This window comes from Globicephala melas, chromosome 14 (genome assembly GCF_963455315.2).
Source record: "Globicephala melas chromosome 14, mGloMel1.2, whole genome shotgun sequence".
NCBI lineage: Eukaryota > Metazoa > Chordata > Mammalia > Artiodactyla > Delphinidae > Globicephala > Globicephala melas.
The window spans coordinates 88,173,208-88,243,059 of record NC_083327.1 but is presented as its reverse complement, the minus strand read 5'-3'; the positions used below and the strand labels follow the sequence as shown (position 1 = coordinate 88,243,059).

The 69,852-nt window shown below is 56.5% G+C and overlaps 1 protein-coding gene and 1 non-coding gene across 2 annotated transcripts; both read right to left on the bottom strand.

The window, feature by feature from the left end:
• Positions 1-46,329: 46,329 nt before the first annotated feature.
• On the bottom strand, positions 46,330-47,116 carry LOC138842311 (putative cuticle collagen 155). Its single transcript, XM_070043453.1, has 2 exons — positions 46,643-47,116; positions 46,330-46,485 (listed from the first exon to the last, which is right to left on the bottom strand). Exons 1-2 carry the CDS (start codon positions 47,114-47,116, stop codon positions 46,330-46,332), a joined length of 630 nt encoding a protein of 209 aa, XP_069899554.1.
• Positions 47,117-57,256: 10,140 nt separating this feature from the next.
• On the bottom strand, positions 57,257-57,362 carry LOC115851566 (U6 spliceosomal RNA). Its single transcript, XR_004038844.2, has one exon. It is a non-coding gene; the product is annotated as a U6 spliceosomal RNA (small nuclear RNA).
• Between the last annotated feature and the right edge of the window lie 12,490 nt (positions 57,363-69,852).

The following is a 69,852-nucleotide window of genomic DNA, read 5'->3' as shown; positions in this document are numbered from 1 at the left end:
GTTGGAATCTGATCTGAGCTGGAGCCGGCAGGTCTGCTCGTGGCTCACGTGGGGGGCAGGGAGGCTGAGTCTTAGGCTTGGGCATTAACAGGCGGGTGTGTGTCGGCACCTTCCTTTACCTGGGAGGGAGCGGCTGGGAGAGGATATGGGAGCAGGACTGAGGCAGATGCCACCTAAAGACACTGGAGGACAGAATTAAAGTCACAGTAAGCAGAATAGAGAAATAAAAAAGAGAAGGGTAGAAATTAGTGAAACTGAAGGACAAAAAGAATAGAAAAAACCAATAAACCCCAAAGCTGGTTATTTGAAAATATCAATAAATTTGATTAACCTCTGTCAGACTAATGAGGGAGAAAAGAGAGAAGACACAAGTCACCAACACCAGGGATCACAAGGGTGGCATCACTACAGATTCCACAGATAGCACGAAGATAATAAGGGATATTACGAGCAACTCAGTATTAGGCAACGTGGATTTCAAAGCAAAAAATACCACCTGGGGTAAAGATGACAAAACATTCGTTAAGTAAAACATTCGGCAACCTAGCTGAGATGGACAAATTCCTTGAAAGACAAAAGCCACCAAACCTCATTTGAAGAGAGATATCATGAATATCCCTGTATCTATTAAGGGAATTAAATGCCCAAACTACACAAGGACATTACAGGAAATAAAACTATACACCAAAATCTTTATTAACGTAGATGCAAATTCTTAACAAAATTGTATAAAATAAAATCAATATATAAAAGTGATACTATAGCATGACCAAGTGAGGTTTATCTCAACAATGCAATTTAATTAAGATTAATCAGTGCAGTTCAACATATTAAAAAATTAAAAAGGAAAAATCATATGATTATCTCATATGCAGGAAAAACATTTGAAGAAATCCAACATGTGTTCCTGATAAAGATAGTCAGCAACCTGATAGAGGGCATCTATGAAAAGCCTAGAGGTAACATCATACTTAATCGTAAAGACTGGACGTTTTCCCCCTAAGATCAGGACAAAGCAAGGATGTCCATTCTCATCACTTCTACTCACGTCTCAGTGGAGGTTCTAGCCAGTGCGAGACAGCAAGAAAGGACATAAAAGATACACACATTGGATGGGAGAGAGTAAAACAGTTTTTATTTGCCAAGGACACGATGGTCTACACAGACAATCTGATGAAAGCTACAAAAAGTTACTAGAACCAATAAATGAGTTTATCAAGTTTACAGGATAAAAGACACTAATATCTAAAACCCAATTTTATTTCTATGTACTTGCAATAAATAATCAGAAATTTAAATTAGAATCACAATATCATTTACAATAGCATAAAAATGCAAAATACTTAAAAGATGTGAAATACATACAATGAAAATGACAAAACATTGCTGAGAAAAATTAAAGATATTCTAAATAAATGCAGAGATATATTGTGTTTATGGGTCAGAAGACAATTATGCTCAAATTAATTTATAGATTAAATGCAACCCTTATGAAATCTCAGCAGGCTTTTTTGTAGAAAGTGACACGCTGATTCTAAAATTCACAAGGAAATGAAAAGGGCCTAGGATAGTCAAAACAACTTTGAAAATAAGAAGGAAATGGGAGGACTCAGATAACCCAATGTTAAGACTTCCTAGAAGCTTATAGTAATTAAGACAGTGTGGTATCGGCACCCTGATAGACAAATGAATCAATGGAATAGAATTGAGAGTCCAGGAATAATTTTTTTAAATAAATTTATTTATTTTATTTATTTAGTTTTGGCTGAGTTGGGTCTTTGTTGCTGCACGCAGGCTTTTTCTTGTGGTGGCGAGCGGGGCCTACTCTTTGTTGCGGTGCGCGGGCTTCTCATTGCGGTGGCTTCTCTTGTTGCAGAGCACGGGCTCTAGTGCGCAGGCTCAGTAGTTGTGGAGCACGGGCTTAGTTGCTCTGCAGCATGTGGGATCTTCCCAGACCAGGGCTTGAACCCGTGTCCCCTGCATTGGCAGGCAGATTCTTAACCACTGTGCCACCGGGGAAGCCTTAGGAATAATTTTGACAAAGTTTCAAAGGCATTTCAGTGAAGTAAGGTTAGTTTTGTCAACAAAAGATGCTGGAAAAATTGGATATCCATATTTGAAAAAAGAACATCAATTCAATACATTACACCATGTACATAAATGAACTCAAAGTGGATCATAGACTTAAAAGTAAAACCTGAAACTATAGAACTTCCAAAAGAAAACATAGGAGAAAATTTTGTGACTTCAGGCAAAGGTTTCTCAGATACAACACCAAAAGCCTGACTTAGAAGCGAAACGTGGTGAATTATAGTTCTTTAAATTAAGAACCACTCTGTGAAAAACACTATCAAGAAAATAAAAGGCTACCGACTGGGAGGAAACATCAGCAAATCATACATTTGATAAAAGCCTTGTGCACAGAATGTATAAAAAATGTATAGCCTTACAGTTCAATTCTAAGCAAACAAACAGCTCAGCAAAAGTTGGCAAGAGTGTGGATACACAAATGTCAAAGAAGCACGTAAAAGACGCTGAACCTCCTCGCCACTGGGGACGTGCAGGTAAAGCCACTGTGCGCACTGGAATGTGCAGTTAGAGGCACTGCACCCAGGCTGGTGGCGGGTGGAGGCTCTGGGAACGCACTCACTGTCGGGCACAAAGTGATGCCAACACTTGTCTGTGTCTTGAAAAGTTAAACCCGTGTCTCCCATGTGATCCAGTCATCTCTTCCCTGTATTTACCCAAGAGAAACTGAAGTATTTGTCAATGAAAAGATTTGTATGTAAATGCTCATAGCAACTTCATTTGTAGTAACGAAACCCGGAGAAAACCCAAATGTTCACCCACAAGTGAAGGGATGAACAGTGTGGGGTAAACTCAGTATACGAGGAACCAACTCTTGACACGTGTTAATAGCATCAGTGGATCTCAAAATTACGCAGAGTGAAGGAAACCAGATGGAGAGAGTGTGTACGTATGATTCCACCTGCATACAGTTCTATGAAATGCAGAGTAATTTATCGTGATGGAAAGATTAGTGGCTGCCTGGGAGGAGTGTGGGGAAGGAGGGCAGGACAGAGGTGTCATAAAGCGGAACTTTGTGAGTAATGGGTTTGTTCAATCTCTTCATTGTGGTGACGGATTCATAGGCATATACGTCTGTCAAAGCTCATCAAATTACACACTTTACATATGTCTGGTTTATAGTATGTCACGTTAAACTGCTTTTAAAAATGAGTATCGTGAAACTGAGACTCAGAGAGGTTGAGCTGCTTACTGAGGGTCACACAGCAGGCACAGGGTGGAGCTCAGCTGAAATCCAGAGAGCCTTCCTCCAGCTCCAGCTCCACACTGTCTTCCCGCAGCCAGCGGGTCCTGGAGCTTCTAAACTCCCAAGGAAATCCGGGAACTAAGTCACCTTCATATCTGCGGCAGGGCAGGTCTCACTGTGGACCTGTCTCTGTGTTCCCTCTGTGGGGTCCATTGCTGGCCAACCCACAGAGGGGACCTCACAGATGAGCATCCCTGGACAGGGCAGAACAGGGTCCCGGGCTCCCTCAATACAGCCCATGAGCAGGGGCCCCAGCAGCTGTGAAACAGGAGACGGTTCCAGGGCCTCTCTCGGAGGCGAAGAGAAAGCATGCGTGGGGCTGTGTTAGTTCCCACGGCTGCTGTGACAAACTCCACAGACCGAGGGGTTTAAACAACAGGAATTGATTCTCTCAGTCCTAACCCATGTCCTCCGCTGGCCTCGGTGACAGCCAGCAAGCCGTGCTGTCCTCTGGCTTTGGGCGCACCTCTGTGGTCACCTGGCCCCTCCCTGGTACTGTATCTCCCCTCTTGTAAGGACACCAGTCCTTGGATTGGGCCCAGCCTACCTGGGATGGCTCGTCTCAACTGATCACATCCCGGTGAGGCTGCAGGCTGGGGTTCTGGGGGACGAGCTGAGCTTGGGGGATGCTGAGGGCTGCAGAGCAGTGGGTCCTGCTTTTCCTTGAGGTCCCCTTTTCCTTTGCAGTTCCCTGGTGGCCCATGTTGGAGTAGTGAGCAGGCCAGATTCAGCCGGTGACCAACAAGTTGTCGGGTGCAGGCGGCCAGGCAGCGGCTGGGGAGATGCCCTGCAGCAGGGTGGGCCAGGGAGATGGGAGCGGACACTCACTCAGCCTCAGCTGAGGTCAGCTAGGTCTGCGTCCTCAGACTGGGCAGCACGGCGCAGAGCCAGGCCTCGCGCTGGGTCCCAGCAACGTCTGGGACAAACGCCACAGTGTGCGCTTTGCCTGGGTGGGGCGGCGGGGAGGCGCTCAGACGGAGTCCACCCAGAGGGCACGGCGTGTAAATGCCCTGAGGCCGTTTCTCCTCTGGGCCCCCAGACTTGGATCTGGGGCTCGGTTCCCAGAGCCGGGTCCCTGATGGAGCCTCTCCGTTTGCAGTGGGATGCGTGATGAGGCATGAGATGTGACTTTTGGGGAAAATAAATGCTTCCAAGCTGGCAAAGAGGTTTGGAGCCATAAAAGAAAACGGACTGGCCACCCCTTAGCTCCCAGTATGGCTTCGTGCTAATGAGCTCCTGCGACGCCGTTTATGGAGGGACATCTGAACCAGGCTCCCCCATTTCCAGACGGGCCTCTGTCCAGACACAAATCGTGCTGGCCGAGGGACGCCGTCCACCGAGAAGCACCGCGGCTCCTGGACCCTGGTGCGTCTGCAGATGCGGGAAAGGCACTGTGCCAGGAGTGGTCTCCACGCGCCATTAATGGGGACAGCGGGGCGTTGTCCTCTGTGTGGCCTGTGATGGTGTCCGGCCGAGGAGGAGGCCGCTATTTAGGGGCTGGGTCGGCCAGGGGTGCCCCTCCGCCCCGGGGCTGCTGGTCTCGGCTTGGCCCTGTCCCTCCTGGTGTGCGCGAAGGTCAGTCACCAGCAAGTCCCTCACCGGATGGGAGAGGTGGCTCGCAGGACCGTGGAGCTGTGTGTGCCCCTAGCAGAGGACCAGCTGTGACAAAAACCTCTCCAGGATTCAGAGGAGGGTTTAAGTCAAAGGAAAGAGTCTCACAAGCGGCAAAGTCCCGGGGAGTGCGGGGCCCAGGAGTGCGGGGCCCAGGAGTGTGGATGAGGCCGCTGAGCCGTGTTCTTCTCTGGCGGGAGGCCCCTGCAGCGAGTGCGTGCAGTGCAGGACCAGGGGCAGAGTTGCTCCACCCAGAGCTGGGGGAGGAGCGGGGCTCCCTGGGGGATCCCTGTGGGTGCACGGGCCTGGACCCTGCAGGACGGAGGTGGACCCTGGGAGGCTGAGATGGTAGGGTGCAGCGACCTAAGCGATGAAGCCCTCAGGGGCCTGGAGCTCGGCCCAGAGAGAACCGGTCACGCTTCCCCCTGGAGCTGCAGCCACGGCCAGCCGTGCGCCGTCCTTCCCGGAGCCCTCCTTCCCCTCGGTGCGGCCTGAGGCCCCAGCCCCCCGCGCCCAGCGCAGCCCCCCAACCGTGCGGTCTTCTGTTCCTGTGGCTCCCACGGGGCAGCCTGGCTGGACGGCTCCGGCCGAGTCCCGCCTTTCCACTGATCCGCTTTCCAACCTGCTCAAGGGGGAGACGCTGCTGAGCGTCACAGAGGCCGGAAACACTCCCAGTGATGCTGCATTGCCGGCCTAAGTCGGGCCAGGAGAGACACGGGCCGCCTCGCACAGGGAGGCCCGGGTCTGCTCTCGCTGAGGCCTCTGGCCAGTCCCGGCCCCAGGCCTGAGGCTCCTGTTCACCCGCACCTGCCAACCTCGACCCACTTATTCGTAAGGGCGATAACTAAAACCCACCTCAGTGCCGTGAGTGACACCTGCGGGGGCTGGAGGTACACAGGAGGTGCTCAGCACAGGGCTCCCTCCTGCCTCGTGCTCCCGTGCGTCCATGCCCCGTGGGGCAGATTCCGGGGAGGGACACCACCCACCCCCACGGCCGGCCACAGCCCGGCCACAGGGGCCACGAGGCCTTGGGGGTTAAGCGTCCGTGACTTGGCAAAACAGGCGGCACAGGGGCCGCGAGGGTGGGACCGAGGCCGAGCAGCACGTCAGCAGCTGGCGGGAGGGACCGCCTCCCGTCATTAGAGGCGACGCCGCCCAGGTAGCGGCTCAGACAGAAGCCCAGCCGAGTGGGCTGAGGGCCCCCTGCCTCCCGCTGCTGACACTTAGGGACCCGCCTCGTGCGGTGCTCCGCTGGCCCCCGTGGACAGAGCTCTTTACCCTGGGTTCGCGGGCAGGTGGGGCGCCCCGGCCTGCAGACAGGAGTGTCTTTGTGGGGCACTGACGCCGCCTGGTTCCAGCCTGGCTCTCAGCTCAGCTCTGGAGGCGCCCACACACCTTGGGGCTACCGCACCCGCCCTTCTGTGTAAGCTTCCCGTGCTCGCTGGAAAAGAGACCTGGGGTCTCGAGGGAGGGGCCGCGGCTCTGGGCAGCTTCGTCCTGTGTGGTCTCGGCTGGTGATGACACGACCGGCCAACTCCAAGTGTTCACGTGTCAGAACAACACAGCAACCCCCTAAGGACCCCAGGAGCAAAGCAGGGGCAGAAAGCGTCTCGGCTGTAAACACACTCAGGCGCACTCTGACGCACGCACGCACACGCACACACACGCACGCACACGCACGCACACGCGCGACCGGGAACCGGGGCGAGCTGACTCGGGCATCTGTGCTCGTTGACACCCACACACGTTCATCATTCGGGTGAGGGCTGCCTGGGGCCTCCGCACCTCTGGCTTCCAGAAAGGCCACACCTGGGACAGATTTCAGGGCTTGAAGTGTCTACGGCTTGTTTTGTCAGAAGCTGAGCCAGAGGGATGGGGCCATGTGTCTGCCTGCAGGTCTGGGGCTGCATCCAGGCTTTGCCCCCTGAGCCCCTCCCCACGCCCTGCCCAGAAAGCCCCACAGAGCCTCCAGAGCCAGGTACACTGTCCGGGTGGGCGTGTCTCCTGGTCAAGTCCTGGCTTCTCCCCTGCGCTCCCCCCGCTCTGCAGGCTTGTGCGGGCCCCTCACCCAGCAGGGCCAAGGCCTCTGACCTGCTCCCAACTGCAGACCTTCTTCAGGGGCCAGCATGGGGCGCAGAAGATGGGGGACTCGGAGTGTCCCGGGCCCAGCGGGGCTGCAAGGGGGGCTGTCCCCTCCCAACGCTGCCTGCAGCACCAGAGTCCAGGCAGCCTCCTGCCCTGCAACGCTGAAGTGGGCGGGGCCTTATGTTCCCCGAGGGGAGGCGCCGTGGTTTTCACCGGACCTGTTGACCAGCAAGAAGGAGTCGTGAAGAAGGTGCAGAGAACAGAGTGGACGCTGGCAGAGGTGTCCTCTGCTGCACAAAGGCCACTTTTCTGCTGGGCACCTCGCCGTGCTTTCAGGTCTCAGGAGCCCGGAGTGGTCTGGGGGTGCAGCCGCTGGGCTGGGTGGCTGAGAACCTGCCACGCGCTCCCTCGGGTCCTCCAGGCCCAGCAGGGGCTCGTCCGCGGACGGAGGCCGGCCTGGCCTGGAGGTCTATGTGCTGCGGTGTCGCCGTGGAACACGGTCCTTCCTGGGCAGAGAACGGTCCCAGGATCCACCTGCCGCTGGCTCTGCACCAGGAAGCTGAGGCTTGGGGGCCCGCTTGTGGCCTCGTGGCCTGGCCTCCACCCGGTGCCCACGAAGAGACTCCCCAGCAGGGCGCGGGGCCCCGAAGCGGGACCCGGGCCCGTGGCGTCCAGAGGCCCAGGGGCCGCGGGGGGCTTGGTTTCAGTGTGTCTGGGCTCTGGTGGGCCCTGGGTGTCTGCTCAGCTGCACAGCCACAGAGCCGGGGGATCAACGCTCACCTGGGGGCCGGGGACAGACCATGAAACACCACAGGGCACCTGCCCTTTTCCGGGCTCCTCACTGGGCCTCACAGAGGCCCCGCGAGGCCAGGCGAGCTGCCTGCTGTGAGGTGGGTCGGGTTCGAGCAGAGGGGCGACTACTCGAGTGCCCCGGCCCCCGCCCTCAGCCTGCTGTCAGCAGCCAGCAGATGTACGAGGGTGGCTGCCGCCGCCCCTCGCGAGGGCGGCCAGGGAGGGGGCGGTCTCTGCAGCGGGCGGCGCGGCTGAGCGCGTTGCCGGAGGGACGGCAGGGGCCTCTCCTGTGCTCCTCCCCCAGGCTCCATTTTCCTTCCGGATCTCTGTCTTTGGGAAGTGGCCGTGGTCTGTGGGCCCCTGTCCCGCGTTCCCCGGCCGAGTCGGTAGTGGCTGCGCCGGGGAGGCTCCAGGAAGGCTGTGCTCCCGCGGCAGCATCCGGCCAGAGCAGCTCCTGCACACCTGTGGCCACGTGGCCGCGTGTCAGCGTCTCCACCGACACGCTTGCTGTCTCTCGGTCGCCTCGGCTGGCTCTGTCCCCCGCGCCCGGGTGGGCTCACGCCTGAGAAAGTGCCGCCTGGATTTCGGCAGCCCCGGCAGCCCGACTCGTGCTCTGTCTGCCTCCCGCCCACCCGCCCACATGTCCCCTCACAGCTCTGCGCCGGAGGCTGAGATGGCAGATTCAGGAAAACACCGGGCTGGGCTTCTGGCCCTGAAGCCTGGAGGGCCCCGCGGTTTCCACGCCTGGACATACCTCCAGGGCTTGTATTGTGGCAGCACTGTCCACACCCTGCAAATAAGACTGTCTGGGGACTGAGGGCCATTCCCTTCACTGGCAGGAGTTCCCACAGCAAATGGGGACCAGGGCGCCCACTGCGCAGGTTTAGACAGCGGGAGCCCGGGGGCCGGTTCCTCCCTGGCTGACCCAGCTCCGTCGACAGACGGCTGGCCGCCCAGATCAGTAGGCTTTTGGCCACCCTCACGGCCTCCTTTCCCCACGAGAGTGAGCTGTGTCGTGACAACAGAGAAAGAAAAGACGGGTGAAAACACAGAGAAAATGGAAACTTAGAAAGCAGCCTGAGCGGGTGATGGGCAGAGTGAGGACGGGCGCTGCCGGCGGGCAGGGGAGGGGGTGCCTGTCCTGTGTGGAGTTTCCCAGGCTTAACCCACGCGAGCAGAGACGATTCTGTCAAGAGCAGGTTGGGTTTTGGTAGCTTAAACATTTGTCTTATTTTAAGTAACTTATGCTTGGTTTTTATATTATACAAGTAAATAAATTGGCGTGAAAAAAGCGAAAGTAATTCCAAAAGGTTTAAAATAGAAGGCAGGCGTTCCACACCGGGCACCCTCTCGGGCACGGCTATGGTCGTCCCGGGGACGGGGCAGGGGGTGGGCGCACCTGAGTGTGCTGTTTGCCGTGTCCTCCCCGCACCTCCACCTCCCCACCTGCATGGGGCCAGCTGGACGCCCCGTGGTCCTTCCGGGCCCTGGAGATGTCAGGTTACTTCTGGTTAGGTTCTGACAGTTCCCACGCGCTGGGCGCCCACGCGTCTCTCAGCACTTTTCTTGGCTGTCGCGGCAGTTCCAGAATAGGAATCGCGGGATCTAAGGGCGCCAGATTCCCGTGCGCATTGTCAGACCTCCCGCCTCTGTGGCTCTGTGGCCCTGCGGCCAGCGGTCAGAGTCTACCTGTGTCCTTGACCAAAACACCTGGGAGGTTCTGAGCTCGGGTGTGGTGGAAGGATGCTCTGGCCCAGGGGAGGGGAGACAGGGTGGGGGGAAGCAGCCCGGACCTGCGCTGACCTGTAGACGAGTATCTTCAAATTCTCCATTGTGGATAATGGAGGGATGGGGGACCCTGGGGAGGTCACACCTACCTGCCTGCCCATGTGGACCACAGTAGAAAGTTTACGGAATTACAGCTTCCATAGGAGGGTTGGACACGGCTGCGGCAACCGAAGGCCAGTTCCCACCCAAACTCCATGAACTTGCAGTTTGTTTGCAAACAGGACACAAACTCCCCAGGTCGGAGCTCACTTCGCTGCAGGAAGAGTAAGTGGAGAAGCTCCTTCGCACGAGGGTGGGGCTGCCAGGCAGCCTGAGAGGGTTCGGCGCTCGGGGCTGGGGCGGGAGATTGCAGGAAGACTCTGCAGACGGAGGGTCCTCCGTCCAGGACGGATTCGGTAAATCCCACGCGGTTACAAGGGAAGGCTCCGTCCGCGTCTCAAGAAGACAGGGTCGGGAAGCAGTTAATGGGGGCCCGTGACCTCCCCTCCAGTAACACCCTCCATGCTCCACACCACCTGGTGGGTAAACAGCCGTCTCCAGGGCCTGGAAGGCAGCCCTCAGAACTCACACAGCCCTGGCCAAGCGAGCCCTGGGCGCAGATCAAGGAAAGATGGAGGGAGGCCCTTGCTGCTCAGGCCCTGGGAGCTGCCTCTGACTTTGTTAGCAGGGAAGCATGGCAGCCACTCTCATGGGAGGGGACAGGCACTGAGGTCCCGCCCTGCCCCCGGATGCCGTGGTGATGACGGGTCCTCAGCCGCCCCCCAACGCTGCCCGCCCGGCCCCGAGCCTCGCCCAGAGGACGGAAGACTGAGGCGGGGCCAGTGGGATGCAAGAGGGCACCTGCCGCCCTGCTGGGGCTGTGGGATGAGGCCAACGCCCAGGGCGCAGCCCGCGGATGGAGGTGCAGTGGCCTTGCCTCGCCCCCTGGGGACAGAGCGCCCCTCGACACTGCCCCTCCAAGCATGCTTTTCCCCGTGCAGCCGAGCGCACGGTGTCTCACATGCCGGGCTGTAGAGGGTGGGTCCACACTGCCTGACGCACGTGGGGACAGACCATGGACCGGGTGGGCGTCTGTGTGGCGCTAACGGGCCACATCCTCGTCACGTTCCCTCCTGACTCTGTGCTGAAAAGTGCAGCCTGGTTGAAGGTCTCTTTGGAGAGAAAAAGGGACTTGCTTTTCAGGGAAGTATGGCCTCTAGAATGAGAACGAGTGCCAAGAGCTCCCCCAAACACGCTTCTATGCATCCGTTAACGGAGTTGGGGGGCATCCTGGCCGCTGCCTGGAGTGGGAGGGTCTCTGACCCCTCCGGGAAGCAGCTGGTCAGCACTGATCCCAGACTCTCAAGAGCACAGCGACCTTTGGTCCAGTGGATTAACTGCTGGGTTTGGGAGAAATCATTTAGTTCGTAGACAAACATTACGCTGTAAGATGTTCTTTGCACTGTGCTTTATGATAGGGAAAACATTGAAACAAGAAAAATAAACTATGGCATATCAACATGATGAAACACTACAGAGTCACTAGATGCTGTAAAGTGCCCCGAGAAGTCCAGGCTCCAGAGGCTGGAGCCGACGGCCGGGGCTCAAGTTCCAGGCCCAACACTTAATTCCGAGTGACCCTGGCCAGGCCGTGTAACCCCCCGTGCCCCACCCCTCGTGGCCAAGCGGGATCGTGATGACACCTAGGAGGTAGTGACTGTTCAGTAAACAGGGAGCACGTATGACGGTGCCGGGCTCACACGGGGCCCTGGCACTCCTGCGTGGCGAAGGGACAACAGTTCTTGATGTTACACGTGCAATTTTCTGTTTTAAAAATGACACACTCATTAGAAGACTGTGTGTGTGTATGTGTATATATATATATAATCATATCTATAGATGATAGATGTAGATAGACATACAGAAAATGTCCAGAAAGATATTTACAATGGCCACTTCGTAATGGGTGGTAAGGTTATGGGACTTTTTAATTCTCTTCATTATTGATCTGTATCTTTTTTGTTTTTCTGCAATGGACATGGAGTGCTTTTGTAATAGTAAAAAGTCAAAATTAGTTAATGTGAAGAATGTAAACTGCACCCAGATGACCTCCATGCCAGTATCCAGCCCTCCTTCCAGGAAATCCTCTTTCAGAATTCCAGGATTTCATCCGTGCTGGTCTGCAGCACTTCCTCTTCCTTCTGAGTTAACCCGCGACCTGCCAGATGTTTGTCAGTAGCTTCAGTTTAAGATTATTCCCCGTGAGTCACTTTAATACTTTTAAGCAAACTCAGAACAGTATTCTTTTCCTTCTTTTTCTTTTTGTTCCTGATCTGTTTCTTTCTTTCTCTCTCTCCCTTCCTTTCAACTATGGGCCATTTCTTTTGTATCATAAAATTGTGATGGGAAAGGGATACATAAAACATGGCTTTTCTCTGATCTTGCAACAGGGGAGCAATGGTGAACAAACACATGGTTCCAATTTCAATACAGAGCTAGTGAATCATATATTTGTAATAGCAACTTTTGCAAGATCTCAAATTAGAAACGTCCAGGATTTGCATATCGTCTGTGGGTCATCTGTGGAACCGTAATTGGGCTTCCCGCTCTTGGAATTCTCACTTCCAGCCACCGTGCAGACTGCAGCCAGAGAAACTTCACGAGGAGTAGACATGCCCCCCAGGCGCTCCCACTCGCTCGGGCCCTTCCTGTGGGACCCCTGTGCTGCCCCCAGCCTGCTCCCAGGTCTCAGGCCCCTGAGCTTCCCTGAAGTGACAGGAACTGCGTGAGTAACCTCCCTTTTCTCTGTGGGAACGTGGCATCGATGCAGGACTCTGACCATGTCCTCCAGAGGCTGCACTCGCCCCTCAGACACTGTGACGGTGTTTTTCTTGGTCCCTGGCATTTGGGCTCTCCAGTCATTTTCCTACATTTTCACCTGTCGATAAATACATCTGATTTTGCGCCCTGATTCTCTCTGCTTGGCTGTCCTGCACTTGTTACGCAGCTGGTCGGCCTCTCCTCTCTTCTGCGGCCTGGCTGATCGAGTGTCCCCACTTCCTTCCTCATAGTTTGGACTCTGAGGCCCCTCAGGACCCAGAGTTCCATTCCCAGCAGGAGCCACCCACGTGGCCTGGAGGGAAAAGGGCCAGCTGGCCATTAGTCCCCGAAGTGCTTGTTTAACCTGCACTTGTTGCCCTAAGGGGCTAGGCTGGGCTGTCCCAGGCTGGGCTCGAACTTCTAGAGCCTTCCTGGTATTTCTGCAATTCTCCTGGCTCCAGCCATGGCAGGACATCAGGACACAAAATGAAGAGGTGGCCCTGTTTGTGTATTTGTTCCTTTGTCCATTGCCGCCACCTCGACTCCAAATCACTGAGCCAAACCTCCACCAACTACACTGCAACTTCACCCCACCTCACCTCACCGCTTCCACATGTAAAGCCCACACTCCGGCCCCACAGGAGTGAGGTTACACCCCTCTGGCTGCACCCCTAGCCCTTTATGGCTGTTTCCCCCACTTCTCACTCCTTTCTCCTTCCAGAAAGGGATCCCTTACCTCTATGGACTGTTGCCATGAAACAGGGCAGAAATCAATGCTCATCTTTCCTGGAGACATCAAGCCCTTGTCTTTTCCACTTTGACTTTACTCAAAAAGCCATCCCCCCACACACACACCCGGCGGTGGACGTGGCCTCCAGACTTGGTGGACGTTGGACCACAGCTATCTATCTTGCCTGTTGTGCAAACAGCTTTCTCACCCTTTCCCACCCTCCTTTCACCCTCCTTCCTCTCTGCTTCCTCCCTCCTTCCTCACTGCTTCCTCCCTCTGTCCTCACTGCTTCCTCACTGCTTCCTCCCTCCATCCTCACTGCTTCCTCCCTCCTTCCTCACTGCTCCCTCCCTCCTCCCTCCTTCCTCTCACCTTCCAGACTGCAGCGGCGGAGCAGCGTCTGTGGCAGCTATGCTCGAGGAGCTGGTGGCTGTGATGAAGGCCGCGCATGTGAGGGTGGACTGTGCACACGACTTACCCCGCCCATCCCCCGAAGGGCAGGTTGATTTCCAAGCCCGGGATGGGCCTGGGACCCTGATGGCAGGCTGCCTGGCTGAGGACTCCCGGTTCCGCTGACAGGAGAGCCTGTCCCACCACCTGGGTCCCCACGGAATCCGTGGGAACTTCCTCCGGTGGCAGAGAGCGGGTTGCGTGTTGATGAATTAGAGCTGAGGTCACGCCGTGTGATGAGTCCTCCCCTTCCTCTCTTCCCGAAAGGCCGCGCTGTACCGGGCTGAGTCCTTCAAATCCAGCCCGAGAAGCCTCTGCTCCTCGTCGCTCCTCACAGAGCGGAAGCCTCTCACGGCGGTTTCCCTTCCTCCAGGGGGATTCTTCCTGCGCAAACTTCCCCTGCGGTGCCGACCTGGGCCCTGTCAACACGCGGGGTTGAGCAATGTTTAACCTACTTGTTTATAGGTGCCGCGTTCAGTAACGATCCAGTGCACAGGCCTGGCACACCAGCCGTCCCCACGACCCACACGACCAGGACCTGAGGCCTTGGGGTGTCCGGCCACCACACCTTCCGAGCTCACGACCTTGTGGTTTTCGGATGAAACCTTCTCCTCGCGGGGGGTGGAGGTGGCTAGGTCTCTCCTCATACCTGTGGAGATGTTTAACTTAAGCTCTCACACCGCGCATACGCTTGGGGCGCTAGCTCTGTAACCTCACGTGGAGAAACGTGGAGGGAACGGCCCTTAGGAGAGAGGAGGTCAGCCTCACAGAGATGAGCTGTGTGGAGGCCGTGAGCCCCTCGACCTGTGCACGAGAAGGAGACAGAGAAGGCCCTTCCCCAGGCCGACGGTGAGAAAACGTCAGGCAGACCCCAGCTGAGGAACACTGGACAAGACACATCATTACTGCTCTTCCAAAGCGCCAGGTGGTGAGGGGAAAGGAGAGCCCAAGGGCGATCTTAGACTGGAGGAGGCGGGCACGGCGTGGGGCTGAGGGGTGGAACGGTGGGCCTCAGTAGGTAGTGAGTTTCCTGATCCTGGGGCCGCCCTCTGGCCCGGCAAGCTGCTCACCCCAGGGAAATGCTCTGTGAGACTAAAGTTAGTTCAAAATAAAAAGTTAGGGGAAAAAAATACCTGTCTGACATCATTCGAAATTGTTTGCCCGTCAACTGGAAACAGAAGGAAACGTACAGGACATATAACTCCCTGCACCTTTTAAAGGTTAACCTCATTCATCAAAGACCAAATTTACAGAACACCAGCGTGAGTGTTTCCGTCCTGGATCAACTGTTCACAGGAAAGATGATGGGGCTTTTCAGGCAGGTACCCAGGCCTCTCCTGAGCTTCCCCTCGGGGGGCACGAAGCAGCCCTATTCTCGGAAGTTCCTCAAGGTGCTGCAAGGGAGCAGACACCTGTCTAATGAAATGTGCTGTAACCCTTCGAGAAAATTCACTAAAGAATTAAAATATGACTTTAATTTCAAGATGGTGATTTCCACGCCCATTTCCGGTGTGATGATCGGGTATCCACAGCGCTGGAGATGAGTGAGGCTCCGACCCCAGCGTGCACCAGCGGGGAGGCGGGAGGGGGCCGCTGGGTGGGGGGCGCCTTCCCCGGTCCTCATGCCCGTCACCCGTCACCGGGAGCAGCTGTCCAGCACCGCCAGGGCCCTGTCCCCGCTGAGCCCCGCCTGGTCCCCCTGTCCCGGGCACCGCGGCCGCGTGCACAGGTCCCTGACTGCTCCTCTGGGAAAGGCTCTCTTCCTTCAGCTTCTGTGAAGCTCGCTGTCCTGCTTTCTCCTCCCCCGAGACCTGTGGGTTCCCTTTTCACTGCTGCCCTTCACCCCAGGGACCCAGCCCGGGCCCCCCACTGTGTCTTTGTCTCATCACAGGTGACCACAGTCCACCACTCCAGCCCTTCCCGTCTGTGTGTCAGAAGCGTTGGGACATTGCCTCGGCCTGTCTGAGCAGCGCCCACTCCCTGCCCCAGGACAGCACCCACGAGGGACCCTGGGGCGCTGCGGGTTCCTTTCTCGGCGCAGTCCCCATGGCGGCCCAGGAACCACACTCGCCTGCACTCTCCTCGGAGATGTCTCCTGGCTCTGGGTCACGCACGTGCCTGGCCCCCCGGGACGGTTCCCGGCAGCACCAGCTCTCAGAGGCCGGATGTGGGTGGCCTGAGGGTCCCCCCTCGGGGCCAGCGTGGGGAGAACCCTTCCCTGTGAGAGGCTTGCTCAGTTCACACAGGGACAGCCTGGGCTCATTTGTCACGTCCTAACAGTGACAAAGTGGCGGGAAGCAGCTCCTTGGTGGCCCTTAAGGAGAAGAAGCTGCTTCATGCAACCAGGAAGGTGCCAAACTCGGGGTCATGTTTTTGGAATGGAACATTTCAATTGAGATATTTGGCTAAGATAAGCAAGACTTTTCACAATGTCTCATTTGCTGAAAAATTAGGAGATTGGAAAACTTGGGAGGTGTAACAGTGACAGAAATCACAGCACTGGAATGAAACCTCCACTAGGAGCTGGACAGAGTGGGCATAGACGAGCAGCTCAGTGCAGAGAAGCTTCTTCCCCAGGTGGGGAAGGTCAAAAGGGTTTGACCCTGAAGAGCTGAAGGTGGTGAATCAGTGTCAAGCCCAGAGGAAGGGACGAGCTGAAAGGAGGGCCGAAGGTGTGGGCGGCACGGAATTCTGCTGGGGAGGCCTGAGGATGGAGAGTTGGGCAAGCAGGTGGGCCCCCAAGCATCCCCCCACCCCACTGACACGAGGCCCACGTTTCAACATTGGAGCTGTGCTCTAATCAAACATAAAAAAGGACGTGCGTGTAAAGCCCCAGGAAAGCAGGAACCGGGCTGATGAATCCATGCTCGGGGGTCAAGATGCTAAAGAAAAGAAAAATGACTGTTTCACTCTCCATTTAAAAATCAAGAAATTTAAAAAAAAAACCAAGAAATAACCATTTAAAAATATAATTTCATTTTTAAAGAGGCCCATTTGAGAGCCTCCAAGGGCAGAAGTTCTTGGGGACCTGGTGCATGTGGGGGCTGTTCGTGCAGGGGGCCACCATGGCCACAGGATCATCTTCTCTTTTACTCAGTTCTAGGGCGTTTCCATGACAATCATACATTATTTGACTTAAGTTGATAGCGGTTATTTCGGAAGCATAAGAACAGCGGACAGGCATTTAAAAAAATTGTAGCAGTCCTGGAAACGAACCTCAGGATGATCAGAGGGGCATCCACATACCAAAATCCCGGTACAACAGACATGTCAGGTGTTTAAAGATGCAGTGGGACTTCCTCCCGGTCCAGCAGGACAAGAGGAGAATGCAAGGACCCTTGTCACCGAGTCACCGATTCCACTTTTCATTTGTTTTTAGCACAGGTCCTCACACCATCAACACCATCAACTGTTCGCAAAGAGGAGATTCCAGGCCTGTCCGTAGGCCCTTGTGTCATTTGGGAACAAAACATGACCCATCGAGAAGCAGGTCTTCTGGGTTTTTTGAAGCTTGAAAGGAAGAAAATTCTAAATTTTGAATCATAGTTTGAGGGTATAATACGTGAAAGTAATTCCATATTTTAATATACATCCAGTCCCTCAATACACCCAGTAATTTACCTTAAATTTATTGATGAACCATGGGTTTTTCTTACATTACTAATTGAATGCAAAGAAAATATATATTACTTGCTAAGTGAGTAACTCACAATTATTATTGAAGTTCATGTTTAAATTAACTTTATAATACATGCTTTAACAGTGCATAAATTTAAAGAAATTATTTATTACTTAAGAGCTGTTTTTACTGCTCAAAATTGATGGAATTTTGTGATAAATCCTAGGAGATCATATACTACTATAAAGAGTCCCTGAGTAAAAAAGAGGGGCAAGGGTGTGTCAGGTTCGACCCTGCTCACCAAGAATCTAAAACAGCAAATGTCTTTTGCGGAGGCAGCCAGTGAAACCCCTCTGATCCAGGAAAGCATTAGCAGCTAAGACGCTTATTAGACATGTTTGTTTAAACTTGAGTCTCTGCCCACTAGGCCGAGATTGCTGAGGGCAGCCCAGGCCTCCCAGCCAGGCCACTCTGGATGGGAGCCGCTGAGCCCCGGCGCCGGCATGCTGTTGGGTGCTGGTTATACGCTTGGGAATGTGGTCCCACATGCAACCTCAATTCTGATTCAATGGGATCGCTTCCTGGGGTGTAAAGGGCTCTGAGCCACGCTGGTGCCAAGTGGGAGCAGAGCGGGAAGGGGCAGCTGGGGGCAGCAGGAGGGCTGGGGGCAGCAGGAGGGCTGGGGGCAGCTGGGGGCAGCGGGGGCAGCTGGGGGCAGCAGGGGCAGCAGGGGCAGCAGGGGCAGCAGGGGGGCTGGGGGCAGCAGGAGGGCTGGGGGCAGCAGGGGCAGCAGGAGGGCTGGGGGCAGCTGGGGGCAGCGGGGGCAGCTGGGGGCAGCAGGGGCAGCAGGGGCAGCAGGGGCAGCAGGGGGGCTGGGGGCAGCAGGAGGGCTGGGGGCAGCAGGGGCAGCAGGAGGGCTGGGGGCAGCAGGGGGGCTGGGGGCAGCAGGAGGGCTGGGGGCAGCAGGGGCAGCAGGGGGGCTGGGGGCAGCAGGAGGGCTGGGGGCAGCTGGGGCAGCAGGAGGGCTGGGGGCAGCAGGGGCAGCAGGAGGGCTGGGGGCAGCAGGAGGGCTGGGGGCAGCAGGGGCAGCAGGGGGGCTGGGGGCAGCAGGGGGGCTGGGGGCAGCAGGGGGAGCAGGAGGGCTGGGGGCAGCAGGGGCAGCAGGAGGGCTGGGGGCAGCAGGGGGGCTGGGGGCAGCTGGGGGCAGCTGGGGGCAGCAGGGGCAGCAGGGGGGGCTGGGGGCAGCAGGGGCAGCAGGAGGGCTGGGGGCAGCAGGAGTGCTGGGGGCAGCTGGGGGGCTGGGCCTCCGCCGTGAGTTTGCTTTGCAGTCTTGGATGCAAAGATGGGGCTCGAGCTCCTTGTCCGTAAAACGGGGCGGGGGGGCGAGGCAGGAGCTCGAGACCCTTCCAACCAGCACCCTCTCTCACGCACCCCACATGCAGTGCACAGCACGGCACGGCACGTGCTTCACTCCCGGAAAGGCGCCTCCGCGTGCATCAAGCCCCTGGCTTCTCGTAAGTGCTCCCCTGAGCTGTGCTTACTGTTATGGCCCTTTGTCATTCGTGGGACGCCATCTTCGTGGGGCAAAGCCCCCAAGAAGCTCCCCGCCTTCCCCAAAGGAGGCCATGTCGATGGCGGTTTGCAAAGCTGCTTTTCCTTTCCTCAGCTGTATTTTAACATGTTGTCTTATTCTGTATTTCTGCCACCATCCTGCCCTGATTATCTCTGTACTCTCCGAGAAGACAGAAGCTTTCTCACCAGCTCTCTTTTCTTTCTGAGTCTTCAGCAAAATCACCTCTAATGTCCATATTTCTAACACGCACCTCAAAACTCCTCCGGCCTCCTCATCACCCAGACCCGAGGCTGCTCCCACTTTGTTGGTGTTGGTTACAGCAGTACTTGCCTTCTCGGTACCAAATCGGTCTGAGGCAGCTCAGGTCGCCACGACAACGGACTACAGGCTGGGGTTTAAACAACAGAGATGCGTTTCCTCGCAGTCAGCCGCTGGGAGTTGGAGGTGGTTGGAGCGTGCTTGGGTCCTGGTGAGAGGTCTCTTCCTGGCTTGTGGACAGCCGCCTCCTTGCTGTGTCTCCACATGGCTTTTCCTGAGTGTGCATGCGAGTGAGGAGATCTCGTCCTTCCTTACAAGGCCTTGTCCTGTCAGATTATGTCTCACCTGCAGCCTCACTTAGCCTTCCTCATCTCCTGTAGCCATCAGGGTTCCGCAGAGGAGCAGACCAACAGCATACACGGATGCATTATTAAATGCATGGGGGGGTCTGCTCCCACGGTTTTGGGGGCTCCTGCAGGCTGGCGGCCAGGTGTGCAAGCCCTTGGGCCTGAGAACCAGAGTGCCAACGTTGGAGGGAAGGGGGCCTGGGTGTCCTTCCTCCAGCTTTGTGTGGAGACCCCCACAATAAGGAGAACATCGCAGCCAAGAGAGTCGCAGCAGGGTTTTGGAATCCCGGTGCACATGAAAGTAACGTCTACACTGTGCTGGAGCTATTAAGTATGCAGTAGCATTAGGTTTAAAAAACAGTGTGCACACCTTCATTAAAAATACTTATTCTAGGGCCTCCCTGGAGGCGCAGTGGTTGAGAGTCCGCCTGTTGATGCAGGGGACGCGGGTTCGTGCCCCGGTCCGGGAGGATCCCACATGCCGCGGAGCGGCTGGGCCCGTGAGCCATGGCCACTGAGCCTGTGCGTCCGGAGCCTGTGCTCCGCAACGGGAGAGGCCACAGCAGTGAGAGGCCCGCGTACCGCAAAAAAAAAAATTTATTCCAGAATTCACTAACCCTAACTGAGCCTTCAGTGTTATGACTCACAGATTATCACAACACATACGCCAGTAGTGAGCAAGTTTAAATGTTGCGCGTCACCGAGACGTGGCACAGACTCCAGGTGAGCAAGCGCCGCTGGGAAATGGCGCCGAGGACTTGCCCGACGCTCGCCCCCGACCTTCGATCTGTAGAAACGGAATATCTGCGAGGTGCACAGCGAGGGTCTGCCTGTGGTTGGTGGGGACCCAGGCCCGCTCCTCACGACAGCCCTGCAGCTGTGGCGTGATGCACCGCGCCCATCAGTAACGGGTGGACCTGGCTGTGTTCCAGCTTCATGTATGACTGAAATTTGAATTTCATATAATTTTCGTGTGTCACAAAATAAATTCTTCTTTTGTTTCTTCCTCCATTGTTGGAAAATGTGAGAATCATTCTTTGCTCCCAGGCTCTGCCAAACCAGGCGGGGGGGCGGGGGCTGGATTTGTCCATGACCACTGATCTCAAAGGACCAACACTCAGAGAACTGTGGACTGGCTCCCTCCACGTGGAATCCTGGCCACGTGGCGTCACCCGTCCAAGGCTTCCCGCCTGTCCGAGCAGGCCCCGTGGGCTCTGGTGGCAGCACCTGGCCCTAGTGTCCCCTGCACGGTGTTCAGCCTCCTGGAGCCTCCCTCCGGCCTGGGAGATGGAGCTGCACAGACTCCACAGCTCACGGAGAAGCCAAGAGGCCCAGGGCCATGGAGAGGCCTCCGCTGGGACAGGGTGCCAGCCGGCCACCCTCGCCGAACGCAGGGCCTCTGCAGTCAGCGCCCAGAGAGGGAGGCCTGAGGCCCACTGCCCAGCACTAGGAGGGCACTGCGCGCTCTAGAGCTTTCTAGAAGGCGCTTCCCACTCCTGCCCTGCCCCGTGATGCCATCTGCCTCGCCAGGCTGCAGTCTCCTCTCCCAGCTGTCCAGCATTCTCTAGTGAGGGTGTCCCTCATGGAAGCCACCAGCCAGGACCCCCAGAAGCTTTCAGCCACACGGATGCTCCGTGAACGCGGCTGCGGAGCCTGACCCAGACCACCTGGTGATGCGAGCCCGTGGCTGCCCTCGGTACTGGGAGCGTGGGTCAGGCACACGCGGGGTGCTCCCCTCGCACGGGGACGGCCCCTGGGTGCCGAGCACAGAAGCTCTGCCCATTTGCACATGGAGGCTGCGGGCCTCACAGCTGACCAGCCGGAGGCCGAGACTCAGAGGAGGAGGCGAGCAGGGGCGCCCGCGGGCCGGCCGCAGACAGCTCAGGCCCTGGGCGAGGCCCGGGGGCGCCCACGGGGCCGGCTGCAGACAGCTCAGGCTCTGGGCGAGGCCCGGCTTCCAAACTCCATGGGAGGGGTGGGAAGGTCAATGGAGGCCTGTGTGGGGGAGGTGGGGCAGGAGGAAGGATTTGGTACCCGTTAGAGTTGCCTAAAATCAACAAGCTCTTGCATTCGGTTAAATGGTTACGGGGCGACTCCATCTGCCGCTTCAACCACGTGGGGACCTCAGGACAGCAGGGACCGGAGTGCGGGCGGTGGGAGCTGGGTCCCGATCGCGCAGTCACCATTGGGACAGAGAGTACCCAGCGCCAGGCAGGGACTGGCGGGTAAGGGCAGGGCTGGAGGACAGTCACTCCAGGTGCCAAGCTGCTCGGGCAGAGGGCCGGGAGGGAAATCGGGGCCAGTTTGTCCAGGTTGTGAGGGTCTCGGGGGAGGTGGGTCAGGTTGCCAGCAGGCAGAGCTGAGTGCCTGGGCGCATCTGGGAGCTGTCACTGGTGACCTGTGAAGAGGCACTGAGTGGCACCTCCAGGGTTCGGGGCCTGGGGACACCTTGGTGCCGGGGGCAGGTGGGGAGAGGGAAGACAGGTGTGTCCAGGAGACAATTAGGAGGATGCAGTGAGGTGCCTCAGGGAGCGCCAGCGGGGAGCTGGGGGAGGTCAGAGCAGACGTTGAAGTTGGAGGATGCAGGACAGGAGAGGGTGGGGCCCAGGAGACGTACAGAAGTCGCCTGCTGCCCGGCTGGGGACGTGGCTCCTGCCCGGGAGCCGCCCCAGCCCAAGGCCTGGCCCTGAGGAGACCGCTGGGAGCAGGGAGAAGCCATCGGCTGGGGTGACGGGGTGACGGTCGGGCCTCAGCTGTCAGAGCATGGGGCTTTCTAAAGGGAGGGAGTCAACAGGAGAGATGTTTCCTTCCCTTTCCCCTTTTCCTGGACGCTCAAGGGCAGGCCTGGAAATGGGCCGAGCCTCCGCCCTGCTGGTCCTGCCTGTTTCTCCTCTGACCCAGGTGGGCACGGGTGCCTCTCGGGCCCCAGACCTGGTGTGCAGGGCAGAGGGCGGGGCTTGGGTCCAGGTCCTCAGGCTCCCCACGGTCGCTCTCGCTTCTGCTCCCCTGGGTGTGGGAGGGTGTCCCTCCAACCACCAAGTGGGCAAGATGCTTCCTCCCTGACGGCTGCAGGCCTGTGGGCGCTGGACCCTTGCCTGTGTTCTCCAGGGCAGGGGCGGCCACTCGCTCCTCTGGGACCTCTGACCCAAAAGCCCCCCGGGTGAATCTGGTTCCAGTTCTGCCACTTTCCTCCCCACAGAAGCAGCTGTCATCAGCACAAATGGTTCTTCTGCTTCCCCAGATGTCGGGTCTCCCGCACGCCACAGTGCACATGAGCCCCGGCTGCCCTCCTCTGTCCCCTTCGGGTCCCGGCTGCTGGGTGTGGCCCCAGAGGACGCCCAGCTCGCAGGCGGCTGTTTCCGCCCTTCCTCCAGGACACCCCGGGGACACGGGTCGGCACCGCCCTCCACGATGGTCGGCGCTCTCTGCCTTTGGACTCACCGCTTTGGGCTGAGCGCTTCTGTGCGCACATGTCAGTACCGCGCACCCCAAAAGCACACTTCTACACACAGAGCTTCATGGAGGGACCCCAGGGGCGTCCCTGGAGCTTGGCCGCAAGGGGACCAGGGTCTTATCCCTCTCACTCTGGGTGATGCGCTTGGGGCTGCCGTGGCTCAGGGCACCGTGTGGAGGTGGCACCTGCCCCTCTGGACAAGGATGCAGACCTTCAGACCTGGTGTTGGGCTGCCGGGCCCGCGGTGGGGGAGGGGAGGGGCCGACTTAGTTAACGGGCTGAAAGCGAAGTATGTCCAGAAGCAGGACAGTGAACAAGGAGGTGGCGGGAGCCCACGGGGCTGCGGGAACCTCACCTTCACGACGGGGACTGAGCAAGGGGGTTGCTTTCTGTTTGGCTGAGATGTTTCGGTGCAGAGAACAAGCAGGGCACCCAGCGCCCTCCGTGCAGAGCCTTGGGGTCCAGCCCTGCCCTTTGGAAGGGCGTCCTCGCTGCTGCGCTGCCCCCCTCCCCCCATCCACTTCCAGCAGGCCAGCTGCACCCAGGCGAGTGCCTCTCAGCTGCTCTGTAAATATTTACTGGGCGTCCAGGATGCAGGACTGGAGGCTGTTGCCACATTAAAAAACAAGCAAGTTCCCGAAAATTAAGCGTCAGAGGAGGGCAGGGGTCTGGTGCATGAGGCCCTGCTCTGGCCCTGACTCCTGGCTGCAAGGGGCGAGGTGCTGGGGCTGCCCTGGCCAAGAGGAGTGCAGGCCTCCCGGGAGGGGAGAGTGGGGCGCGGGCCGGAGCTCGTGCGTCTGGGGCGGGGGTCCACCCCAGCCCAGCCCCATCAGCAGTTGTGGCTCTGGTGGCTTATTAGGCCTCCTAAGGGTCCCTTCAGCCAAGGAGAGGCAGGAAGCCGGCCGTCCACCGCCACCTGGGCCTACAACCCAGGAGCCGCCCCCAGGGAGCCTGGGATCAGACCTGAGGGGCTCCGGGAGGGGCCGCAGGCCCGTTGCTGCCCCACGGGGCACAGGCCACTCCGCTTAGGGGTTTACACATGGCTTCAGGGAGGCCCCACCCTCAGGTGTCCGCGGCGGCAGTGGTGTGTGTGTCTGTGCATACGCGTGCCTGTGTGAGCGCTGGGCGCCTGTGTTCGTGTGCCCACGTGTGCGCGTGAACATACATGCGTATGCACCTTGCGAGGACCGCGCTCTGGAGCTTGAGCACGTGTGCATCTGGCCTGCTGTGTGATGGGCCGGGGGGCGGTGAGCGGGGACCGCGGGCCACGGCCCTGCTGGCTACTGCGGGCCACCTGCCGTCCTCAGGACAGTCTGGTCCACCCACACGGACGAAGCCGGGTCTCAAAGGCCGTCAGGGGGGCTTTCACTCACGGTCGGCACTGTCCGCGGGGAGGCCAGCCTCACCAGTCACCTCCGTGAGCCTGGGCGGTGTGCGGGCCCTGCGCCCTGTCCAGGCTGCTGCGGGCTTCCTCGCACCCTTCGCTGAGGGCTGCCTCCCGGCCCCTCCTCCCTTCCTGTTCACCCAGACCCACCACGTAGCCCCTAAAAACACTCCTGGTCTCCACAGCCTCTGCGTTTGGTGCTTTCTTGGTCCGTGCAGCACAGGAAGAGTCTGTGAAGGTTGCCCACTCAAGACGGTGGAACTCAAGTGAGGACCAGCTGGAGAGATGCCCACGTCCACCCAACAGCTGCCATGGAGCCTGTGTGAGAAGAGGGAGAGTCTGGGGGCAGAGGACTGGCAGGAAGCACCGCCCAGCCCTACTCACTGTGGCACAGGCGACACCCCCAGGAGGGGCTCATCCTGGCAAGGGACCCCCTCCACCCAGGAGCACAGACTCACGGCTCAGGGCAGGAAATGCCCGGGGCCAGCAAGTCTCAGAGTCAGCCTGTGGGGCAGCGCACCCCAGTTCAGGAGTGGAGTTTAGCAGAACGCAGACGTGTCGCTGGGCGAGGGGGTGCCCAGCCAGGAGCGCGAGGCCAGCGCGACGCCCAGTTCCCGTGGTCGGGTCGGAGCAGCGGCAAGGTGAGCTGCCCCCAGGTGCCCCTGCCCGAGGCTGGGCTGGCCCTAGAGCCTGGACGCCCAGGTCAGTGGGCCAGCTGGGGCCGGCGGAGCCAGAGGCTGCTCCTCAGCCAGAGTGAAGCCCAGGTGCCTCGCATCTGGAGTCGGGAAACCTCGTCTGTCTCTGCACATGTGGGCCGTGTAGCTTGAGCATCTGCTTCCCTGTCCGCGAGGTGGGAAGAAAAGTGCCCATCTGATCAGACGCTGGCTCGTTCAAGGGTCCAAGTCTCTGAGGCAAAGTGATTCTTCTACCGGGAGCTCCTGGTAAAAACCCTAGACTTTCGTGCTCAGCGAACCACGTTAAATTGTCCATATTCAGCTGCTTTGATCTACAAAAGGACAGTCTTGTGCAATTGACCTCTGTGAGTGTTACTTTGCGAAAAACAAAGGGAAGAGAAGCACAGCCGTCCATGGGGGCTCCTCCTGCAGGTGCCACTGGAGGCCCCGCCGCCAGCACTGCCGGTTTCAGAGACACCTGCTCTCCATCCGCGCAGCTGCTCTGCCCCGAGGGAACCCGCAGGCGGAGGTGGACGCGGGCGGCGTCACTCCGAGCGTCTGCCTCGTGGCCCCAGCGGGTCCTGCCCCAGCCGTGTCCTCTACACGTGCGGGGCTCTTTGCCCGAGTTTGCACACAGCAGCTCGTGGGGAATGCCAGCACAGGGGCTAGACTCAAAGCTTCCAAAGGAGCACCCTGTGCTAAACCACATCATTCCGCCTGCAGCCACGACCAGCGCGTGGAGCCTGTGCCTCCACCTTTGGAGAAGTTGTGGGAAGGGAGGGAGTCTGGGCAGCAGGGAGGGAAGGTGGGGGGAGAGGGCAGCGCCCAGAGCCAAGCGGCGGCTGTGTTCTCTTACTTCTGAGCCTCCCAATCACCTGGAGGGGCTGGTTGTCCCTCAAGTCACATCCTGCCTGCCCCATCTGAACCAGAAGGGCTCCCCCGATCTCCCTCCGTGGAGATCTGTGGTGCCCAGCACGGCCCCGTCAGAGCAGACTGGCCTGCGTCCTCCCTGCTCTGGGATGTGAGCTCTGAGGGCGGAGGAGTTCTCCGTGTCCTCAGCAGCCAGACCTGCTCATGGAAAGTGCTCTGTAAGTCTGTGTTGGACGGATTGATGGACACGTGGATGGGTGGGTGGACGTACAGAAGCCTAGATGGCCCCATGGCTGGGTAGACGGATGAGTAGTGGACGTGGGGACGGATAGGCGAGGTGGACTGTTTTTGTTGGCTCAGGGCTGGCACAGAGACCACTGCAGGCAGATCTGTTGTCCTCTCAGGCATGTCTGAAGCGGGTGATCACGAGCCCTGTGCAGGCTGCCAGTGCCCCAGCCCTGTGCACGCAGAAGATGTATCATGGGATACGCAGAACTCGTCTCAGATTCCGCACCATTCGGACCATTTCAGATTCACTAGAGACATGCGATTGGTTCCATAAATCCTCCCACAGAGCCTGTGCGATGCTCCTGTTTTGCTGACTGAACTGCAGAGAGGCTTGAATCTCTTTCCCAACTGGAGGTGCTTTGCAAGCAGACGGAGGAAAGCCACACGCTCAGCAGTGCGTGAGGGAACCTCGACGCCAGCACGCATTCTCCAGCTCCGCGGTCGCCTGCCCGGGGGTGGGGCTTTACTGTCTCTGTGCAGCCGGCTGCCCTCCCCACCCCACCAGGCTCTCAGGCCCACCTCCCCAAAACACACATTCCCTTTGGACCCATCATGCACCCACGGTGGGCAGAGGCCATGCCTGGGGCGGGGTCTGTGCCTGCCGCACCTGACACTCAGCTGGGGGGCGGGAGAGCCCGGGCGCTGTGTGGGGAGCCGCGTAAACCTGCTGGACTCTGCTCCTCCCAGGCGGAGACCACCCACCCCTCCGACCCAGGGCCCCTCCAGGGGTGGGAGTGGGCTGGGGGCAGCAGTGCCCTTTAGCCTGGGCCTGAGCCAAGTGAAGACACTCAGATTTTGATGTTCAGTGTTACTTCCCAATGTCGTCTCACCAATTATCACAAAAATACAGTAACACGGTTGAGAGGTGACATTTTTCTTCTCTGGGTTTCTATAAAGGTACATACATTTTTAAACATGTGTCTCATTATCAGACCACCCTGCCAATAAAATAGTAGGAATTGATACATTTCTAAATCATACAATTATCATGTGAATGTCATAATTATATATAAAAGCATTAATTTGCTAAATGCAAACATTTAAAACGGGTCGTAACTGTTAAAAATCTGTTGAGGGGCTTCATTTCTCACTCTACTAGGAATGTCACACCCACACTTCCACCCACACAAACCGGAAATAACCCTGGAGGCTCCTGGTTTCTGGAAGACCCTCCCAGCGTCCCTCACAGCACGAGGCTTTGCCTTCATGGACTTGTACATTTGTGTCTTTGATGAGGAAAGGAAGGAAGGAGGGAGGGGGCATCTCAAACACTGACCCCACCATCACAGTGGGGCTTCAGATCAGTCGCCGCGGTGTCAGGGACATCTGGGTTCATCTTCCGGCGGGGTGTTTGGGAAGGTGGGGTCCTCAGTAATTTAGGGCTCGGTCTCTGGGGTCAGACGGAGCGCCACCTGTGCCCTAGGCCATGGCATCCTCATCTGTATGTTGAGGGTCAGAACTGACGGACGTGGGCGGGATGTGCTGGGACAAGGAGGGGGCATCGGCCCAGCTCTGTCCTGGGGCCCAAACACAGCCGCTGTCACCAAAGGGCAACGCGTGAAAACGCCCTGGAAATGTGGACACGGCCCTGAGGAATCGCGGGCGCCAGACAGACCTTCCCACACCCGCAGCGCCCGTTTGTGGGCCTTACGTCCGGGCCCCCGGTGCCTGCGTTGAGGTTGGAGGCGGCGTGTCGTGACCAGGTCTGGACTTTGACCAGAGCGCAGCGGGGGCCACGGAAGTTCAGGGAGAGGAAGTGATGTGAGGGAGGAGAGCGGGGCAGAGCCGGGCAGAGCGGGAGGTGGAGAAGCGGCCTGAGACCCCGGCTGCCCTGCGCCAGCGCCGCACACCCACGAGCCCCGGCTTTCCCTCCTCAGCACCGAGTGCCACGTCCCGCCCAGACGACAGACAACCGCTGCAGCTGAAGACACGGCCACACACCCAGTTCCTTGGGGCCCAGGAGGAGGGTCCGCGGCTCCTCATCACGTCTCTCCTCGGGGATGCTTCTCCAGGCCTGTGGCGGGAAAAGGCACGAAGAGGAAGGGGTGGGCCCAGGCCCTCGCCTGCGCGGGGCTGTGTGTGGGGCGTGAACCCCAGAGACTGCGCTTTAAGACGCGGTGAGGCGTGCATCGGGGCGGGTCCTCAGGGACGCGGCCGCGGGGCTGGCTGTGGACCCTGGAAGCTCCCCTCTCCTTGTCCCCCTGCCCGGGCTGAACGGCGTGGAACCCCGGAAGCCCCCCGCTCTCTCTCTTGCTGCGTCCTGCCTTTGACGCCGCACACGTGCTTACTGGGATCTGCTGGGGCCCGGGACTCAGGGGTTCTGCCCCATGGGGACCACAGTCTACAGGGAGCTAAATATAAAACTAATAGCCATGCGTCCAAATACTTCATTGCACGTTGCCCTAAACGTTGTGAAGGTGAGGTAGCGGGCCTCGTAACAGGAGGACTTGGTTTAGGTCTGGGGTGGGCACGGCCTTTGCCCAGAGCCCTGAACTGCCGGCAAGAGTCTGGTGGAGCCCGAGGGCTGAACGCCCTAGGCTGAGGGACGGTCACGGGTCGCTACAAGGACCCCGAAGCAGGGGCAGCTTGAGAATTAGGACTTGGGCCCGATGGGCTTCAGATCCGGTCAGAGGCAAGCCCAGTGGGAGAGAGGCTCTTCCCGGGGGGAAGGCACCCGCGGCCACGGCCAGTGCCACGTCTGCCCCGAGGCCCCCGGGCATCCGTCCTAAGGGTGGCCTGCCCCCCAACCCTCTCGGCTCTCCCACCTTTGCTTCAGCGTCACTGTGGCCTCAAAGCCCAGCCCCGGCCCGACCGGCTGCCTTGCCTGCTATTCCGACGTGGCTGTCAGAGAGGCACTTCTGACGCAAACCCAGTGCGCCTTTCTCTCAACCCAAATACCTTGCAGTGGCCCGCCATGGCCCCTGGGCCTAAAGTGAGGTCCAGTGAAGCCCCTCGTGACCAGCCTGTGCCCCTGTGCAGCTCTGCCCTTCAGCTCTCCCCACTCTCCACGTGAAGCTGCTTTCAGCCTCATGGAAGCTCTCATGGTCTTGAACTCGAGATGCTCCCCTGCCCTGGACCTTTGCACACACTCTTCTCCTGGAAGACCCTCCCCACCTCTCTCACCCTCAGGATCCGCCTCCCCTCTGTCTTGGGTGCAGGCTCCCCAGGTGCCCACTCTCCCTTTCCATCAGGCCCAGTGCCTGCAAACTCCAGACAGACACGCGCGAGTTCTCTTGCCTGACCCTCCTGTCAGCCTGTGAGAGCCTGGAGGTGACGACCTGCACCTGTGTCTAGGTTACCTGCGCCCAACACAGTACCTGAGCTATGGGAAGGAGCTCAAGAAAGGAAAGAATTTGGGATGAAAAAATGACTTTCTGCTCCTCTCTGATTCCTAGGGAAACCAAGAAGCATTCTTGTGAGTCAGAGAGTCTTGGACTGTGTGATGCCAATGATTTATGTGATGCACAAAGAGCTATAATAGGAGGCAATTCGAGGAAAACAGGGCACTGGGCCACTGAGGGAATTCCCTAAACACCCCAAATTAGTAAGTAGGAACTGGTTGCCATTTCAGGGAATGATGCGATTTCTTTTTGGCAACATGGTCTCTGAATTTTCACATTTAGCAGTGAGCTTTGCTACAGAACGAAAGCAGAGCAAAGCTCACCTCACGCCCACCTGGCGGCTTGGCTGGCCAGAAAGCCAGGCCAGGCCTCCAGCAGCAGTTACGAAGGAAAGGGGCCTCTGTGTGCCTTTGTTGGTTCATCGTGATCTAACCAGCTTTTCTGGGGACAGGAATTTTTTTTTAATAACTGATCCTTACTGCGTATTTACAATGAGCTGTGCGTGTTCTAAGTGCTTGCACACACTATCTTATTAATTCTCACAGCAAGCCTACGGCACAAGGAATTCCGTCCTCACAACCTTACAGCTGAGCAAGCTGAAGCCATAGAAGGCAGCTAGTTGGCCCAAGGTCACACAGTTGGTAAGTACTAGAGCCAGAATTCACGCTCAGGAGGCCTTGTCCCCAATTAGCCACGATTCCACATTGTCATGTTTCCTGTAAGTCTCTCAAGTGGCTTGATTTCCAACCAAGACCTTAGTATCTAAAGAGGTATTAAGTGTGTTTTCTAGAAGTTGCCCTCCCTGGTGGGGGCCGCTTCACCCTGACTTTCTCGCAGGCCCGTCGCGCTGCGTTCGCCTGGGCTGTGACGTCGTCTGTTGCTCTCAGTCTCTCAGCTATGAGAAGGGGCGATGGCAGGAGTGCCGTGACCTGTGGAGAAGGCCTGCAGGAGCCACAGCCCGCCCAGCCCCATCTCTCTTACCTCCAAACACTGCTCTCCTTTCCGAATCCTTCCCGAGTCCCAGGACACCCAGACCGACAGCAATGACAGCACCTCCCAAGTGCCTTGCTGACCAGGGGGCGCATTCCTTCCCACGAGACCAGGTACACTTAGGACCCTGATGCTCTGCACAGAAACGCCTGCATTTCAGACACATCAGAAATACTACAGAGAGAGGAAAATCCCTTCTACTCCACAGGCCCTAAGCGGGGAAGATCCATCCTTTTCTGGTCGCCGGGGAGGAGATCTGTCCTTCCAGCCTGATGAGGCTCCGTGATGTAGGTTGTGTCAGCAGATCCCTCGTGCCTTCTGCAGCCTAGGGAGGTCATGCTGTCGGATGTGTCACAGTGTCCTGTGGGCCAGCATCGGCTGAATGCTGGACGTGGATGATGTCACCACCGGGGACGACACAGGCCTACCGCTGGCTCAGCATCCTGGCCTCGTGGTCACTGCCCAGTAGCAGGGTGCCACTGCGCTCTGTTAATTCCCTCTCCTCTCCATTGTGGGCTCCAGAGCTGCCCTGTAGTGTTCACCACGTGGAAGAATAAGTGAACCCGGGTCCTCTTCCTTTTCCGTGTGGCGGTGTTGCCTGGTCACTTGGATTCAGCCTCTTCTCCTCCCAGTTGGCAGGACCTGTGTGTTGCTTGTCTCTCTGCCAGCAGCAAATCAAGAGTGTCTTCTGGGGCGAGGCACCTGGGAGGGGCAGTTTCCTCCACCAGGGCAGCCCGGGGCACCTCTGGCCCAGGGCCCTCTGACCTCTCTGCCCGCCAGCTGCTCTCCTGGTGCGCTGTGCGTCCAGGGGAAGGGCCCCGGTCAGCTGCCGGGCGGGCAGGCCTCACCCTCCCGGGAAGCGCTGCCCAGCAGTGGCCTGCTGTCCTCCCAGGCAGGGAATGAAGGGAGTCCTTTCCCTTTCCTTGGACACTCCAGCAGGCAAGGCCGTGCAGACTGAGACCCGGGGCTCAGATCAGTGCCGGGGGCACCTCTGGCCCAGGGCCTCCCTTTCTGGGTGCCTCTCAGCCACGCGATTCTCCTCTGGGGTGGAACCACTTGTGTAATTAATAACTCATCGAGCGGGGAGTTGGTTGATTCCAGCTTCTCCTGGGGTGTGTCTGAGTGGCTCTGTGCTGTACCCCCAGGGCGGGAACGAGAGCGTCGTGCAGGAAAGACCCTCCTCACCTCCTCCTGTCCCCGCTTCTCCCTCCATCTCCCCTCCCCCTCCCACGCTTCCCCCGCCTCGTCTTAGTTAATAAAGTTGGAGGGAGGACCAGTGACTGAACAGCGCACATGGAGGTGCTGTCACTGGAAGCAGGGGCTGCACGGGGCCGGAGCAGGGCATCCGCGTCCTGGCAGGGGCGGAGAGTCAGAAGAGACCCTGGAGGAGACCGCCCGGAGCCATCTCCAGGCAGGAGGAGAGGCTGTGCCCGGGGAGCCGTGTCTGGCCTCCCCAGAGCCCCCAGTGACTCTCCTCGGGGCCTCCAGGCACTGTCGCGTTGGCTGGGGCTTGGCCTCTGAGAGCTCAATGACCTAAGTCCCTAAAGGGACACGAGGAGAACTGGGGCCGGCAGCTCAGAGAGTCAGACGCGGCCTGCTGGCCCCCGAGAGGGCGTGGCTCGCGGCAAAGAGCGCGGACCCCGCGGTTGGCCAAAAAGTCCGTTCGGGTTTTTTGCCCATCGTGCGGAAAACCCGAACGAACTTTTTGGCCAACCCAAACCCTTCTTCCTAATCAGATACGGTCAGCTTCTCGATACGAAGCCAGTGCATACACACGGATAAAAAATTAGAAAATATAAATATGCAAAATTAGAGGAAGAAAACTCACCAAACCCTGCCAGCAGCACTTCGGTTTACATCCTTCCATTGTTTTCCTGGGATGGGGGTGTGTGTGTTTAAAGCAATATAGGACCATGCCTTCTGACCTGTGGAGTGAGATAATATTTTCACTGGGTAATAAATCATGAACGACTTGACAACTACATTTCGTTTAGAGGAAATTTAGCGTGAAGTCAAAGAGCCACATATATTTATAAAACTCTACACAAAATGGGTCAGACAATAGTATTCTTTCTCTGAACCTCCCGGGTGTTAAAAGGCAAGTCACATTGCGTTTGTGTGTGTGTGTGTGTCTGTGTGTGTGTGTATGTGTCTGTGTGGGCATCTGTGCATATGCGTCTGTGTGTGTGTGTGTCTGTGTGTGTGATGGGTTGGGTATATTTACTCATTTAATAATATCCATTGAGGGCTTCCCTGGTGGTGCAGGGGTTACGAATCCACCTGACAATGCAGAGGACATGGGTTCGAGCCCTGGTCCGGGAAGATCCCACATGCTGCGGAGCAACTAAGCCCGTGCGCCACAACTACTGAGCCCATGTGCTGCAACCACTGAAGCCCGCGTGCCTAGAGCCTCTGCTCCGCAACAAGAAAAGCCACCGCAATGAGAAGCCCGCGCACCGTAACGAAGAGTAGCCCCTACTCGACGCAACTAGAGAAAGCCCACGCGCAGCAGCAAAGACCCAATGCAGCCAAAAAAATTAATTAATTTTAAAAAGTGCTTTTTTTAAAAAAAATAATATCCATCGAGCAATTACTAGGCATTAAGCACTGTTTTGGGAACTGAAACTACATCTCTGAGTAAGAATGACAAGGCTCTGTCCTCATGGAATTTATGCTCTGGTAGCTATGAAGTTGGCCATTTTGGATCTAAAGCACAGATTACAAGGAGGACAAATATATTTGATGCCAAAATATTATCAATTACAGATAATTTTTGAAACATCAGTGAAAAAATTGGTACCTCCTATTGCAACCGTTTCCAGCCCTTAAGATGCTAAACTGTGATTTAACTTTTTAAGGATTCATCCAAAATTTCCCCAAATTGCTATATTTTAATCTAAAAGAAAGTGGCACATTAATCCAATTTAAAAGAAATTTTTCTCATGGGCTTAATTCAATGTATTAACAGATTTAATTTTAAAAACCTTTATTATGTTTATTACAAGTTCAGCGATCAAAGCAATACCCAAGGTGGTTATAGGGAGGTCAGTTTTACAGCCCAGAGCCCTTGTTACTGCCAGTGCTCACCCAGGGGTGTCCCGGCTCGGTCGCTCTCTTCCTGCGACTCTCACCAGTTGTGACTTTCCTCCTATAGTCTTACTGACTCAGCTAATGAAACCCTCAACATTCCGAGGAGCTAAAAATATGAACAGCCACCCCGTCACGCTTCATGATGGAGGCCGGCGGTGGTCCGATTACGGAGTTGCCATGGACACCACACGAGGGTCCCCATATCTCTGTTCTGAACACCCTCGAGTCTCCTTCCAGGGGTTCCCAGCAGGCGACACCGAGAACGTGGATTCCTGACCCTCTCTGTAGCCACCTCCTCAAATGAGCAAGTGGGCAGGCACGGAAGCAAGACCTTTGGAGACAAATATTCTAAGCAAAGGACTCGTCTGCTGTGTCCACGGTGCTGGGAGGAGCCCAGCTGGCCTAAAACTCTGCCGAGAACAGAATAACGTGTTAGGCTTGGAGCAGCTGGTTTCAGACCCACCTGCCTCACTCCTGGAAACGCCCCACCTCAGTGGTTTCAGACTATCTCCCGAGCCTGCACGCCCCTGTGGACCTCTGTCTGCTTCTCCTGGGGTCTCCCGGAGTCCCTTCCACCCCACTCGGTTCCCCAGGGTCCCCGCGCAGGGCGGTGCTTCTTTTGGCAGCTCTGCAGTGCAGTATAAATTAGCATCTTCCTATCATTATATGCACAGCACACACACACACGAGGAGATGCAAAAGGCTGAGGAAAAATACAGGCTCTGCTCCGTGCTGGAGCTTAATAAGCAGCAGTCGGTGAGAAGGACACGGAGGATTCCGGCTTATTATCCCCTAAGGAGCGGGGCCCCCGGCGGCGGTGGTGGCGTTAGGCGTCAGCTTGCATAAAGAAATCATTTGAGAAATCTCCAGGGTAGCTGGGGGGCGGGATTATAAACAACATCTATTGTGAGCATAAACTCCTGCTCAGTCACAAGCTGGGGCGCAGGTCTGCTGGATGCTTCCCTAAGAACAAAACAAGGCAGGCCAGGACCTTCTGAGTAGCAGGGAGGGGAGCTGTATGGCCCACGTGGTGGCCCTTTGTCATGCGAATGTCCATGCGGCTCCCCGGCTTTCACCTGACGCAGTGGAGATGACACCCTGGAGTGGCCCAGGCGACTTGGGGTCCTGACACGGGCGAGGTTGGTTCAACTTGATGTGACGCAGAGTGTTAGACCAGATGCGGGTCCTGTGGCTCGTGGCCGCCTGCCCGTGAGGGGAGTTGGCCCTGAATTGAACGTAATGCCCTGAAAACAGAAAATCACAAACACGGTACAGAGCTCTCTCACGGCCACGATTTAAACAAACTCTTTCGGATTCGGTGGGACACAGGCAGCAGTGTGGGCCCCGTGAGCTGTCCTGTGCTGAGCGGTCTCATCACGGGCGGGCCCCGAGCCTCTCCCACGGGCCTGGCCGCCACAAGGATGTGAGGTGTCCCGAGGCAGCAAGGTCTGCTCACCTGGAAGCTCATACCTTTTCGAGGGGTGAGTTCCTTGAAGGCAAGAATGGTTTGTCATCATATGTACCCGGTGCCTATCACAGGGTCTCAGTAATTTCTTTTGTTGTGGTGAAAAATGCATAACATAAAACCGTCCTCACCATTTCTAAGTGTACCGTTCAGGAATGTTAAGTACATCACACTGCGGTGCAGTCGTCTCTAGAACTTGTTCATCTCGCAAAACTGAAACTGTCCTCATTAGCAAACAGCTGTTTCCCCCGCCGCTGGCGGGCACCGTGACTCCATGCAATCGACGGATCTGGTCCCGCAGACCAGTGGAATTGTACGGTATTTGTTTTTTTTGTAAATGGCTAATTTTACTTAGCATAATGTCCTCAAAGTCTATCCGTGTTGCAGCATATTGCAGAATTTCCTTCCTTTTTCTTTGCTTTTTCCTCTAGTGGTGTTGAGATGTAACTGACACACGGCACTTTATCAGTGTGAGGTGTACAGCATAATGGTCTGACTTACATACATCGTGAAGTGATTATCACAGTAAGGTTAGTGGACACCCATCATGTCATATAGATACAAAAGACAAGAAAAAGAAAGAATATTTCCTTCTTGTGATGAGAACTGTTAGGATTTACTCTCTTAGCAGTTTTTATATATAACCTATGGCCATGGTACTCATGTTAATCATGTCTTACATTACAAACCTAGTACCTATTTGTCTTATAACTGGAAGTCTGTACTTTTTGATCATGTTCATCCAATTTCCCCACCCCCAGTAACCACAACTCTGATCTCTTGTCTGTTTGTTTATTTTTGAAATCCTTCCTTTTTAATATTCCTGAATAATATTCCATTGTATGCATAGACCACATTTTGCTAACCCATTCGTCAACGGACACTTGGGTTGCTTCCATATTTTAGCAATAGTGAACAATATTGCTCTGAACATGGGTGTACAGATATCTTTTTGAGACCCTGCTTTCATTTCTCTTGGGTATATAACCAGCAGTGGAACCGCTGGATCATATGACAATTCTATATTTAATTTTTCAAGAAAGCGCCACACCATGTTTTCCGTAGCACCTGCACCATTTTACAATGCCACCAACAGCGCACAATCCCAATTCCTTAACATTCTCACCAACACTTCTTACTTTCTGGTTGGTTTGCTTTTTTGTATAGTGACCATCTTAAAAGGTGTGCGCTGGCGTCTCACTGTGGATCTGAACTGCATTTCCCTGATGATCAGTGATGCGGAGCATCTTTTCTTGTGCCTGTTGACCATTTGTATGTTTTCTTTGGAGAAATGTCTCTTCAGGTCCTTTAACCATTTTTAAATAAAGTTACTTTTTGTTGTTGTTGAATTGTAGGCATTCTTTATATATTCTGGATCTTAACCCTTTATTGGATATATGATTTACAAATATTTTCTCTCATTCGGCAGGTTGCCTTTCACTTTGTTGATAGTATCCTTTGATGGGAAATTTAATTTTGATGAAATCCAACTCATCTCATCTATTTTTACTTTTTGGCGTCTGTGCTTTGGTGTCGTATCCAGGAAATTCTTGCCAAATCCAATGTCCTTTACTCCATGTTTTCCTCTAGAAGTTTACCGTTTGGGATCTTATATTTACGTCTCTGATTAGTTTGAGTTAATTTTTGCATACAGGGTAAGGTTAAGAACCCAACTTCATTCTTTTGCATATGGATATCCAGTTTTCCCAGCACCATTTACTGAAGAGACTATTCTTTCCCACTGAGTCATCTTGGACGCTTGTCAAGACTATTTGACCATATACACGAGGATTTAGCTCTGGGCTCTACTCTATTCCATTGGTCTATATGTCTGTCTTGCCAAGACCACACTATTTTGATTATTATATTTTTGTAATAAGTTTTGAAATCAGGAAGTGTGAGACCTCCAACTTTGTTCTTTTTCAAGATTGTTCTGGCTACTTGAGGTTCCTTGACACCCCATGTGAATTTTAGGATAGATTTTTCCATTTCCACAAAAATACCATAGGGATTTTGATAGAGACTGCATTTAATCTGTAGATCGCTTTGGGTATTATTGATATTTTAATGATGTCAATTTTCCCGATCCATGAACACAGATGTCTTTCCATTTATTTAGGTTATCTTTACTTTCTTTCAGCAACATTTTGTAGTTTTATTTATTTATTTATTTTTTGCGTTACACGGGCCTCTCACTGTTGTGGCCTCTCCCGTTGCGGAGCACAGGCTCCGGACGCGCGGGCCCAGCAGCCGTGGCTCACGGGCCCAGCTGCTCCGTGGCATGTGGGATCCTCCCGGACCAGGACACGAATCCGCATCCCCTGCATCGGCAGGCGGACTCTCAACCACTGCGCCACCAGGGAAGCCCAACATTTTGTAGTTTTAAGTGTATGAGTCTTTCTCCTCCTTGTCTAAGTTTATTCCTTTCTGATGATATTGTGTCTGGATGTTTTTCTTTGTTTCCTTTTTGGATTGCTCATTGTTAGCATAGAAATGCAAATTAATTTTGTGTTTTGATTTCATATCCTAAAACTTTGCTGAATACATTAATTGGTTCTGACAGTATTTTTTGTGGGACAGACATTCAGTCATTTTTAAGCAAACATAATACCTGCCTTGGTCTTATTGGAAATAACAGTAGGTAACATTCATCGAACACCTGTCATGTGCAGGTCCCTTTACATAGTTTCTAGCCTGATATTATATAGAATACCTTTCTTTCCTTTTAGAGGGGCATTATCTCTTTAAAGGCCCCAATAGCCCTGCAAGAGAGATCATTTTCTCCATTTCACAAAGGAGAAAACTGGGGCTCCCGGGTGACAGAGTGCACAGGTACCAGATGTGGGATGTTCCCCTGACAGTGCTGCCTCAGAGCCTGTGTTCTCTGCGTTAGTTACTGAATAAATGAACCATGACAGTTATTCATTCGTGGGTTTCTTTTGTTATTGTTATTCCTTTTGATTTATACAGAACCCCTTCAACACATCTTTAACCACCATAGCAGCTTTAATTTAAAAACTTTTAGAAAGACCTTTCAAATGATTTTGTCTGTAACCCCAAAGGGCCAGTGGATCAACGGATGTTTCATCTGTTTTTAATACAGTAACACAAATAAAACCTAACGTCCTTTAGCACATCACACAAGCCTGGTTCAAAGGAAAATTACTCGCAGGCTATGGAAACCAGCGAGGAGCAGGGACGCACCCATGAGAACGCGTGTTCCGTCGAGGCTCGGTGGTCCATCGGGGGCCACGAGGAGCCAGTGCTGTTGCGCCGGCCCTGCGGTCGCAGGGGAGGCTCCACAGGTCAAGGAAGGTCCTTGGGAAATACGGGCGCTGGACGAAAGGGGCTCTTGAAGAAGTGATTCCTTCCTTTGCGCTGTTGAATCTAACTCGACAGCAGAGCCCAGGCGCCCTGCCTAGAGGCCCGTGGCTCCCGCACTAAACCTTCACAAGGCCTGCACGGAGTCAACACTGGGCCCCGCTGGCCGCTGGAGCCTGTGCCGTGGGGCAGGCGGCACAAGCTTTTTCTTCTTTGTGTCCTGCCCGGCTCGGCAGGACAGAGGCTACCGCCTTGGAGGGGTCGTAGCTTGCGTCCTGGGGCAGGCATCTTCCCCTTCCGTCGGCACGCTGGCGCCCTGGCCGAGGTCACAGCCTCGCTCTTTCGCAGGGGAGTGGTCAGAGCCGTTGGGGCGGTGGGTGGTGTTTTGGAGGCTTAAGCCCAGTGGCAAAGCCAGCTCAGCTCCTCCCTGGGGCCGTGGGAAGCTGAGGGCGTGGGAGAGGCCGGGCTGCTGCTTTTGGGGAGCACAGGGAATAACTTGGGTCACTCACAAAGTTCCCATACCCCCGGAGTCAAAGTCGTTCTCTCCATTTAACAGCCTGTAAAGATGCCATGTTTGGCCTTAAAGATTCAATTCCCCCAGAAGTGGCCCCAGCCAAGGGCACCACCAGGTCAGACGGAGCCCTGAGCTGAAGGAAAGAGCAAAGCACGGGGCGGGCTTCCCCGGGTGGGAGGCGCGGGAGAGAGAGCAGGGCAGGGGTGGGCAGGTGGTGCCTGAGACGAGGGAGGAAAGGCCTCGGAGGGCACCAAACTCTACAGTTTGTAAGAAAAACTGCTCTCTCTTTCTCCACCCCGCTCACCCAGGCTAACAGGGGCCAGAGACCCACCGCCCACCAGAGGCTGAGGCCCGGCAGGGCCCACCCCCTCCTCCCTGGCCTCGGTTTCGCTTCCACAGGGTGAAGGAGTCAGTTCATTGGAGGGAAAAGGGGTCATTTCCCCTCCCCCGTGTGCGGCCTCTCAGAGGAAACACATCTGACCTTTGCAGAGCAGAAGCTGCACAGGCAGCTCTGACACCCGGCGGGGCCCCTGGGGGAGGCCGAGCTCCCCTCCGGGCAGGAGAGGCCACAGAGGCCGTTGGGGGTCTCCCGGGGCGGGTCTCCCTGAAGGACGGCGGGGTCAGCCTCCCTGGGCCTGTAAGACTCCTGAGTTCAGAGTCTGGCCCCCTCTTTGCTCTCGGATGATAAACTGTGCGTTTAGCATTGAAAGTTACTGGCCACAACGCACTCCCCTGTCCCCACACTTCCTGGACCCTGGTGATTTCCGCCAGGGTCAGTTTGCTTTCTCTTCTTCTGAGAGGAATGCAGGACCCAGCCAGCGGTCAGCCAGGGAGGGGGGGGTCCTCTCTGCCCTCCGTTCTGCGCGGCCACACTTCCTGCTTCTCCTGGGAGTGTGTTACTTGCACAGACACCGACCGGTCTGCTTCCAAAGTCTCTTGGGGGCTACGCCATTTGCCCCAAATAATGTCTGCAAAATAACACCCTTTGTCTCAAAATAGCCGGGTTGCATGAATTTCAAGGCAAAAAATTAAAACCTCTGAAGAAGTAAGGAAACCCAGGAAATATCCTTAAAAGGAGGTGAGACTTTTAGCAACCAGTGCGGGTCCCGGGCACTCCCTCCTCCTCAGAGTGGGGAGCAAGCTGCGGGTGTGCTAGCCGAGGAGAGCGCGAAGCGGTGCCCAGCGCACCCCGCCGGCCCCTGCTCAGCCCTGGGGCCTGTGGCGTCAGCCCTTCCTGGGAGAAAGCATGGCGCTTCATGAGGTCAGCAGAGGAATGGTCCCAAGGTGTCCACAGCAGAGCCTGTTGATGTGGCCCCTCGCTTGGCAAAAGGACGCTGCTGGCGAAGGACCGGTGGAGGTCATTCCGGATTCTCCTGGTGGCCTGATGCGACCGCAGGGTCCTGAAGCGGCAGAGGGAAGCAGAAAGAGAAGCAGAGAGTGGGCAGCACAGAAAGGATGCTCCTGGCCCTGAGGACGGAGGAAGGCACCGAGAGCTCTGGAATGTGGGGCCCCCAGTTTGAAACTGGGCCCCGTGAGGAGGGACTGGACAGGATGGGCGCTTGGGCTTGTTCTGCGCGTGAGGAATCTGAACACCTGGCGTCTCATACCTGTGCGGGTGGCTCCTTGGAAGAAAGGTGGGGACCCTGCGATCCAGCAGTTTCTGGGATGATGACCCTTGGTTTGTTCCTGATCTAAATTATGTTTCATCCAGGGTGTTGCTGGCTGACAGGTGAGGGGACAGTAGGGTGTACAGGCTGGGGGAGGGGTGCAGGCTGGGGAAGGGGTGATGCTGGGGGAGGGGTGCAGGCTGGGGAAGGGGTGATGCTGGGGGAGGGGTGCAGGCTGGGTGGAGGGGTGCAGGCTGGGGGAGGGGTGCAGGCTGAGTGGAGGGGTGCAGGCTGGGGGAGGGGTGATGCTGGGGGAGGGGTGCAGGCTGGGGAAGGGGTGATGCTGGGGGAGGGGTGCAGGCTGGGTGGAGGGGTGCAGGCTGGGTGGAGGGGTGCAGGCTGGGGGAGGGGTGCAGGCTGGGGAAGGGGTGATGCTGGGGGAGGGGTGCAGGCTGGGGGAGGGGTGAGGCTGGGGGAGGGGTGCAGGCTGGGGGAGGGTGAGGCTGGGGGAGGGGTGAGGCTGGGGCCTGTGGTACAGGCTGTGGGAAGGCCACAGTACCCCCATGAGGCTGATCATGGCTCAGCCCACTGTGGGAGAAGCTCCCAGATCTGGGCTGCTTTTTTAAAGTGGAGCCTGGGGCTTGCTGGTGGGTGGGAGGTGGTGGGTGAGAGGAGGGGAGGGGACCAACCCAGGGTTCCTGGGGCTCAGCAGGAGGGGGGCAGGAGCAGCTGGAGGTGGGGGAGAAAGTCGGGCGGTGGTGGGAGCCTGCGGTTGGAGGTCATGGGTGATGCCACAGGGACGCAGCCTGGGACGCAGGGGTGTGGGGTGGCTGCAGTCCACGCAGCTCCAGCGCCCGGCCGGGCTGCAGGCTGAGGGGCCACAGGCCGGAGCACAGGCTGCCCACATGCTCACCCTGTTCAGAGAGTCTGCTTCCTGCCGCCTCCTCCAGGGAGGTGGGCGGGTCCATCGAGTTGGGGGACTTGGGTGGCAGCCGGGGCCGCCGCGTGGGCAGCACAGCCAGGCCACGGGCTTCGTAGCAGGTTTGCTTTCTGCTCAGAGGAGCTTAGGTAGGCGGACCCCAAATGCTCAAAGCCCCCTTAGAGCGGCGTTCTCCTAGAAAAGGGCACAGCCGGGGCCCAGGCAGGGGCTCAAGGCTGAGGGCATTTTTCTCTGAAATAAGGTAAACCTGAGGGTGCTTTTCTCTTCTTGGAATCAAATGGGGCAGAAGTAAAGAGATTCTTCTGGAAAACGCACAGCACCTACACCTGCAGGCTGGTAATCCCAGGCCTGAGGGGGAGGCGCTGCCCCTGCTGCGAGCAAGGACGAGGTCAGCGTGAGCCCGAGTCACTCAGGGCAGCGGCGGCCCGAGTCCGGGACCCGCGGGTCACACATGTCCCTGGGGAGGGTGGACAGGGGAGCCTGCCTCTCGTCTAAGTCGTGCCGTCACTGTGGCTCCAGCAGAGAGAGCTGGGTCCGCCCGGTGGCCCCGCACCAGCTCTCTGCTCCTGGGAGGTGGTCACTCGATACGTCCCGATTAGCCGATTTCACAGAGGCCGGAACTGCTCGGTGCAGGGAGTAGCGTATGTCCCCCCCGCCCTGACGACCCCTCGCCAGTGCCCTGGACTGTGCCTGGAGCTCACCGGCCCTGTGCCTCCCCGAGCTTGAAGCCACTCCTGACAGGAGAGCTTCACCCCTGGACCCGAAACTCGCCGCCAGGCCAGCGGGCATTTGGGGGGTGGGGCCTCTGGCCTCGATGGGAGGGAGGGGTGAGCAGGGAGGGGTGACCCGAGCGTCCCAGGTTCCTGGGGAAACAAACCCGTGTGCCACACACTAGGGACCCCAGGACGGACTCCAGGGAAGATGCCCTGAGGCCTCTCCCTGGGGGGAGCCCCCGCTCAGCTGCTGCAGCCCCTTCCAGTCCCCTGGCTGCGAGGACCCCACCCGCGGGCTGTCACAGCTGCAGGCCTTTGATCTAAATCCCACCCTGGACTCAGCCACCACTTGCCACAGCTTCCTGCCGGTTTCGTGTTCCCAGGCGGTCAGACCCTGTGTCCTCCACTCCCTCCAGGGCGCCGGGGGCCCTTGAGTGACGACCACACATGCGCCTCCGCTGGCCTTCCAGCGTCTGACCTCAGGGAATCCCTTCCTCCCTCCTGCCCTCTGGTGCTCCAGGAGGTGGCCACAATTCACCAGCTGTCGTCCCCGCCCGGCCCCCACCAGCCACTCACTTTCAAAGGCCTGCGTGTCCTCCTGGTCTCCTGGGGCAGAGCCGCATGGGCGGGGCTAAGCCCTGTGCTTCGCGTCCTGATCTGCACTTAGTGATGCCTGTTGCCTGGGAAACCAGGCAGGCGTTTAGGGTGAAGGCAGGCCTTGGACGCCACCTGGAAAAGGGAAGCTGCACTGTCTGCAGTGTCCACTGCCCTGTCTTGGAGACACAGCCCTGCCCTGGCCCCAGGATGGAGCCCAGAGAGGGTCCGCACAGGCGCTTCCTTCTCTGTGTCTCGCGGGAGACACACCTGCGGCCTTCGCCCTTACTCCTGGAGCCGCGGCCTTGGCAGGCTGTCGGGCAGCACGGGACGTGGGGAGCGAGCGCTCTGGGAGCGGTGATCACCGCCCAGCACCTGTGTGTGCGCAGAGATCGATCCCCGACCCCAGGGCCGCCACTGCTCGGCAAGGCCCGTCCTCAGGCAGGAGCCCAGACCAACTGTTGCCGAGGATTCCAGCAAGAGCTCCAGGCTTCCGGCTGCAGCGGCCAGGCTTCAACACGGGCCAGTGATTCAAATCAGAAATTCCACCTCACGCTAGGCCAGCCCTGTCCAGGCAGGAGCGGCAGGCAGGCTTCTGGTCTGGCCAGACCTGCGAGTTATTCCTCAGGAAACGGGCCCCAGGAACCAAACACGCTGGAGGACAGCCATGAGACCCACGTGGGCGTTCCACACATGGGTCCCACACGTGGGTTCCACACAGCGCAGTATCATGTGGGTACTGAGTGTGAGAGAGTGGTCTGTCCCGTGATGTCCATCGTGGCAGTTCTGGTACATTTAATCTGGAAGGCTGTGGAATATTCCATAATTTGCACCATAGTTCAACTGCTTCTCTATTCACGGATTTTTGAGTTGTTTTCATTTTTTTCCTTTTACAAACAATGCTGCAAAGAAAATTCTCACTCATGAATTGTGGACGCGAGGGGATGGGCTCCGCTGGATGGGGGGCTGCGTCCAGATGCAGCCTCCCGTGGACAGACGCCCCACGTCCCGGCAGGCCCCCTAACCCCGTATGCCTGACGTGGACACTGAGACCTGGGCTTGTCCCTGGGTTCTCTCCCTTCGCTGAGCCTTGCTGTTTCCCCAGTAAAGCCTGTATCTTTGCTGCATGTTCTGTGTGACTTGCTGGACACTGTTCTGAGGCCACGTGTGATGCCGCGGCAGACGTGGATGGAGCCGTGAGCTCAGCCCTGGTCGGCACCCAGCGGGGACCCCGCAGAGGTGTCTGAAGACCTGGGCGCGGCTGGAGCCAGGAAACGGGCCCCAGGAGCCAAACACAGTGGAGGAAAGCCACGAGACCCGCATGGGCGTTCCACACATGGGTCAGCCAGTGGGGCAGCGTCCAGGAAGGTCTGATGCCAGTGGGGCGGTGGTGCCCGGCATCTCGGGGTCGCAGGGGAGGCCCCGGAGAGCTGGACACAGGCCCCGACCCTGGAGACCCAGCATCCACCCAGCAAGGTAAGCCAAGGTCAGGGACAAAGGGGAAGCTGCAATGCCCACCCGGGGCCCCACCCACCCTTTGGTACCGTCCATCTAAGAAAGACAAGATTAGCGTTTGCTTCTTCACCAGTGTGCATCTGTTAAATTGTTTTTAAAACTTTGTTCAATGGCATCCTCCAAGAATAACCAATTATATATTTTTTCTTAAAGATTTTTAAGAATTCCTTTGATATTGCTTACCAAGAACGGCTCTTCTAACATATTTATAAGTTTTTTTTTTTTTTTTTTTTTGCGGTACGCGGGCCTCTCACTGCTGTGGCCTCTCCCGCTGCGGAGCACAGGCTCCGGACGCGCAGGCCCAGCAGCCATGACTCACGGGCCCAGCCTCTTCGCAGCACGTGGGATCCTCCCGGACCAGGGCACGAACCCGCGTCCCCTGCATCGGCAGGCGGACTCTCAACCACTGCGCCACCAGGGAAGCCCTATTTATAAGTTTTATAATCATGATTTGCATTGATTGTGTTATTGTTTTTACTTGCTTTTTAAATGTTGATTTGTTCATAATACCAAATGACAACAATCAGAGACACCGATTGTATGTCCAGTGTTACCGTGAACTCATGGGTCCAGCATACTCAGTGGGTTTCATGTGCCGAGGTCACTGTCTCGCCGGTGTTAATCTTCCCGTGGTGAGAGTTTGTCGTTTATGTGTTTATCTCCGTAGGCATCTGGAATCTAGCTTTGTGTCTGGGGTGAGGAGGGTCCATCCACCCACCACCAGGCTCTGTGGAAAAAGGAGAGGAGAGGTCTGTGCGGCGAGGGGGGTCCCCCAGGAGATGCTGCATCCGGGGCACCGTCCCTGAGCTCAGACTTAGACAGGGAAGCTCTGGGGCCAGCAGGGGACCAGCCGCAGCAGAGCAAGCGAGAGGGGAGGGTCTCAACGCACCGTCGCTCCAGCAAACCACGGCTGCTCCCAGAGCCGCCATCCAGACGCCCACCTGCCCCTCCTGGTGCTGCAGCGAAATCACTGGGAGCACAGATTATGTGCAACTGGAAAGCGCGTGAGTCATTGCTTTGTGGGTAGGAGAAAGCCAGAGTCAGGCTTAGAGCTGATGAACGGCAGGCTTGGTAGGGGCTCTGCACCCTGCGCTGCCCCTTCCCAGTGAGAGGCCTCTTCCTTGCCCGGAGGCCACGGGTGAAATCTCTGAATCCTGCCCCAGCCATGCTCTGGCTTGTTCAAGGACAGCTTCTGCGCAGTCTTAAGTGAAGGGTTACCTGCTGCTTTTCTTTTCAACAGCTTTTCCTAAATATGCAGCTGTAGTCAAATGGATCCCGCAGCAGCTGGCGGAAACACTATTTAGTAAGACTCTACTGATTCTTCGCAAATTTAAGTTTCCTTTAATTAACCAAAGTACTTGATAGCTCTGAAGAAGCATTTTTAATAAGTAGGAATTAATTAATCCTTTAATAGCAGTAGGACAAATTAAGCAAGATTTTGAAAGGGAAGCTACTTCATATCTTTGACTGTAATTACTTCCTGCTGAATTTTTGAAGAGTTTTTTTGACACTGTCCTCGACCTGAAAAGCTCCAAAACCAGGGTGAAATCAGACATTCCACTCACTTGCTACCATGTTATTGAGCTCCCACTTTTTTAAGGGCACTCTTGACGGGAATCCCAGCATCAGGGCCTCTTGGGGGTGCGGAGGAGCCCAGCTGTTCACGGTGGGGTTGAGGTTTCCCAGAAGGTGCCTCCTTGCTGAGGACACTGGGATCTGCCCCCCATGATCCCAAGCACGTCCCCTAAAAGCCCCGGACCAGGCAGGAGGCTTTGACTGGCAGCTGGGGCCACAGGGCACCATGGCCCCCCTTGTCTGACTGCCATCCTGCCACTCACCTCACAAAACAGCAGGCACCTCTGCCGAAAGCACGCCTGGTCTCCTGCAGCCTGGGGGTCAAGTCCAGACTCGGGGCCCCCACAGCCCCCTGCACACTTGCAGCCCCACCACGCACAGCCCCCGCCGCGGCCCGCCCCTCTGCCAACGCCCGCTTGGAAGCGCCGGGCTGTCCGAGTCCAACCTCTCTCCTCCCTGCGACCTGTGATTCCTCCTGACCCCTCTCCCTTCTCCACCTGAGTCCCCACGAGGGCCTGTCCCACAGCGTGAGGTTGAAAATGTCCTTCGAGTGAGAGGAAGAGGGAGGAGGTGGTCAGAGGGGCACCAGCCATGCGCTGACCCACAGTTTAGACCCACCTGCTGCAGGACACGCAGCACGACCTTCGGGAACGCGCCTCCCGAGGGACCTCGGGGCTCACGTGCGAGCGGGCTCCCAGTCTGCCGGCGTGCAGGCCGGGGCCCACGTGGCCCAGCACCGCCGCGCCTGAAGGACACACTGTGCCCTGCAGGGGTGCGGGGAGGGGAGAGGTGAGCAGGGGGTAATCTTTCCCCCAAACCTCAAAGGGCTCCTGCTCTCTCCAAGAGCCCAAGAGGACCTCGGGAGCCCTGTGCCCCCTCTTCACAGGTGGAGAAACGGAGGCACAGAGGGTGCACACGAACCAGCAGCTGGGCCGTGGCTGCCGGGTTCCCATGGCTGCCGGGCTCCCAGGGCTGCCGGGCTCCCGTGGCTGCCGGGTTCCCGTGGCTGCCGGGCTCCCAGGGCTGTAGGGCTCCCCTGGCTGCAGGGCTCCCAGGGCTGCAGGGCTCCCATGGCTGCTGGGTTCCCATGGCTCCTGGGTTCCCAGGGCTGCAGGGCTCTCGTGGCTGCCGGGTTCCCGTGGCTGCCGGGTTCCCGTGGCTGCAGGGCACCTGTGGCTGCCGGGTTCCCATGGCTGCCGGGCTCCCAGGGCTGCCGGGCTCCCAGGGCTGCAGGGCTCCCGTGGCTGCCGGGTTCCCATGGCTGCAGGGCACCTGTGGCTGCCGGGTTCCCGTGGCTGCCGGGTTCCCGTGGCTGCCAGGTTCCCATGGCTGCCGGGCTCCCAGGGCTGCAGGGCTCCCGTGGCTGCCGGGCTCCCAGGGCTGCTGGGCTCCCATGGCTGCCCTTCCTGGAGGACACGCCTGGGTGCCACGACACTTCGTTCCCACAAAAGGACCCATTTGTCCCCATGGGGCCATCTCGCCTTTGTCACCGAAGCGTCTGCAAGCAGAGGGCCCATCCTCCGCGCCCGTGGGTGGAGCTGTCTCCCTCTAACCCCAGTGCTTCCCGAGACCAGCTTTTTCCAGAAAGCAACAGGCAAAGACGAACTTACACGTTGACTATAAAATTCTAAGCTGGCTGCTTGAGGTGCAGAGGGCGGAGAGTGGGGCTGCCTCGGCCTCAGGCAGGAGGTGTGTGCACTGGAGCTCGGGGTCAGCATCCCCTCCTGGCCTCAGGCAGCATCTGTGGAGCTCGGGGTCCCTGCCGGCACCCCGAACAGGGGAGCAAGAGGCCACGCCTCTGGCCGAGGAGCGTTTCCACCCATGCAGGGCCCACGCGTGGCCTGGCCAGGCTCTGGGCACCGAGGTGCCTGGCGGGAGGCCAGGAGGCCGTTTGCCACCCCCGGGGCCTCCATCAGAAGCCGCCGTCCCCCAGCCAGGCAGACCTGTGCTCACCGGTGGGGAAATGGAGCAGCAGCGTGGATGCAGGAGCCCGTGGGCCGGGGTTTCCCCGGCGTCCAGCCCAGGCCCGTGTTGAGGTGCTGTTCCACTTGAGGAGGCCCACAGGGCCCCTTCTGACCTCTCAGGGGAGGGGCCTTGGCTTCCCTGGTGCAGCCCAACCGTTCTCTTGCAGCTTAGAATTACTCACCACACATCCAGGCCAGTACGGGACAGATGGTGCCCGTGGCCCAGGTCCACAGAGAGGCCCCGACATCCTAAGAAAGGGGCTGCCTTCACCCTGCAGGGCGTGGGGACCAGCCACCCAGACAGGGTACCTGCCAGGAAGGGGCTCAAACGTCCTAGTTGGAAGCTGGGGTTCACTGCCACCCAGTGTGTGTGTGTGCATGTGTATGTGGACACGTTCCCAGGCCCCTCCTCTGTGCACATGTGCACGTGCGTGTGCACAGGTATAAATCCAGGGTCCGTGGGCCGTGTTCCCAACCTCATCCCATCAGAGGAAAGCAGCAAGTCTGCACGTCTCCATCCTCCTGGCCCCGAGGAGACCCTATTGCCCCTGCTCCTCAGGAGGAAAAGTGCCGGCACATCCAGGACGCGAAGCACTGAGGCGAACAAGTACCAGCTGAGCGTTTCAGCATCGCCAGGGACCAGCATCTGTGTGAGAACATGAGCGCCACAGACACAGCCTGGAGGACCCACAGCATTCAGGTGTGCAGACCGGCATTCACACACCTCCCTCAAACTGCTGCGTCTCCAGGTGCCAAATACTCCCATCCTCTGCTCCAAATACACCCTGGGGTCGGGTCACTCGTCCTAGAGAAGGACTGAGCGTCTGCTGGGAAAAGCACGAAGAACGCCGTAAATTCGCAGCACAACCACCCGTCACACAGACAATACACAGCCACGCAGGACCCGCCCCGTCTACACAGCCACGCAGGACCCGCCCCGTCTACACAGCCACGCAGGACCCGCCCCGTCTACACAGCCACGCAGGACCCGCCCCGTCTACACAGCCACGCAGGACACGCCCCGTCTACACAGCCACGCAGGACACGCCCCGTCTACACAGCCACGCAGGACACACTCCATCTACACAGTCTCCCTGGAGCCGACCTACCGGTCTCCCGCAGAAGCTCTGTGGGGGCTGTTTGCTGGAGGAGCAGTCAGGGGACCCTAGGGGTGGACTTGTGTGCTCGTGGCCAGAGGTGACTGGGGTCCCTGGGTGGGCGTGGACGCTGGGTTCTGCTGGCTGCCTGGGCCCAGACTTGAGCTCACGATCCTAAGTCACACTTGTTTAGGGGACAACGGGGCTGGGGTCCTTCCTGGCCTCCTGTCCCTGTCTGGCCGCCTGCTTCCTGGGCTCCCTCTGACTTCGAGGACGAGCACCCGCCCCCCCTGCACAGTTTGCCCTCAGACCCCCCAGGTCCTGCCAGCGGAGGAGTTAGAGGCCGGCCTGTCCACCCGAGAGCTGGCCTGAAAAGCCCGAGGCAGCCCCGTCTGCACCCTCTGGGTCTCCTAGCCCCAGGACCAGATCCAGAGGAGCTTCCTTGCCGTCCACCTCGAGGAGTTACCAAATCCTTACTCATCCTCAGGAAGCATGAAGGTTTCATGTCTATTTCTCCCCCAAAGTCTATTCTCTTATTATTGTGTCAAAATTAAAAACAGCTGGGCTTCCCTGGTGGCGCAGTGGTTGGGAGTCCGCCTGCCCAGGTAGGGGACACAGGTCGTGCCCCGGTCCGGGAGCATCCCGCGTACCGTGGAGCGGCTGGGCCCGTGAGCCATGGCCGCTGGGCCTGCGCATCCAGAGCCTGTGCTCTGCAACGGGAGAGGCCACAACAGTGAGAGGCCCACGTACAGAAAAAACAAAACTATTTCTTTCCACAAGGCAAAGACACCCAGATTCATCTCTTTTTCTTCTTAAAATATCCTTTTCTTTGAAGACATAGAACATAGATGCAGGTGGGGGACAGCCCTCCTGGTGGTCTCCATGCTGGGCAGCTGGCTGACCTCCTGCAGGCTGGACTGGGGCACACTCGATCCCGCCCTGTCTTCAACATAAAGCAAGTTATGTGACAGGACAGTGAGGAGGACGGCCAGAGCCTCCCGCTCAGGGCCGCAGGCTCCGGGAGCGGGGCTGGGAGAGCTGGCGCAGTGCGGGCGCAGCGCTGCCCGAGGCATCTCAGCATCACTGCCTGCCTGGACAGGACCCCAGCCCCCGTGCTTGGCCTGGGTGCTTGTGTGCCAAAGTGCAGTCACCCCAGACCTTGCTGCGCACAAGGGCCGTGAGCAGGGGGTGAGAGGCGCGTCTGTGCTGATGGACGCCACTCCCGTGGTCACGGCCCATGCAGGGACGATGACAGACGGGAGAACACCCAGTGCCTGCAGGCGGGGCCCCTGGGAGGCACACCTGCGGGCAGGGCCCCCGGGGCTCTCTGTGCACTGAGGAAGCCCTACTGACTTAGCCGTCAGTGAGCCAAAGGGGTTCCCTCCTCCAGGGCTGCTCTCGGGCTGGATGAGATGCACAAACCCCCAGCCCAACGGCGGGTGTTTAGCAGACGCTGTGTTACGTTCATGATTAACTTACTGTCTTATCCATTGTCTGGCCATCGCTATGCAGTTACTACATCCTCCTCACGTCAGATGATGAAAAGTTAAACTAGTTAAAGCAATGACCTCTTCAAAGGCAAATAGAGCAGAAGGACATTCGTGTCCGGTGGAACAGCCGATCACCCCCAGATCGAAGGACTGAGGACGCTCTTTTCGGCACGGAAGCCAGCACTGAGGCCAGCGGGAGGGATTGGAGCCCTCCCTGGACCACCTGATTGATGCCCACCCAGCTGACTCGGCCCAGCGTCTGGGCTTCACTGGGCTCTGAGTTCTCGTCCACAGGACGGTCACTTATGGCTGCTCCCGCCCCAGACACTGCCGCTCAGGGGCTGGCTCCTCGCCGGCTTCTCGAGAGTAGGTGGCGGTCAGTGGGCAGGGACAAGGACGGCCAAGGCCGCAGGGTCCCCGGGGAGGCGTGGCGGTGAGTCATCCTGTGAGATCTGAGTTAGTCCCTGTGCTGTGCTCGGCCTCGCTGAGTTACTTCTCTTTCCTTTGTTCGTCAGGAAGACGACAGCTTCAGGAAGGAGAACGGGCGAGAACAAGAGGCCGCGTGAGCCGGACGCACGTCCTGAAGGAGGCCCCGTCCCTGCGGCTCGGTCCTCGCAGGAAGGAGCGGCTGCCGGGCGCCCCCAGCAGTTCAGCAGCGAGAGGTCACCTACCCAGCGGGAGCTGTTACTGCGCAGCTGGTGTTTCAAAATGTGCTACCGAGAGTCAAAGACATGGGCGTCCCAGTCTCCTCCCGTGGGTCCAGGTGCCGTGACTCAGTGGAGGGTCCCAGACCCTCAGTAAGGGGAGGGCTGCCACCTCCAGGCCCGCCTAGGGCAACAATTTCCAGGAAAAAATATAGGCTGTGGAATTAGACAGCTCTATTTAGCTAACACCCTTTTCATTAATTAAACCTGTATTTTTTTTTTTTTTTTTTTTTTTTGCGGTACGTGGGCCTCTCACTGTTGTGGCCTCTCCCGTTGCGGAGCACAGGCTCCAGATGCGCAGGCTCAGCGGCCATGGCTCACGGGCCCAGCCGCTCCGCGGCATGTGGGATCTTCCCGGACCGGGGCACGAACCCGTGTCCCCTGCATCGGCAGGCGGACTCTCAACCACTGAGCCACCAGGGAAGCCCATAAACCTGTATTTTTTAAGTGCCTGTGATGTGCTGGGAGCAGAGACTATGTCCTGGATCTGTAGGAAGAAAGTCTCCTGGGCCAGCTTTGGTCCCACCTGTCAGGCATGAGAAATAAACTACAGGCGCTCCCTGCCTGAGACCTGGCTGGGAACTCGCTGGGACGGCTGAGACAGAGTCCCGACCTCACAGGCCACGGGCCACCCATAGGACCACAAATGGCACGAATTGAAAACAAGACGTGGACGCCCGCTCAGCTCTGTGAGCCCCCAGAGGGAGCTGGGCCTGCGGTCAGAGACCCAGCCTCAGCGTCACAGCTGGATGCCCACCACCATGCGGGTGTGGACACACCGGCACCAGCCAACCGCGTGTTTTACTAATGAAGTGTTGTTGGCAAAGCTTCAGTCCTGCACCTGCGTGGCCCCTCTGTGGCTGCTTCAAGGACGGCAGAGCTGGGCAGCCTGCGAGGCCGAGCGCATCTGCTGCCTGGATAGGAAGGTCGCGGGCCGGGAGGAGGGATGGGCTCACAGCAGGCACAGGCCATGGAGCGGGCTCAGGGCTCCCGTGACCGTCACCAGCGGCGTGGATCCGACACTGCAGCAGAGAGACGCGCCCGGTGTGCACCACGTCTGCGTGCTGGAAAAAAGAGAATCATCTGAGATTCCATTCATTCACCAAAAACAAACAGGAAGACGCAGAGAATCAGAATAGAGGTTGCAGGGTCAGCTCACTGGCTGCCTGCCCATCCAGGACCCGGATCCGTGGCTGCAAATGCAGGGACACGGGTGCGCTGTCCATAAAGACGGAGGCTGAGCTGCCACAAACCCAAGGCTTCCTGTCTGGATGGAGACAGGACAGCCAAGGAGAGGCCAGGAGCTGGGGGCCCGGGGAGGCGAGAGCAGGGCCACGGCCAGCCCACCTTGCAGACCTGCAAAGTGGCCAGGCCCAACAGCCTGGGGGCAGCTGGGTGAAGGGGGACACAGGATAGTGGCTCCATGCCCCCCGCCCCGGGCCCAAGGGATGACCGGCTGGCAACAGCGGGGGAGGACGCCCTCCGGGAGGACCGGGGCAAGCAGCAGACCCGGCAGAGGGTCTGAGACGCTGCCCGCATTTCTGCCCCTCCCCTGAGGAGCGGCGGTGTGCGCGCAGGATGAGCGTGGCCGCCTGCCACCTGTCCCCTGGGGCAGCCCAGCCGGGGGCCACGTCTGAGGGCTCCCGAGCCCCGAGCCCAAGGCCTTCACTCCCGGAGAATAAACACGACTCTGGGAAGTGTGCTCACACCGGGCTTGCTCTGGAATTAGTGGTTTCCGTCCCCTGCCCCCCACCCCGTGCCCCGTCGCCTCCCCAGGGCCCTGCCTCTCGGAAAGGCCCCACCGCACACGTCGGTGCTCGGGCGCCTCAGGCCCTGAGTTCATGGCCCCAGTGGGGCTGGGACACTGCGTGGGGGATCCCAGGCCCAGCCCAGGCACAGCCCACTCCACCTCGGCTCTGCAGACGCAGGGCTCCTCTCACTCTGCCCTGGACACGTGCTCCAGCCCACCCGGGAATGCGCTGACCACCCAGGCTCAGGCTTGAGGACGGCCTCGGGCTGTGACTTGGCATCTGCTACAGCATCTGGGGCTCCGTGTGGGGCTTGGTTGCTGCCAGCCTTCACAGGCCAGCAGCTTGGACGCTCCCAGGCCCCCCAGCGTCCACACACTCCCTGCAGCCTCCACGTGCCGCTGGGCCGGGAGCTAACACAGCGGTGCTTTTGGGGACCCAGCTGCAACCTCCCACCAGCTTCCTGGCCAGTGGCCACCCTACCTGGGGATAAATCCCAAACTTGTTCCTGGGAGTAAAGAGTTCTCCCTGGGATGAGAAGCACAGGCAGGAGCTTGGGGTCACTGGCCCTTCCCGGTGGCCTTTTCCCCCTGACTCTTACTGCACGTTTGTGTCAGTGACACAAAGGCCACCTGTGTGCCTGCCGGCAGAGTCCAGGGTCCCTCGTGGCCAGTGAGGGGTGTCCGCCTGAGCCCCTGCTGGCTCCCACCCGCGGTCTCCTCACACACACACAAGCCCCAGCCATCGCCACCTATTCTGCTTGGCCTCAGACTTTGCAGAAGGAGGTCCCACCCTGCAGTCTCCTGGGGCCCGCTTTTCAGTCCTTGTGCTGGTGTCGCATGTGCCTGTCCTGTGTGTCTCGACGTGCTGTCACCCCCAGGTCAGGTAAAAATCAGGCCGTGCCCTTGAGGATGAGCTTCCCCTGTCCCTGCGGCCCTGCTTCCTCCATTCTTGGGGCTCGGGGCGTCCCCCACGAGAGGGGCCCTTCTCCCCGGAGCCCGGAACCGGCCCAGCCCGACGGCCGAGGAGAATGGCTGCTCTGAATGAAGCCCGAAGCCAGACACTGGGTGGGGAGGGGGGAGGGAGGGAGGAGTCGCTGAGGACTCACCAACCGGGGTGGCCTGGATGAGGTCCCTAGGCCTCATCAGAGCAGCACAGCAGGCACCCTGACCCTCTGCGGGGTGCGGGGGGGGGGCATCACGCCGGGGCCACTCACGAGCCTCCTGGCCCAGGGGAGGTGGTGGGAGCCCCAGACGCAGGGTCACAGGAGTCCCTCTGAGCCTCCGGGAACAGCTCGGGGCAGCGCTGGGATCCAGGCCCGGGGCAGCTGCTGGAGACAAAGTCCATCAGAGAGGGAGAGACTCCTCGCCCCCAGAAGAGGGCCCGTGCTGGGGGGGCCGAGGCGCCTTCACTCCAGAGGTGACCGCACTCGGGGGCAGGTGCTGCGGGCGCCAGGGAGAAGGCGGTTCCGAGACGAACTCTCCGAGCTCCCAGGGCTTGTTCGCAGAATCGCCGCCAGGCACACGCGTCACAAGCCACAGAGCAAAGCGAGCGCAAGAGGCCCCACAAGCAGGAGGCTGTCGCGGGGTCTGAGGGCCTGAGGCCGCCGCGGCTCTGCCGGTGAAGGAGCGGGAAGCACAGGGCCTCCAGGCGGGCGCGCTCGGGGCCTGGGCGCCACCCCCACCCGGCAGCCAGCACCCTCCGAGGCCTGGGGAGCGAGCTGCCCGGCCCGACGTGAGGCCCTCAGCCCGTCACACGGCAGGTCTGCCTTGGTGTGCAGACGAGCTGTTCGCGTTCAGCCTGAGAGAAACGCTGAAAACAAGCAGCTGCAGCCCAGGGGCAGGGTCGGGGCCTTGGGCAGACCCCGCCCCCCAGCAGCACATAATTAACCACCCGCCCCTCCAGGAGCCCCGGCCCAGGGTCTGGGCCTCATATACGCCGGGCTGGGCCCAGATGCTCGAGAACCGCGGTGGCCCCTGAGGGAGCCTGTGGGCCGCCGCGGAAACAGCACATAAACCCACCAGCTCCACTAACCTGCTTCCCTGGAGACAGTGGTCCCCTCGCCCAGCCCTCCAGCTCCCGGCGTCCACCGCAGACCCCTCAGACGGGGCGGTGAGGAAGGAGCCCTGCGCCCACCGCAGACCCCTCAGACGGGGCGGTACCTTAAGGTCCTTGCAGAGGGTCGGCCTCCGTTTTCCGTGGCCCTCGCGCCTGTGCAGTCCCCTCATCGCAGGTGCAGGCCTGTCCACACACCTGCCTTCCAGATGCTCAGCAGGGACGGGGTGCTGTGGGGAGTGGGAGGGAGCCCAGAAGCTGAGGGGGCGGCTGAGGGGCCGACAGGAAAGGCGGGCTGCGCACAGGCAACAGCCCTGCGGGGGCCGCACAAGGCCCTGCCAGCTCCATGTGCAGCCGGCCAGGGAGCCCCCACAGCCGTCATTTCTTGGGAGCAAGGCTGGCTACCGTTTGTCATGACTGTTGGCAGGGAAATGGGGTTTATGGAGAGAATCTCCTGCAGGCTGGAAAAAGTGCACAAAGGATTAGAGCCGCTGTTGGGAGGTGGCCGGGGGAGAAGCACCGACACTGAGCTGAAAGGAGCCCAGCGCGGCCCCTCCCTCCCGCCGTCCACGGAAAACAGGCCAACCCCGGAGCGCCCCTGCGCCCCCGTGTCCCCGCGCCCCCGTGCCCCCGCACCCCCGGCTCCCGTGGCGCGTCCCGCCCCTCCTCCGGCTCCTCCACAGACCTTCCCCGTGCCCTCGCCGCACAGCCCTGCTCCAGCGCGGGCCTCCCCAGATCCTCCTCGCATCTCAGCCCCCTTAATAATTAGACGGTTTAGTTGCACGAAACGGAGACGACTTAGACACCAAAGTGAAAAGGAATTTGTTGGTGGGACACTCGCAGTCACAGGATGGACAGGAAGCTGGGAGGAGGTGGGCCCGAGCCCCGGAGAGCTGGGCCGTCTTGTGGTGAGAGCAGACTGGACGGTGGCCTTGACCCAGAGGCAGGGGGACGACGGCCCTGGGCATGGCTGACACGGTCCAATACTGACCCTTCGAGGGGCAGGGTTGCGCTCCAGAAGGAGTTGGCGCTGAGGCTTCTGGGGGGAGGGCAGGCACCCAGATCCACTGTTCCTCTAAGACTCACCCAGCGAGAGGGTACATCACCCCCAAGGAAACAGTGGACGCTGTAGAGAAGAAAGGATAGCGGAAGACTGGCTGAATTTTAATGTCCATTGCCCTCCTCTGCCCACTTCTGAGCCCTGGCTGGCCCTTCCTGGGTGTCCCCCGCTGTGTTTTAATCCTTTATTCACATGCTCACCCCCTGGTGGATGCGAGTTTTCTGGGGGCTGGTCCTGCTGTGCCTGTCTTTCTGCCTTGACACCCAGGAAACAGTCAACCTGCTTTGGAGAAAAGCAGATCTATTTATATGTACAAAGCTATCAAATTTATCTCTTAAGATTTATTTAATTTATCGTTACTCAAGTTCAAGTGCCCCGGACAAAAGGACGATGCATGGAACACACAGTAACACGGCCTCGGGCTGAGGGGGGGGCACCTCATCAGTTCCCTTCAGAAGTTCTTTTTTAAATAACAGTAAGTCCCCTACATAAAAATGTTTCATTCAGAGAGCACGTTCATAAGCCCAACAAAGTTAGCCTAGGTACCCAGCTAACACCGTCGGCTATACAGTGCTGTACCGTAATAGGTTTATAGTACTTTTCACACAAATAATACATAAAAAACAAACACAAAAAATAAAGAGAACACTTTTAATCTTACAGTGCAGTCCCTTGAAAAGTACAGCAGTGCAGTACACAGCTGGCATCCAGGGGCTGGCATCGAGGGCACAGGCAGGAAGAGTTACTGACTGGAGGAGGGAGGGGAGGTGGGAGACGGTAGAGCTGAAGGGTCGTCAGCAACAGGAGACGGAGGGCGAGCTGTCATTTCCTTCACACCTGACGCTGACGGCACAGGCTCTGGTTCCTTGCTGGATTCAGTTCTATCCACCCTCTTGAAAAGACGATCGAGTGATGTCTGGGTAGTAGCTCTTTTTTTCTCGTCACAGATGACACGGTAGCACTGGATTGCATTCTGAACGGCTGCTGCAAACTTTGTGCACTGTTGTAGGTTCGGGTCCTGTGCCTCGAAAGCTAACAGCGCCTCCTCAACTAAAGAAAGTCCCCTGCCGTTTCCTGCGTCGTGACTCTCTTCAGTTCTGCAGTTACTTCTTCTTCCTCGTGTCTCCCTTCGTCCTTTCTCTGGGCCTCCAATCCCTGGCGCTTCTCAGCAGTACAGCTACATCACCACTGCTTTTACACTTGCTTCCGGACATCCTGGGCTGGAAATAAAGGTACTGTGCTACGGTACTCTATACAGTACTGTACAGTGAAGTACACAAGAGCACAACCGGTTGTAGAGGATACACGCACGTGACAACGTACTCCAGACTCGTGAACTAACTTACGTGATTGGACGTGCAAACGCACGTTCCCGTCTTGGAATGTTCGCAACTTGAAGGTTCGTATGTAGGGGACTCACCGTATGGAACACTTCACGAATTTGCTGTCACTCTTGCCGAGGGACCTTGCTAATCTTCTCTGTATCGTTCCAACGTTAGCCTATGTGCTGTCGAAGCGAGCGCCTTCGGAAATTCTTCAGGCATCTGTGATTGTCAGTCAGTGATACCCACCTATGAGTTTCTCCTCACTGTGAGCCTTATGTCACACTGGCCTCACAGGGTCCTTTGGAAATTAGCTGAGACGATACACCCAAGTCCTGAGCAGTGCACCCAAGTGCTGCTGTCATAACCACAGTGCCTTGTTGTTTGGTTCAAGACTTTGCATAATATGATGTGCACCCTTGGAGAGGGTCGGTCGGTTCTTCTCATCCTTACGGAATTGAGCTCTATCTTGAGCTTCTGCCAGGGAAGCGTCCCGCCCACAGTCAGCTCTGGGTCCACCATGCTGCAGCCCCGTCACCCGTCACCGCTCACCCCTCACCAAGCACAAGTGCTGGGAAGGGTACGGGGTTCACAGTGGGGACAGCTCAGACCTTGGCTGCCCGTGCAGCTGCTGGTCCAACGGGAGAGGTAGACGTTAGGCAAATAAAGCAAACACATTTGTGACAGTGTGGCTAACAGTACAGGCTTCATACCGGGGCCTGCGTGAGGTCGAGGGCCCTCCACGGAACTGACGTTTACTGGCCCCTCAGGAACGAGAGGGCCCACCAGGGTGGAGAGAAGCAGGTGTGCTGGAGAGACACAGAGAGCAAGGTGGGACGCGGACACCTGGCCAGCCTGGAGATGTTGGCGGGCCAGGCCTGCATGGCCACTGGGATCTGGACTTTGTTCTAAGTACAAAGGGCCACACAGAAGGCAGATGGCCATGCCTGCGTAACTTTTAGGAAACAGACTGTGGTTGCACGTGCACGTCGTGGGTCACAGAAGGGGAGACAGGAAGCGGGAGCTCCTTAAGGATGGTCTGGGGGAGGTCAAAGCTGCAGGAATCAGGGTGGAGGCTGCAGAGAGAGAAGGGGAGGCTTCTCGGGGCCTTTTGGAAGTAACACTGACAGGTTGGGGACGGGCTAAACTTGGGGCGGGTGGGCCTGACGGAGAGACCAAGGGGGGAAGACCGCCCAACAGGACTCGGGTACAGAGCTGCCGCTGACCCCGATGGGGAGGAGCGCTAGGCAGAAATAGTCTTGCATGACGGCCCCGTGTGACACCCTCCACGTGGAGACCCGCAGGATTACAGACGACACGACACGACCGCCAGCCGTGAGCTGGGACCTGGGTCAGATCCACCCAGCAGAGCGGAGGCCGTTTCCTGCGGCCAGCTCTCCAAGGGGCCTCTGTTCTCCAGGAAACAGAGGGCGTGTTATTCATCAGAACTTCACGAGGTGGAAGAAGTCGCCCGGCTGTGCCCCCTCACGGACGGTCGCCTTCACCCGCTCCCGTTTGTAAGTGCCCATCGTGGTGCCAGGTCCAGCCGAGAGAGACGGGCACAACCCGACTCTGTCCTCCGAAGCCCGCCTCAGCTCCCCAGGCCGCAGCCGGGCGCCCACGGCCCGCCCCCGCCGGGGCGCATCTGCCTCAGGGGCGACGGTGGGCTTGGACGAGGAGTGCGCGTCACGGAAGGGCGATAACACGCCGAGCCCTGAGAACGGGCCGCGCTTCCCAGCTACCTGCTTCCACTCACGGGCACATGCTCTCACATGCGTGTACGCAGACGTAGCTGCGTGTCTGTGCCACTGACTGTTGACAGAGTTGGAATCCTCTTTCCTTCCTCTGGCTGGATGACCGTGAGGGTGATGTACACTTTTCTCAGAGAATTTGGAAGGTGAAAATGTGTGTGCGTCTGTGCGTCTGTGCAAAATGAACCATGACCTCTCCTTTCCCCCCAGGACCCACTGTCGGTATTTTGGTTTGGGGAGAACTTGTAGGAGTTTAGAAGAGACACAGCCGTTCTTGACTCTGCCCCCACCAGACGTGAAGGGGGTCACAGAGCCTCCCGCTTTCCGAGACGCTCGGGGACCTGCCACGGGCCTCGCACACTCGGGGGACCAGCCGTGAGACCCGGCCCTGCACCCGGCGGACGCCGGCCCACACGTCTGTCCTCATGGGGATTGTCACCGTGTGCTGGAGACAGTTTTCTGTTCCTCCATCTTTACACAAACTTATCAGTGAAATCAGCAGTGGCCGTAAGTAGTGAATTTAATGGCTTCCACACTATCGTCTGAGAAGTTCTTTTAAATTAAAAATAGTCATCACTGCTTATCGCTTCACCAGAAAAATGTCACTGGGGATGTTTTAGGAGGAACGGCGGGCAGGGCTCAGAGAAAGAGGCCACGTTTCCTGCGCAGGCGCCTGTCCCGCGACTGTGCACACGGCCTCGTTTGATGCCGGTGGGGCTCCCGTTCCTTCAAGGAGAAGCCCCTTCACCCTGAGAGGAGAGGCCAGCCCGAGGCTGCACGGCCTGTGCTGGGCGGCTGGGGTCCAGGCTGCTCGTCCGCGGAGCTTCCCTGCAGCAGTCCCCAGGCTGCTGTTCTTAACTCATGCCGGGTAGCAGGGAAGATCTGTGAGATTCTCAGGCGCTTTTAGACGCCAGCGTGTTTGAAAGGGCTTCTCATTGTGACCAAACTTTTTTTAAGTGAAGAGTGGGTGATCTTAGATGTTTCCTGGGAGCTGGGATACTGCTCTATGTCTTTCATATTTAGGTTCCCACCTTCAACTGGGCATAAATTATAGGTAAATGCCACATTTCACAGAAGAGATTCCAAGGCGGGCGGGACTGCCCACCGTCGCCAGGCTCCCACATGCTTCAGTGCAACTTCCGCCTCCCAGACCTGGGCTCTTGGGGATGATTTGGGGTCCCAAGAAGGGCAGAAATCAGCTGGGGGTGTAAATACGTCCAACACAGAGCAGGTAAAGAAGGGATCAATAAGGCCGCACCGTGTGTCTCTAGGCGCTGGCGGCTCAGCCCAGCCGGTGCGTGAGCAGAGGGCTGCTGACGCTGACGCTCGTGCCCCGGCCCCATTCAGCGGGCGGGCGGGGATGACATCGGCACCGACTGCACCCCACCTCTGTCGGCCTCCCCCCACCCCCGAGACCCCCGCTAAGCACAGACGAGCAGGTGTGGGCCCTGTCAGTGGCCTCTCGGGGACCACTCCCATCTTTGTGTCACTGTTGCTGGGACCCCGCTTCCTGTCCACGAGCTCAGGGACCCGAAAGCTCTCTGTCTGCACCTCCCTGCTCAGCCCACCTCCTCTTCTCCCCGCCGGCTGCCTACGTGTTCGAGCTGGGTCTCCAGCCCCTTTCTATCCTCCAAAAGGCAAAACATTCCAGTCCCCGAAATTGCTCTGCTTTTGAGTGGTTGCCTCTGCGCTTGGGCTGATGCTACAAGCAGAGTCTGCAATCCCGTTGCCAATCCCGATGTGGACAGAAAGAAGAGCCGCTCAGATGCCAGCTTCTCTACCTGAATGATGCCCGTGAACCCCAGACAGAGACATGAGTCTCCCATCTGCGGAGCCGGCCTCTCCTCCCTTCTCATCCCACTGCCCCAGCCTTCACAGTGTCACCAGGGAGTAAAAGAAGTATAATAGCTAAGTGTGGGGTTTGACCAGCTTGATGTGCACAAACACCCATGAACCCATCACCATAATCAAAACAACAAGCTTTCCCATCGCCCCTGGCGTCTCTTCCTGCCCCTCAAGCTCTATGGGGTGAAAAACCTGCTTCCAGGCTCACTCGCACGGCTGCCCACGGGCCCCAGTGTCTTGGAGCGGACGGAAGGATGGACTCGGGAGGACAGAAACCCCACGTCCCAGGGTGTTGCCCGGAGCAGGGCCTTTGGTGGTCTTGCCAGGAAGCCAGGCTGGAAGCCCTTCGCAGTGCTGCCAGGTCCCAGGAGAGCAAATCCTGAAGGACTGGCCCGTTGACCCTTGGCGGGGGTGAGGCCGGGCTCCTGGGGGACCGTTCACAGTGGGGGAGGCAACCCTCCAGTGGAGTGTGGGTGCCGCCAGGGGGTGGGGATGGAGGCTGGGACGCATGCGTGCACGCGCTCCCGGGCCCTGCCCTTCACCCGTCAGAGCAGACTTGCCTCGAGCGGTCTCTGCTTTAACCATCTGTGGGACGAAAGATGCCTCGTATCTAAGAACTAAACTGGACAGTGAGACGGTTTTTATTCAAGATTATTTTTCCAAATGAATTTCAGAAGATGAGTGATGAGGTCATCCTGCCTCCGGACAGGGGTCCGGGCCCCTGCGTCCCTCCCTCTGTGGTCAGTGGTACCGACAGCCCTCTGTTCCCCTCCCTCGGGACGTCAGAGCCCCAGGCAGCAGACCTGGTGAGGGGTGAGTTGGGGAGTGACGGGAAGGCTCTTCAGAGCCGCACGAAAGCAGCACTTTTAACCAACATTGTGGAATTACTTAGTTTCCTAGATGAAGCCCTTTCTTTCTTAACTTAGCATGAGTTAAATGTAACTGCATGTCTTGTTATGGTTAGTTATTTCTCCATGTTTCCTGCTTACCAGTTTACTCAGTTTGCCATCGAATCTTAAATTAATTCTGATTATTTGGACAAGTGAGAACAAGTTTTCCATTACTCCTAACACCAAACCAGCCTTTTGAAGTCCACGAGCACACACGTTTCTCTAAGAGCTGTTTGTCCCGGCCTTTTCAGAACCCTATTTGGAGTGGGGACTCAGTAAATCTTTGCCAACTTGACTTAAATTGAATTCCCTTCAAGTGAACTCCATTAACAGCGGTTCAGGACATACTCAAGACGTGTCCACTTAAACTCTGAACCACCCTCCATTCAGCAGATGTCCTCAGAGGCCCCTGGAAGTCCCGGGGTTGGCAGCCAGCTCGCGGGGGCGGACGTGAGCGGGGGCTTCTGCTCCGGGTCTCCGTTTCAGAGTCCGGCTCCCCCGCTTTGTCCATGGTCCTCCCAGCATCTGAGACAGAGCTTCTCCCTGTGGACCGTGACTCCGGCAGCCTGGGGTCTTGAACGCCCTCAGGAGCAGGGAGGTTGGTCCACAGTTGGCACTGGCCAACCCGATGACGCGTGGGTCCTCTCTGCTGGATGGGGATGGCGTGGCATCCCCATGTGGCACCTCCGCCGAAAGCATGCCAGGGGCTGCAGGCGAGCTCTACTATTTGACGCTTTCTAGAGGCCTTGTACTTACAAGGGGAAGTCTGCCTCTGACCTGACTTACAGGACTTCAGCCTGCCGTGGTTTGCTCTGGCAGCAGTACGGAGAACAGACGTGGAGACCAGACGAGGTCCCCAGGGAGGGTGTCCGAGACCAGTGGCCTCACAGCCTGCCTCCTGGGAAAGGAACTCAGCCTGTCGTGAGCGAAAAGCAAAAGCATCATCCCCCCTACCCCGTCTCCCCGGTCCCCAGTGGTGAACTTACACGTCTTTGTGCAAAACTACCCACACCACGTTCTGTGGAAAAGACCTGGCCCGCAGCCGCCCTGAAGGCCGCACGCCCGTGCAGCAGACGCGCCTGTTCGCCATTTTGAACCAGCACTTCCTGTTCCTACTTGCATGGAGCGCTCTTCTTTGTTTTTGCAAAACACACATTAACATTTGGGGGACACTCGTATTCTTTTAAGAAGTTGTAAAAGTTCTGTTTATAAATATTTTTTAATTTAACGAGTGTTATTCAACGAGGGTTTTTTTAAACAGCTTTCTTGAGATCTGATTTACGTGCCCTACGTTCACCCATTTAAAGTGCACAGTCCGGTGGTTTTTAGTGCACTTCCAGAGGTGCGCAGCCGCCACAATCTCATCCTGAAGCATTTTCATCACCCTCAGACAGACGCCCTGCTCTCACAGCCCGTCACTCCCCTTGCCTCCTCCCTCAGCCGCACCAAGCCCTCATCCACTTTGTGTCTCCATAGAGCCGCCCCTTCTGGATGGTCCCTACCCACAGAGTCACACAATGTTCGGCCTTTGTGACTTGTTACTTTGATGCCGCTGACATCTCCGAGGTGCATCCTGCTGTAGCAGGAATCGGACCTTCATTCCTCTACTGCAGAAGAACACTGCGCGGTGAGGGCTACCCCGCTCTGTGCCGACCTCCGCGTCCGTCGGGGGGTTATTTATGACACCTGCTCAAGCACAGGAGGGCAGCCTTTATTCAGGGCCACTGCAGGTGCAGAGACCACCTACTGTGCGGCTTCACAGTGGGGGAGGGGGAGGGGGCTCAAGTCCAAATACAGCAAGGAAAAGTGGGAATTTATAGCCTAGGAGCCGGTGGGAGTTTGTGCGCAGAAAACCACGAGAAGCAAACATCTGGGGTGACGGGCGTTCCGGCTAAACCAACCTGCTGGGATCCTGGCTGAAGGCAGGCCGGGCGCTCAGACATCACCTGCAGACGGGGGTGAGGATCCCGATTAGATGCTGCGGGGGAGCAGATCCGGTGGGTTCTGACCGAACTGACACGAGGATTCTTGCTCAGTTTGGACAAGGCAGAGGTGAACGGAGAAGCCCCAAAGGCGAGGCCTGCAGGGGACCCAGATCAGAGTTTGGTCAGGGAGAAATCCGTGTCAGTGGACACCTGGGTGGTGCCGATTTTGGGCTTTTGTGAATAGTGCTGCTATGAGCCTTCTTGGACACGTTTTTGGTGGAAGTACATTTCCGTTTCTCTTGGGATTTATCTAGGAGTGGGCTTGCTGGACCACGTGGTAATTCCGTGTTACGCTGAGGCACTACCAAACCCATTTTCCGAAGGTGCTGCATGATTTTACATTCTGATCGGTAATGGATGAGGGCTCTGGGTTTCCCCACAGCCTTGCTGATACTTAGTGTCTGTCTTTTGATGACAGCCGTTCTCACGCGTGTGAGCTGGTGTCTCCCGGGGTTTTGATGTATGTTTCCCTGGTGACTCATGACGTTGGACATCTTTTCATTGCTTATCGTCCATTTGTGTATCTTCTTTGGAGAAATAACAATTTGAGTCTTTGACCATTTTGCAATTAGGGTTTTGTCTTTGTTAGTGAATTGTAAGAGTTCTTTGCATATTGTAGGTATTACGTTCCTTATCAGATATATGATTTGCAAATATTTTCTCTGTGGGTTGTCTTCTTACTTTCTTGAGAGTGTCATTTTAAACAAAAAAGTTTTTAATTTTGGTGAAGTACAGTTTACTGATTTTTTTCTTTTGTTTTCCATTCTTTTCTATATAAGAATTCATTTCTTAATCTAAAGTCATGAAGATTTACTCCTATGTTTTCTTCTAAGGGTTTTATAGTTTTAGCTCTTACATCAGGTTGTCGATTTATTTTTTAGTTAATTTTTGTATATGGTATGAGGTAGGGGTCTAGTTCCATTCTTTTGCATGTGAATATCCAGTTGTCCCGACACCATCTGTTGGAGACGGTCCCTTCCCTCACTAAATTATCGTGGTGCCTTGGTCAAAAATCAATTGACTATGAATATGTGCGTTTATTTCTGGACTCAATCCTATTCCATTGATCTGTATGTCTGGTCTCATGCCTTATGCCTGCTCTAAATCCAAACGCTCACGGGGCTGTAATTCTAGGTCAGGGTGGAGGGGTGAGAAGTGATACTTTTGAGACAAAGAAGGCGTTGTGGCCACGCTGATGAGCAGTGGGGCTGGTTTTCGCTTGTTAGACCTTCCCCAGCGGTCCCAGTCATCCACAGCTGTGTAACCACCTCAGCACTTGGTGGGTTAAAGCAGTGACGTGGATTCTGCTTGCAAACCTGCGATTTAGGCAGGGATCCACGGGCACAGCTCAAATACTGGGGCGGCGTCACCCACAGGCGTCCTCGGGCGTGGGTCTGGGGGCTGCAGTGGAGAAGGCGGAGCTTTGGGGCCTCTCCCTATGACTTTCCACGCGACCTCTCAGGCACAGGGGCTTCTCACACGTCGGCCCAGGGCTCCCCAGGGGTGTGTCCCAAGAGAGCTTGCTGGGAAAAAGCTATAAACAGTCTACTGCTTTAAAAAATCAGCTTTATTGACAGTAATTTATGTGTAAGGAAATTCGACGGTTTTCACTGTAACATTCAGAGTTTTGGGGAAGTGCAGCTTTACAGTTGTGAAATCATCACTGCAATCAGTAAACAGGACATTCTATCTCCCAAAAGTTTCCTCCTGGCCCTTCACGGTCAGTCCCCTCCCCAAACCCTGGACCCGGCCACCGCCTCTCTTTCTGTTACCGTTCTGTTGCCTCTTCTAAAGTTTTATATACATTTTATATACATGGCGTCACACTGTATGTACGTAATCTTTCGTGTCTGGCTTCTTTCACCGAGAAGAATGTTTTTCAGATGCACCAATTTGCTGCAAGGATCAGTAGTTCATCCCCTCACCCGTTTTGTGGCAGAGCAGTGTCCCATTTTAGGAAGAGACCGTATTTGTCGATCCGCTCAGCAGCTGATGGTCATGTGAGTCACGTCTAGCGCCTGAATATTATGAATAAAGCTGATATTAACATTTGCTTTCAAGACATTGTGTGAACTTACGTTTTCACTCCCTTATGAAAACACTTAGGAGTGAGGTTGCTAGTTGTGTGGTAAGTGTATGTTTAGCTTTACTAAGAAAAAAAGCCGTGTGTTTTCCAAAGTGTCTGTACCATTTTGCATTTCATCCACAATATATGAAAATTCTAGTTACTCCACATTTTCAACAACACTTAGTATTGTCAGATTTTTATTTTTTAAATTTGCCCATTCCTAGTGAGTGTGGAGTAGTATACTGTGGTTTTAATTTGAATTTTCGTAATCACTAATGATGTTAAGCATCTTTTCATATGTTTATTTTCATTGGTTTAGCCCTTTCAGTGAAGTGTTTATTAAACTATTTTGCTCATTTTTTTTAAAAAAACTAGGCTGTTTATTTTATTAGAGGGTATGAGGTTCTTTATATATTATGGATACAATTCTTATTTTTTTAATATGTATATTTCAAATGTTTTCTACCAACATATAACTTGTTATTTTATTTTTTCTTAACGGTGTCTTTCAAAGAACAGTAGTTTTTAATTATGGTGAAGCAAATTTATCGATTTTTTTTCTTTCTTGGATCATGCTTTTGGTGGCACATCAGAGAAATCTTTGCCTAAACCCAGGTCATAAGATTTTTTACCTGTTTTCTTCTGGAAGTTTTGTAGGTTAGGCTCTTACACTGAAGTTTTTCCCACATCTTGAGTTGATTTTTGTACATGGTGTAAAGTAAAGGTTTACGTTTATTTTCTTGCATACGGCTATCCAACTATCCCCATTGATTGTGTGGGTTCATCGTCTAACACCAGTTGACCATAAATGCAAGGCTTATTTCTGGACTTTCTGTTCTGCCCAGCCAGCTCACACCAATGCCACACTGTCTTGATTACAGTAGCTTTATAGCAAGTTTTGAAATCAAATAGTGTAAGTTCTCCAACTTTGCTCTTTTGCAAAATTGTCTTGGCTGTTCTAGGTTATTTTCAGTTCCATATAAATTTTAGCATCTTGTTTTTCCATGAAATCTGAAAATATTTTACTTTTATTTGGTGTGTTAGACGCTTCACAGTTCATGTAACTACCTACATAGTTGGTTAAATCTACCATCTTGCTATTTGCTTTCTACTTGTTCTGTCAGTTCTTGGTTCATTTTTCTTTCTCTGTCTTCTCTTTGAGCTTAAAAAGAAAATTCCTGGACTTCCCTGGTGGCGCAGTGGTTGGGAGTCCGCCTACCGATGCAGGGGACGCGGGTTCGTGCCCTGGTCCGGGAAGATCCCACATGCCACAGAGTGGCTGGGCCCGTGAGCCATGGCCGCTGAGCCTGCGCGTCTGGAGCCTGTGCTCCGCAGTGGGAGAGGCCACAGCAATGAGAGGCCCGCGTACCGCAAAAAAAAAAAAAAAAAAAAAAAAAAAAAATCCATTTTATCCACGCTTTGCTTATTAGCCATAGGTCTTTGTTTTACTTTTTCGTGGTGGTTCTAAGGCTTACAGTGTTGGTTTTAATGTATCCTAGTCTGCTTTCCAATAATAATAAACACTTCATGTTCGGAGCAATAACCTTGCAAGAGCGCAGTCCCCGTTCACACCACCTGCCCTTTGTGTTATTGTTGTCATGCATTTTATGTCCATACATTCTATAGATCCTACAATACAGTTATCATTATTGCTTTAAATAGTCAATTATCTTTTAAATCTTATTTTTAACTTTATTTTTGCTGTTGACACTACACAGAGAACTACCAATTATCTTTTTAAGAGACTAAAAGATCTTTCCTGCTCACCAGCATATGTGCCAAGTTCGACATTCTTCATTTGTGTAGCTCCAAATTTTCACCTGCAGCACATTCCTCTAACAGAAGAATCTCCCTTAACAGTTTATGGTGCAGGTCTGTGAATTTTTTCAGTGTTTATCTAAAAAATTTTCACTTTATTTTCTGGAAAGTACTTTTTTGGGGGTAAATAATTCTATGTTAACAGGGTCCGCCACCCCTGCCTTGTTCTTAAAGATGCATCTTCACCGTTCTCTAGCTCTTGTAGTCTGTACAAGTCTGTTGTCATTCCTGCCCCTGTTCTCTGTACCTATTGTGTCTTCTCTGGCTGCTTGTAAGATTACTGCTTTACCGTTGGCTTTCAGCAATTTGGTTATGAAGTGCTTTACTGTGCTTTTCATTTAGTCTTGCTTTTAGGTTTATTGAAAGAATTTATCATATTGAGAAATTTGCAGCCATTTCATTCTTTCTTTTTTTTTGCAGCCACTATTTCTTAAATACTTTGTCTCTGTCTCTGTCTCTCTGTTTCTCTCTGTCTCTGTCTCTCTCCCTATCTATATGTAAGTAGATACACACACACATCTCCTATTAGTTCTCTGGAGAAGCTTAATACAGGGTAGGAAGAAGTACTTTGCATTATACGTCGTTCTGTACTTTTTAAATTCCTTATAGGTTAAATTAACATTGAATTAATTTAAAATTTCAATTTTAAAATGAAAATTAAGTTATGTTGTACACCAGAAACTGATATAATATTGTATATCAGCTATATCTCAAAAACGTAAATTAAATTATTTTTCAATTCTTTCAAATTGAAAAAAAGTTTTGAAAATTATGTAGCTATCTCCCATTTTAAGTAGCAGCAGGATCCGTTTGCCCTCAAGTAGATGGCTCTGAACTGGTTCATGGGGTGTTCGTGATGTATCTTTTGAGAAAAGTGGAGGGGGAGTGACTCCATGGTCAGAACGATGGCACAAATACTGGGCTAAACCAGTTGGGTCGCCAGAAATCAAAGCACCTGGCCTGCAACCAATTTCTCCTGCGCGTGTAATTTGTTACTGCGTGAATTTCCAAGAAAGGCTGGCGATCCGCAGTGTCCCTCGCTCTTCTGGGGCACTTTTTCTTAGGACAGTGGTGACATCTGCAGGGGCGCAAGGGCTCCCTGGAACACACGTTGTGAAGCAGCACTCGGGGGCATTTTCCGCACCACTGACGGAAGCTGTGACATCGCCGCAACACGCTCCCGCGAGCGGCTCAGACCTCTGGCGCCGGGACCTTCGCCTCTGGTCACAGTCGGCAGCCAGGCTCTCCGAGCTCTCACCCCACCTCAAGTGGGCGCTAGAGCGCCTGGCTGCTGACGGGAGCTGAAGGAGCTCATTTCCAGAATCATCCACGTAAAACATCTCTCTTCGGACCATGGCACTGCCGCTCCTGCTGTGCTGTCCCCTCTCTGTTGGGTGGAGCACTGCCGTCCCCCCAGAAGCCTGCGCAGATCCGTTGTGCTCCGCCGGGCGGTCTGGTAAACGGAGGCCCCGGTGCTGACGGGCCGTTTCCAAAAGCAGGTTGCATTCTCTTTGAAAGGCAATAAAATCCATGCAACAAGCACCCCTTTCACTTCAGCTGCTAGAAAATCCCTCAGCTTCTCTGTGCCTCCTGGAATCCCTTCTTCTCTCTGCTCCTCTGAAAGAGCTCCATTCTGCCTTTCTTCCCTGCGGGCTCCCTTCACTTCGGAAAAGAAGAAACTCTTTCAGGGAAAGGTGGGTTAGGCATCCTTCCAGTGCCGCTATTTGTGTCTTGCCTCCAATCAAGGCCCTTCCAGCAGGAGAATGGGCACAGGTGGGAGCCGTGACCCACCTCCCTCCACAGGCCCTCCATCCATCCCACCAGCTAGCTGGTCACCAATCCCACAGCCCTTGGCATCCCTCCCCGTGCCGTCCAGGGACCCATGTCCCTCCCCGTGCCATTCAGGGGCCTGCGTCCCCTCCCCGTGCCTTCCAGGGACCCTGCGTCCCCTCCCCGTGCCTTCCAGGGACACTGCGTCCCCTCCCTGTGCCGTCCAGGGGCCTGTGTCCTTCCCTGAGCCATCCAGGGGACCATGTCCCTCCCTGTGCCATCTCCATGCCAAGCCCACTCCAAAGAAGACCGTGCCGGGGAAGCCTCTAGGCTGTAAACGTCCTGGCCCGCCGTCTCTGCTGGCCCTCCTCAGAGGCACAGGGTGTTGACTTTGACGAAGCCCTTCCTGTCATCACGGCCTGTGATTTGCAGACCTGCCCTGCTTTCTCCTCCCAGCAACCGATCACCTTACAGGAGCCGGGCCTGCAGGGTCACGCCTGGTGGCCTCCACCTACTTCCTGTTTCCTCTGGGGTCCCAGCCCTGCCTCCCTCCCTTTCTTTTTT

What these genes read in the sequence shown, in the direction of transcription:
- LOC138842311 (XM_070043453.1), bottom strand. Translation starts at nt 47,116, where the DNA reads ATGGGAGCCCAGCAGCCCTGGGAGCCCGGCAGCCACGGGAGCCCTGCA. An exon ending in CAGCCACGGCCCAGCTGCTG is followed by an intron (nt 46,486 to 46,642) that starts GTTCGTGTGCAC and finishes GCACCCCTGCAG; the next exon opens with GGCACAGTGTGTCCTTCAGG.